Source organism: Syzygium oleosum, unplaced genomic scaffold (assembly GCF_021117445.2).
Source record: "Syzygium oleosum isolate NSW1041296 unplaced genomic scaffold, Sole_v2.1 Sole_v2.09, whole genome shotgun sequence".
NCBI classification, from domain to species: Eukaryota; Viridiplantae; Streptophyta; class Magnoliopsida; order Myrtales; family Myrtaceae; genus Syzygium; species Syzygium oleosum.
The window spans coordinates 2,709,188-2,776,903 of NW_026607493.1; the positions used below are offsets into that span (position 1 = coordinate 2,709,188).

General features: G+C 40.7%; 8 protein-coding genes and 1 non-coding gene across 26 annotated transcripts; 6 read left to right on the plus strand and 3 right to left on the minus strand.

Moving 5' to 3' along the window:
* Positions 1-771: 771 nt before the first annotated feature.
* Positions 772-2,663, plus strand: LOC115690546 (uncharacterized). 2 transcript variants are annotated; one of them, XM_056314986.1, is made up of 3 exons: positions 772-939; positions 1,227-1,333; positions 2,279-2,663. In XM_056314986.1, the coding sequence occupies exons 1-3, from the start codon at positions 934-936 to the stop codon at positions 2,382-2,384; spliced, it is 219 nt and encodes a 72-aa protein (XP_056170961.1). In that variant the 5' UTR covers positions 772-933; the 3' UTR covers positions 2,385-2,663. The 2 variants fall into 2 exon arrangements, with proteins under 2 accessions (XP_056170961.1, XP_030472785.2); XM_030616925.2 differs by lacking the exon at positions 772-939 and having other exon boundaries at positions 1,008-1,333.
* Positions 2,664-5,261: 2,598 nt separating this feature from the next.
* Positions 5,262-7,717, plus strand: LOC115690545 (uncharacterized). 2 transcript variants are annotated; one of them, XM_056314258.1, is made up of 6 exons: positions 5,262-5,512; positions 5,607-5,690; positions 5,812-5,896; positions 6,033-6,142; positions 6,815-6,926; positions 7,183-7,717. In XM_056314258.1, exons 1-6 carry the CDS (start codon positions 5,477-5,479, stop codon positions 7,404-7,406), a joined length of 651 nt encoding a protein of 216 aa, XP_056170233.1. In that variant the 5' UTR covers positions 5,262-5,476; the 3' UTR covers positions 7,407-7,717. The 2 variants fall into 2 exon arrangements, with proteins under 2 accessions (XP_056170233.1, XP_030472783.1); XM_030616923.2 differs by having other exon boundaries at positions 5,263-5,512; positions 6,054-6,142.
* An 801-nt stretch (positions 7,718-8,518) lies between these two features.
* Positions 8,519-12,628, plus strand: LOC115690541 (pentatricopeptide repeat-containing protein At5g48730, chloroplastic). 4 transcript variants are annotated; one of them, XM_030616916.2, is made up of 5 exons: positions 8,519-8,975; positions 9,687-10,093; positions 10,463-11,192; positions 11,643-11,732; positions 11,956-12,628. In XM_030616916.2, the coding sequence occupies exons 1-3, from the start codon at positions 8,568-8,570 to the stop codon at positions 11,169-11,171; spliced, it is 1,524 nt and encodes a 507-aa protein (XP_030472776.1). In that variant the 5' UTR covers positions 8,519-8,567; the 3' UTR covers positions 11,172-11,192; positions 11,643-11,732; positions 11,956-12,628. The 4 variants fall into 4 exon arrangements, with proteins under 4 accessions (XP_030472776.1, XP_056170860.1, XP_056170861.1 ...); XM_056314885.1 differs by having other exon boundaries at positions 12,028-12,628; XM_056314886.1 differs by having other exon boundaries at positions 12,082-12,628.
* Positions 12,629-13,269: 641 nt separating this feature from the next.
* On the plus strand, positions 13,270-27,213 carry LOC115690540 (chromatin modification-related protein EAF1 B-like). 10 transcript variants are annotated; one of them, XM_056314220.1, is made up of 25 exons: positions 13,270-13,637; positions 14,061-14,212; positions 14,357-14,549; positions 14,648-14,702; positions 14,819-14,916; positions 15,035-16,460; positions 16,557-16,676; positions 17,440-17,721; positions 19,127-19,297; positions 19,585-19,665; positions 20,094-20,151; positions 20,232-20,740; positions 20,830-20,883; positions 21,893-21,980; positions 22,103-22,278; positions 22,376-22,429; positions 22,596-22,676; positions 22,811-22,948; positions 23,067-23,183; positions 23,712-23,809; positions 23,925-24,137; positions 24,242-24,599; positions 24,897-26,166; positions 26,284-26,685; positions 26,780-27,213. In XM_056314220.1, the coding sequence occupies exons 3-24, from the start codon at positions 14,404-14,406 to the stop codon at positions 26,544-26,546; spliced, it is 5,856 nt and encodes a 1,951-aa protein (XP_056170195.1). In that variant the 5' UTR covers positions 13,270-13,637; positions 14,061-14,212; positions 14,357-14,403; the 3' UTR covers positions 26,547-26,685; positions 26,780-27,213. The 10 variants fall into 10 exon arrangements, with proteins under 10 accessions (XP_056170195.1, XP_056170194.1, XP_056170189.1 ...); XM_056314219.1 differs by having other exon boundaries at positions 13,271-13,637; positions 20,232-20,309; positions 20,388-20,740; positions 24,897-26,685; XM_056314214.1 differs by having other exon boundaries at positions 13,271-13,637; positions 14,058-14,212; positions 24,897-26,685.
* A 2,734-nt stretch (positions 27,214-29,947) lies between these two features.
* On the minus strand, positions 29,948-31,132 carry LOC115690555 (trihelix transcription factor ASIL1). The gene has a single exon (XM_030616940.2). The coding sequence runs from the start codon at positions 31,044-31,046 to the stop codon at positions 30,102-30,104; it is 945 nt and encodes a 314-aa protein (XP_030472800.2). The 5' UTR covers positions 31,047-31,132; the 3' UTR covers positions 29,948-30,101.
* A 644-nt stretch (positions 31,133-31,776) lies between these two features.
* LOC115690554 (uncharacterized) lies at positions 31,777-34,892 on the minus strand. Of its 2 annotated transcripts, none has more exons than XM_030616939.2 (3): positions 33,967-34,892; positions 32,497-33,644; positions 31,777-32,096 (listed from the first exon to the last, which is right to left on the minus strand). In XM_030616939.2, the coding sequence occupies exons 1-3, from the start codon at positions 34,616-34,618 to the stop codon at positions 32,076-32,078; spliced, it is 1,821 nt and encodes a 606-aa protein (XP_030472799.2). In that variant the 5' UTR covers positions 34,619-34,892; the 3' UTR covers positions 31,777-32,075. The 2 variants fall into 2 exon arrangements, with proteins under 2 accessions (XP_030472799.2, XP_030472798.2); XM_030616938.2 differs by having other exon boundaries at positions 31,777-32,146; positions 33,967-34,891.
* An 8,772-nt stretch (positions 34,893-43,664) lies between these two features.
* TRNAS-UGA (transfer RNA serine (anticodon UGA)) lies at positions 43,665-43,746 on the plus strand. The gene has a single exon. It is a non-coding gene; the product is annotated as a tRNA-Ser (tRNA).
* Positions 43,747-43,779: 33 nt separating this feature from the next.
* LOC115690573 (cytochrome b5-like) lies at positions 43,780-46,347 on the plus strand. Of its 3 annotated transcripts, none has more exons than XM_056314238.1 (3): positions 43,780-44,170; positions 45,703-45,774; positions 45,893-46,347. In XM_056314238.1, exons 1-3 carry the CDS (start codon positions 43,795-43,797, stop codon positions 46,141-46,143), a joined length of 699 nt encoding a protein of 232 aa, XP_056170213.1. In that variant the 5' UTR covers positions 43,780-43,794; the 3' UTR covers positions 46,144-46,347. The 3 variants fall into 3 exon arrangements, with proteins under 3 accessions (XP_056170213.1, XP_030472833.2, XP_056170214.1); XM_030616973.2 differs by having other exon boundaries at positions 43,940-44,170; positions 45,708-45,774; XM_056314239.1 differs by lacking the exon at positions 43,780-44,170 and adding an exon at positions 44,201-44,415.
* A 13,960-nt stretch (positions 46,348-60,307) lies between these two features.
* On the minus strand, positions 60,308-63,835 carry LOC115662024 (BTB/POZ domain-containing protein At5g48800). Its single transcript, XM_030584195.2, has 4 exons — positions 63,431-63,835; positions 62,677-62,743; positions 61,373-62,554; positions 60,308-61,047 (listed from the first exon to the last, which is right to left on the minus strand). The coding sequence occupies exons 1-4, from the start codon at positions 63,700-63,702 to the stop codon at positions 60,511-60,513; spliced, it is 2,058 nt and encodes a 685-aa protein (XP_030440055.2). The 5' UTR covers positions 63,703-63,835; the 3' UTR covers positions 60,308-60,510.
* Between the last annotated feature and the right edge of the window lie 3,881 nt (positions 63,836-67,716).

Genomic DNA, 67,716 nt, shown 5'->3' on the forward strand with positions numbered 1-67,716 from the left:
CAGAATCATGACATCACATGGAGTTCTCTAAAATGCGAATGGGGAAAGATGAACTGTGGATAGAGAGAAAGAGGGAGAGAGACTTCGTCGTCCGTCGTGGGACCCATCCGCGCCACATGTCAATCGCTGAATGGCCCGCCCCCATGGTGACGTGAAGGGGCCAGCCTGTGCAATATTTTCTCATCACTCGACAGTTGCAGAGAAATAAAGAGTTGCTAGAGTAAGAGTATAGATTTGGATAGCGTCACGGGCTGTGGAGGAGGAAGGCTCGCGAGCGATGCCAACAACCATGGACGACCAAACATAAAGGAGCAGTAGCGTCACCGGGACGGGCGACGCCAATGGCAATGGACAGCTAGCAGCGTCATCGGCCATGGCGGCTTGTTTGAGGTCAAGGAAGACAAAGCCGGACGAAGAAACTCCACGTCATTTATTATTATTTTAATTTAATTCGAGACACGTGTCAATTTTTAAATGGATGCGATGGGAAAATACATGCTACGTCAGTTGCTTAACCACCGCATATTTTCCTCGCCCAACTAAATTTCCTCAGCCGCTGATCGCCATGTCAGCGGAGGGCTGAGACACGCCCAAAAATTCAATAAAATTAATCTTTTTAATCGCGAGCGGGAGAGGGAAGATTGATTCTCGCGCGGCTTCTCGAGACTTCGATTCCTCCCAGTCAAATATATTCACGTCCTCCGCTTCTGCCTTCGTTCATTCGTCGGACGTCTCGTCACGGAGCAGGCACGAGCAACTCTCCTTGGAGCTTCGATCAGGTCAGCGTCTCTCTCTCTCTCTCTCTCTCTCTCTCTCTCTCTATATGATTCTCCTTCCGATCCCCGGCTCGACGCCATCGTTCTCGATTACATGGATTGATCGATGAATCTCGTGGCCCTCAGGGTTTGAATCCGTTGCTCGGATCAGCTGAGGATGACTCATATCCTTCAATGGGAATCTTCTTTCCGCTTGAGCAACGAGGATTTTGATCTTTTGGTTTTTTTGTCATTTCTTGTCGCGGATTCTCTTCTCCGGATTTCTTTTTTTTCCTTCTTTTTTTTTTTTGGACTCGTCGAATCGTCTGGTTGCCCGTTGAATCTTATCGGAAGATCCGTGATTTTCGCACGCGACTAGGAAGATCGATGGGTTTTGGATTCGATTGTTTCTATTTCTTTTTTGTGTCGTCTTTTCTCGAGTGCGTATGTATGACCTTGACTCGAAGCGAACGCGGTAATCAGAGGGAGCGAGATCGCGAGAGGGCTCAAGCCAGGAGCGGCCACAAGTCCAAGCAGCCCAAGGGCGACGGTTTGACTCCCGAGCAACGGCGCGAGAGGTATCGCTCTCGGTCCTCCTCACCCAGTTGTTTCGTATCCGTTTGCTCTCATCTCCTGTTGGGAAGAATGCAGGGGTTGTTGCATTTTTCATCTGGTTGATTGCTAATGTTGCTGCACCGCCCACCAGCTTTGAAGCGCCCGAATTGTTCTTTTTTCACGGTCTTCTTGCGTGTTGCGCCTATGAGTCAAATAGGACGAACTTTTTCTATGGTGTTTTTTTATAGAGGGTGGGCGCACGAAAAGGATCGACTCTTTGGTTATCTAGGAATGGTGTCGAATTGTGGAATGTTTGACTTGAAATTTGAAGCCGCAGCGTTTTCGTAATTGTATAAAGTTGTGGTCAATTTTTTGGTGGGAATAAGGTTAGAGTGAAATCTGTTTTGGGTGAGAGCCACATTCCTGCTGTTCCGACAGAGGAGTGAGGAGCTGGAGTGGTTGTGTCTCGTGTTTGAGTCCGGCAATGTGTGGAGAATGCCATTGCGAAATGTTTGTTGCGGTAATTATTTGAGAGGGACAATGGAAAGGATGCATTCGGAACCCCGATCTTTGTTAATCCATAATGTCGTTGCTATTTGCTACTCAGTAATGCCAGATGAAGGGGAAAGCATTCGAATCATCTCAGATCACAGTAGATGATGCCCTTGGACTGACTAGGATCAAATTGTGAGTTTGTGGCTATTTCAGCTATCATACTGATTTGTTCACTTTCAATTGATTGAACATGGTTCCATGGCTTGGGCCTAGAAATGGCACTCCTTGAGTAGAATTGCTCGGTTTGTTGAATGCGTGTTTCTGGCTTTCTAATTCCACGAATGGAAAAGGGATCAGATCCATGACAACTCAATTTTGGGCTGATTCTTTGGAACCAAATTCAGTGCTTACGTTTTGCGCTACTGACAAGATGACTTTCCTTTTCTTTTTGGTTGCTAATTGGACGTGTTCAGAGATGCGAATGCTTTGAAAGAGAAGGCGGCGAGGAAAGCAGCACAGGCGGCTGCCGGAGGGATTAATGCAGGCGGTGGTGGTGGTAAAGCCAACAACAAGAAATGACCATGGGGATGGTTATAGGGAAAACTAGAACTGGGTCAGATCTGTGGTGTTTCTGGGTCATCATACCATGTCGTTTTGAGTCTGAAGAAATATCATATGATGTTCGCTTTCTTGGAGGACATTGATGTTGGCTTCTGAATAGTGTCTGATTTGGAATGAAAGCATTCTTCTTCTCTGTATAATGTAACTATAGATGTTGTGTTGCCTTCAATTTGGGCTGGTTATCTCTGCCTAATTTTAGAACAATGATCAATGAACAGGCAAAGGACCTTTAATTTCCCTTTTCATCCCGTAATTGAACCTTATTAAATTGTTAATGTGGTGGTTTGATTAGGAAAAGACTAGTAAACGCCCCAATTCTAGTGTTTTTTGATCATGAGTTTATCTTTCGATTAACAATTGAACAAAAATACTAATTATTTGAGGGTGCTAATTAATTGACTATTCTGGTTGAAGGAAATCTATCTCCATCTATCTAAATGGATATATTTAAGCCAAAACTGTATTTTGCCTTATTTTAAGCTGGCACTTTCTCTAATGAAAAATTTACTCACAAATTTGACAGTTATATATATCATTTCTCTTCATCAATTTTCATACTCTATCCAAATCTTCATCATCGCGCTGTTGTTGGTTTTTCAAGTAATAGAATCAATTAGGTAATAAGGTCCATTCGACTACAAATAAAACTTATGTTACAAAGTTCACATAAGAATAGGCATAATCACAGTCACGCACGAAGTCTATCATTATCTACCCGTGGAAACTACGATTCCGTTTGTTTCACGAAAAATAAATAATTTGAAAAATAATTTTTAAAAAAGTAATCATTTATATATCTTGAAATAATTAGTTAATGAACATCGATAACAATTTATGTCTAAATATTTTCGTAGACGATAAAAATAGTTTTTATTTTTTTTGTGAGAAATACAAGTGGTTAGAAAAATATTTTACAAATTATTTATTTTTGTTGAAACAAATGTTTTTTTAGTTGAATTGGTGACTTCTATGGCAGATCCTCACCTTTGGGGGTAGCTAGCCATTTTTTTCCGAAAGATAACTTTGGAGAAGATTGCCGAAACCATCAATATGACTATATCCAAGAAAATTTGTCTTATAACATAATGGTGAAGGTCCGGTCGTATGATTGGTAGAGATCATAATTACCTTTAGTATGAAATCCCGATGATCTTTTTTTTTTCCGAAGCGATAATCTATTTTGGTTTACATGCTACTGGGCAAATTTACGAGCTTTCGGGTTTCTTGTCAACCCATCATAACTAGGGGTGAGCATGATTTGAAGGTAGCCTGGAACCTGAGAACCTGACCAATGGGAACCTGTGGATTCCAGGTTTCAAGGTATATAGGGCAAGTTTCAGATTCTAAAAATTTGAGGAACCTGTTTCGACAGGTAGGTTCCAGGTTCTAGGTTGGTGGAACCTGAAATCTAAATAAGTTTTTTGTGTTTTTTCTTGGTTTATGTCTTCGCGTGATCCTGTGATGTTTCATGGCGTTAGATAATGAGTGTATAATTTAGAACCACAAGTCTGAGCTTTTATTTTATGACTCGTTAATATTTCGTATTCTTCATGTATCTAAATATAAGTTATGGTCAGTAGATCATAACAATAAGTGGTGATCATTAAATATGATGATTCATTACGATTGTTCAATTAATAATACTATAATCGACTTGGAACCTGATAAAGTAGGTTCCAGATTCCAAAAAATGAGAGACTTATTCTCATGGGCAAGTTCTAGGTGGAACCTGTACGGAACATGGAATCGCTCATCCTTAGTATTGATTCACGCAATGACTTCTCATTTTAATTGTATTTATTTGAACCGTAATGTCAGGAAAATTAGTCTTTTGTATTCTCTTTGGTAAATGATAAGCTTATTCATTATTGTTGTGTTCATTTTCTTTTTGTTTAACTAAAAAAGAAATAAAAAAAAAAGAACCTGTTAGACCTTGGAACCTATCCTAGAACCTGTGACAAGGTAGGTTCTAAGTTCCAAGTTCCGACTGGTAGGTTCCAGATTCCAAAAAATGAGGAACCTGTACTTGAGGGTAGGTTCCAGGTGGAACCTGTAAGTAACTTAGAACCACTCACCCCTAATCATAACTCATGAAACAAAACTGGAAACATAAATCTCATATATAAGAAAACTTTAATTGAAATTGAAATAAGTGCAATTAAGTCATAAAACTTGCAAAAAGTATAATCGAGTTTTAAAACTTATCAAATTGGTTTTATCAAATCCTTCCGTCCGACGTGTCTTAATTTATTACTTTCTTAAGACATGTGACATTTGATAGTATGATGTGACCATCACCAAATGCCATATCAAAAAAATATTAAAAAAATACAAATTAAGTTAGATTAAAAAAAAAATTGACACCACGGCTTGGGCAAGCCCTCGGTGGTGGTTGTTGGGAAGGGCTGACAGAGGTCACCAAGGCTTTCTCATAGTCAGGTGACCCTCTCCAGCCTCGGGTGAGGCCTTGGCGGCCCCCAACGAGAGCTTACTGGCCCAAAACTGGGGGAGAGGGCCAGCAACCCTAGCTCAGTGAGGGTTTCCTACTCTTTTTTAGGTGATTGTTTCTCTTTTTCCTTCCTTAAATATCTTTGGTAGTTATTTTAAATATTGATCGCGGATAAAAAATAAATTTAAAAGTTTATAGAAACTACGTATCCACTAGGACCACTACAATGTTAATCCTTCCATCTCTCTATTTATAATCCCATTCTCATTTTTTCTCAACATATTTCAATATTTTAATTTTTAGTTATTTGGTTAGCAAATGCGCGCAATTTTGCGCGTGTGGGAACGCTGGTTAATTTTCATATTTCAGCGGGCCAGGGGTTCACCCGATCCGATGACCCGATTACGGTCAGCTAAGCTCGCCACGAACCGTGCCCACTCCGACAGTGCTCGGTCGCTCGTCGGACAGCTCAGAAGCTCCGCCGTTTCCGGTGGCGATTCGGTGGATCGCACCGTCGATTCTCCCTCTCTCTCTCGCTCGCATCGCTCGTCGGCGAACCCCCCGATTCGGATCGCCGGATTCTTGTCCGAAAGCAATCGCCATGGGAACTTCAGAGTCCACGCTCTCGGGATCGCAGGTAACTCTCGATCCTTTCGCCTCCACAGCTCGTCCGGCTCTTCGCTGAGGCGCACCCCGAATCCTTACTGAACGGCCGTCGTTTGCTCTTGTAGAGACCCGCCGACGAAATCACCACCGTCTCCGAGCGGCGGGAGGGCGTCGATCCCGTCCTGGAGAAGCTCAAGTCCCTCAAGATCGTGAGTAGTATAGTCCCTACATCTAGGTTTTCGCGAGCGCATGAATGAACGTGCAGGTAGTTGCTATTGATATTGACAAAGGTTGAAACTTGTGTTTGTTCGTTTGTTCAATTGATTGTAGACGCCTCCCATACTCACGTCGCTGCTGTCCGAGAGCAGCTTGACCGACATTTTGGTTAGGAAGCCACCGTCTTCGTCGGCTCCAGGTGACGCATCGGCCTCGAGACGACACTCTTTATGACTTGGTTTATGTATTACTTATTTCTTGAAGCTCGTGAATGTACTGTTAGTGAATCATTTTGTTTTGAAGTGAAATGGTGTAATGAGATCTTGAAATTCAAGCTATTGGAATGGTTGATATAGGGACTGTGAATCCGAAGGTGCTACTGGAGCTATTCTCAATGTACCGTGATTGGCAGGAGGAGAAGGTCCAAAAGATTGGCAAGAAACAGGTGTGCCTTAACGTCAGTCGTTGCTTATACTATATATAGACACTAAGACCTTTTCAATGAAAACATCATCAGAAGGCATTGGTATCTAGTTCTTCGTTATATAAATTCATTAGCCCGTTTTTGCTTAGATGGACCATTTTGAAGTGGAAGAATATTGAGAGGGTCCAATTTAGAACTAGTCAGGAATCTGTAAAGAGTGTTATGGCTTTGGGGGCGATCAACTTGTTGCCGTTTCTTTTGGTTTGATCTTTCGTTATTCTCTCTGGTGAAGATTACGTAGAAAGATTGAAAGACCTGAAGCTAGTTTTGTATAGTTGACCTGTAAAATGTAGATATGTGCTTCGCAGGATTTATGGAGATCCCCATTTCTTTGCTTTTCCCCTGTTGCCTCTCGTGCTGGTTGAGCATTTCTCTTCGGTCTTCCTTGTTGCAATTTGTTTTAACGCGGTGCAGTAATCACTTTACCCAAAGCAGTTAGGAAATGTCCTTTGTATTTTTCTTTTCAACTATAAAGCTACGCTTTGGACTTGAGAGCGAGCTTCTCAATCATGCATATATGCCGTGGCAGATAGTGTGATATTATGGGAACTGTCCTTCGGCCAATCATATTTGTTATCAGAACCAGGACAGTTTCTAGTGCACAGAGCTCAGATTTGGTGCATTTTGCTGCAGGAAGAAATAGAGAACAAGATAGAACTTGTGGATGCTTTAGCTGTGAAACTTCTCCAGCGATTTAATCACTCTGTGTCAGCAATGAAGACCACCTCTCAACATTTATCAGAAGGTACTTATCTCATGATTTTGTGATTTTGTTTGCTGCGCACTTGCTTTTAGTAGCCCAAAGGATCGAATACAGAAAGCATGAGTTGAATAACACGCTTTCTCCAGAATATGTTTAGACCTGGAAATTCAGTTGTTGTTTTCTTGGTCGGATACCTGGGAAATTCAGTTCATATGACATATTTCCTGATTGTTTCTCATTATAGCTTCAGAAATGTAAATGAATAATCTTTCATCCCTTATTCTGGAAATCTATGCAGTTCATGCATTACAAGTGGAGCTTGGGGAACTTAAGGGGAGATTGACAGAGGTCATTAGTAACTGCGATGCCCTATGCAAGAGGATAGAGTTGGAAGGGCCGGAATCTCTTCGATCATTGGTGACACCATTTGTTGCCAGGACCACCAAATCATACGACTCCAGTAGTTCATTACAAAGCGTCCTTGAGAGTAGTCCGGCTTCTACGGACTCAAAAACAGGCTGACCGATGCTTTTATTCATTTTTTTCTCGTCCCTCTTTTTTGTCCGAGGGAAGTGTAATTAGCCATTCTTGATCAAGATCGAGTGCATTTGGAGGAAGCGACCCGTTGCTGTTGTCTAATTCATCAATGGACTCGATCTGGAGGATTAGTTTCCTGAATCATATGCGGTATAGCCCATGTTATGCAACTTATCTTTTTCGGCCATTTATGCAGAATTAGTTGAAAGAGCTTTCTTGAAATGGAGTGATAGGAAGTATTGGCAGTCTGTAAGCATTGTTGTTGACAGTCGTGAATAGCAGATGCTTAATGCATAGTTCGAGTTGTACTTGAAAAAAAACAATATGATCGTGGAGATGAATAAATCAGAGATGTAGTCATCAGTGGGTGAAAAGAAACGAGTTTCTTGCATTTGCTTTCTAATCATGACTTAGGTCTTTTAAGGAAAATAACTTGCTAAATAAAAAAGAATTTAGAAATTTTATATGATGTGGTTAATTGTGTGAACATTACCTTTTTCCTAGAGAAATAAAGTGAAAACGAGATATGATAGAGCTCAGCACGCTAATTTCAAAAGGATAAATTTTAGGAACTGCAGTATGAAATTATAAGTCATTTAAGTTATTCACGCTCGATCTTAATTGATCTTAATTCTTCATATGCTTGTGCACTTCACAAGAGCTTCTTCTTGAGCAATACTTTCTTTTGTTAGGTAAAGCGAAGGAAAGTTCTCAAAATTGATTAGGGGGTATTTTTTAAAATTTCGAAAATTTGAAAGGAGTTAGAGGATATTTTGAAATTTGCATGAAAAAAGTGAAGGAAGCATTTGCAATTCTATTTTTGTAAAAGTTCTTTTGAAAATTCCGGTCTTCTTTTCTTATCTTAAATATACCTTTCCTCTCCTAAAATATTCAAACCACAAAAATTTGAATTTCTCAATATTAGGAGAAAAAACTCAGATGGCTTTATACGTGAATATATGTGAATTTTGAAAAGTTTTTTCATAATGAAAATTCTAATTTTAAGCTCCACGAGCATAAGAAAAAAAACTTTTGACCCCCCCAAAAAAAAAGCATAATATAATAATAACCTAAGGAAGAGAAGAAGGATTGACGAATATCGTCTCTTCTTTCGGTTGGTAGTTTCGCAGGCAGAGCTCGAGTCCCATGGCCTCACTTTCGAGCACTCCCTATCCTCAGCGTCCACCTCCTCCTCCTCCTCCGACGATTCCTCCTCGCCAATGCAAGACGCGATGCGCGAATCCCATCCGCACGTCGTCCTCCGCCTCCGACGACGCCGGCCAGCTCTCCCTGACGGAAGGAGCGCGGCGGAGGAGGAGCGGGACGGTGGACGCGGAGAAGCTGAAGGAGAGAGAGTCCAGGGAGAGGAAGGAGGAGGTCAACCGGAAGATCGCGTCGCAGAAGGCGATATCGGTGATCCTGCGGAGGGAGGCCACCATGGCCGTGATCGAGAAGAAGCGCGGGCCCAGCAACTCGAGGAAGCTGCTCCCGAGGACTGTCCTCGAAGCTCTCCACGAGAGGATCACGGCCCTGCGCTGGGACTCTGCGCTCAAGGTCAGAGAACCGATTGATTACGACGATGTCTTGGTTTCGCTTGCTTCTGGTGGAATCTTGTTGGGTGTGAGGAAAGTCTGTTTTTTTATGGAGATGGAATTGCTTGTTGCTGGAGTATTGCTCTACTGCTGCTGTTAATTGGCGGTTTGGGTAACAAAAATTTGGAGGAAGTGGTCTTGATGGGGGCGTTTTGTTTGATTTGAGCTTCATTTCTGTTCGATCAGTTGCTTACATATCGTTTAAGAGGGTCAAAGTAGCTTCCCTCTAGGAAAACATTGCAGTAACAAATGGTGCACGATTCAGTTGGTTTGCTCTGATCAAGTAAATTTGCCATCATCTCGAACTAGTTCTGCTAAGTTCCGAGCTAATTTGTGTTCAAGTTGAGCTTTAACAGCTTCCTGAGTATTTTGCTGATAAAATGTAGGAAATATGGTTTGATGGGTTCAAAGTCCGGGCAACATGGCATTGAATTTTGTGATCTTTTTTGGAAAAAAGTAAGTTTGGGTTGACATTTCTGAAGGGGCCATTACTATTAAGTGAACTTTAAGAAATCTCCGAGACACTTGCTTCATTCTCTGCTTGATGAGCACTGACAGTTCGACTAATAGATTTTCATCATTTATCTGTGTGTTCCTTGGAAAATACGCACCTTTCAGTTATTACCTATGCATTTGTCTCATGTCATAATGTTTCTGAATGCTTTATTTTCAGGTTTTTGAACTGTTGCGTGAGCAGCTCTGGTACAGACCAAACCCTGCCACCTATGTTAAGTTGATTGTCATGCTTGGGAAATGTAAGCAACCAGAAAAGGCTCATGTGCTCTTTCAAGCTATGATGGATGAAGGATGTGTTGCCAATCATGAGTCGTATACAGCACTTTTATCTGCTTACAGTAGGAGTGGTCTCTTTGACAAGGCATTTTTTATCCTTGAGCAGATGAAGAGCACCAGAGGCTGTAGGCCGGACGTCCATACTTATTCTATCCTTATAAAGTCATGCCTGCAAGTTTTTGCATTTGATAAGGTGCAGGTCTTGCTTTCTGATATGGAAGCTGAAGGCATTAGACCCAACACGATCACTTACAACACCCTAATTGATGCTTATGGGAAAGCAAAAATGTACGTGTTAATTACTCTTTTAGTTTCGGAAGCTCCATCTTGTCTCTCAGATCATAGATTATGTTGAAAGGTTGTGTTTGGTTTTGGATAATCTGTCACACCTATAACTTTCTTCCCCATTTAGATATTTCAGAAAGTAGGAATGATCTGGAGAAAATTCTGGTTAAACACGTGCATGCACGTACACTCACATGTATGAAGATTCTTTGAAGTTACTTCTATATATGTGCCACTTCTACTGGAGCTTGCACAAACATGTCCTCCTCCTCGATGTTTCTTATTTGGCCTGCTATCTTCTTCCCATATATCCTGAATGACTAGAAGGACATGATATGGCTAGAGAAGTAACCTTTTAGCATGATTTAAAAGGTTTGCAGAGATGGAGTCAACAATAGCAGAAATGCTACGTCAACCAGACTGCGAGCCTGATGTTTGGACCATGAACTCTACAATTAGAGCCTTTGGCAGCAGTGGGCAAATAGTAACCATGGAGAAGTGTTACGAGAAGTTTCAGAGTGCAGGAATACAGCCCAATATTAGAACATTCAATATTCTCCTGGATTCCTATGCAAAAGCTGGAAATTATGAGAAAATGAGTGCAGTGATGGAATACATGCAGAAGTACCAATACTCCTGGACAAGTGTGACGTACAATGTTCTGATAGATGCATTTGGGAGGGCTGGGGATTTAAAACAGATGGAACATTTGTTTAGGCTAATGCAGTCAGAGAGGATTAAGCCAAACTGCGTCACACTTTGTTCACTTGTAAGAGCATATGGACAAGCTGGGAAAGCTGATAAAATTAAAGGTGTTTTGCGGTTTATAGATAATTCCGATGTAATGCTAGATACAGTGTTTTTTAATTGCTTAGTGGATGCTTTTGGGAGGGTGGAATGCTTTGCAGAGATGAAGGATGTGCTTGAGATGATGAAGCAAAAAGGATGTAAACCAGACAAAATTACATATAGAACGATGGTTAAAGCCTATTCAATCAGTAAGATGATGAGCCATGTGAAGGAACTACAAAATCTATATGAATCGGATTGGAAAAGTTCAACAGAAGATGGAGAAGTCTAGCTTGCAGTGAGAAATTTTCAGGTCAGTGCATCCTGCTCTAATGATTGTTTTAGATTCAATGCATTAAGCAAAGAATAAATTCTTGTTTTCTTGGCACCCGATTGTGAATGCTTGTTATTTGATATGAGAAGATAGGTGACAAGAGGTGAGTTCGAATAGTTAATTATACTTAACATGCCAAATGCAGTCCAAACAGTTGTTGTTCCTGTTGACACACCAAATGCATGTATTCAAGAGCCGATAGAATCATTGGAGTGAATGTTTATCTCAAATGTCATTGTATGCACCATTAGATTTGTCTACCCTATTATCACAAGTTCAGAATTGTCTATGGGAAGCTTATGCCTAGGGAGACCGTTTAGAGAGACCACTCTCTTTGGCCTCGATGAATGAATGAATTTACTTCCACCTTGAGTTTTTGTGTGGATGTGTCTTTTCCTCAGAATCTAAATGCCTAACATCGTCATGCAGGGTTTCACCGAAGCTACTGCATCATGAAAGTAAAGTTGATTTTGGAGCGGCAGCTTCGGAGTGCTTCTCCAGTTTCTGCGCAATTTTAAGGTAAAATTATAAATCTTCCACAAATGAGGAGATATGTACCATGATATATTCTGCAGCTTTTTCCTTGACCTTTTAAGCTGAAGCATTTTGTTTTTTCTCCATAGCAAACAAGCATTGCTGGAGAAAAAATATGAGAGGAAAATATTAAAAAAAAAAAACTTTTTCTACTTCCTGCTTCTTTCTTCTTTCTTATAATTATTCTGTGTGAAACACAATTTCCTAGGCACTTCAGGCTTCCGCAATAGATCTGCTTCTTGGATCACTCTCGATGATGACTCAATTTTTTTCTCGCAAGACCTTTTTTGTAAGAGACTGTTCAAATCTGTTATTGGATTTGGGTCCTTATCAGAACAGAGAGAAGTACAGTCGATTTGCTCAAGAAATGGAGCAGAACAAGCGGAGACACTCTGAATAATAGCTTTGAGATAGCTACGGAGAGCACTGATCAGACAACACTGTATGTGCAGCCATGGTGACTCATTCTTTGTAGCTATAGGCAATTATAGCCTACTCTTTGAGGCATTTTTGGATAAGAATCTGAGCAACTGAAAGGCGAAAATCTTATACTCTCTGCGGCGAATATCACAAGAAACTTTGATGGAAACGAAGCATCTTCCCCGGTCATACCAGAGGATGCACACTCCCAATTTCCTCTGAACTTTGGAATCTCCACTGACCTCTGAAAAGCAAAATCATATGAAGGTTGTACATTCTTTATAAGGCATGAAACATTTTTATGATCTTACAAGTTGTTGGGGAACCTATTTTGTACCGGGTCTCGCATTTGGTCAAAATGTCGGTGCAAATCATATAAAGCATTGGACAGATTGTAGTCTAACCGTCTATTCGATTTTAGTGGCCCGGGAAAATTGTTCTAATATATTATGCTGTTGTTACGATCGACTCTTTGCTTGTGTCCCCAAATTTAAACAGCAAGGACGTCATTTAAGCTGAAGATCTCTCCTGATTGATCCTGTTTCATCTCAGGTAGTTCTTGTACACAAATTTACTCTAAACTAAATCTTTGACCATAAAAAATCTCATCATAAGCTAGTACACTTGTGACAAATTTACTCCAAATTAATTTTTTGATCATAAAAAACTCTAAACTTATATGTTTGTGACAAATTTACCTTCTATTATTTCCGTTAAATTGGATTAATATCATGAACAATCACAAAATGGTACACATTCAACAAACAGTGGGTAAAATTCTAAACTAGTACATCCGAACTGGTACACCCGTCGTCAATTGTCACGTGTCATCTAACTTAGCAATTTCGTGGTAAAATTTAATTAAAACTAACGGAGGGTAAATTTATCACAGGTGTATCAGTTTGGGGGTTTTGGTGGTCAAAAAATTAATTTGAGGTAAATTTATCACAGGCGTACCGGTTTGGGATTTTTCGTGGTGTTAACCTAATAAAAAGTTCAGAAAAAGGAAGAAGAAAAAGCACTGCGTTCTTAACGAAAAGCCCACTTTGTAAGGAGGCCACTTTCCACAGGGCCCTCTTCATCGATCGTCTTCCTCCTCTTCGCCAAATCTCAATGCCCGGCCCAAGCTTCAAGCTCTCTCTCGAACAGGCTTCGCTCGCTCGCGTGCGCTTCCCCGGTTCGAACTCGAACGGGGGGGGGGGATCAAAAACCAGAGATCACCAAAGCTGACGAAGTTCGAGCACGACGATCGATGGACGCGTGACCGATGGATCCTCCCTCCCGCACGCACGCAGAATCACCCGCGCAGCGCCTCTCCGACCGTCACCGCGGCGCGCATTCTGCGCACGGACGCCGATAGCTAGGTCAAGCTCGAGCTGCTGCTGCTGCCGCTTCTTCTTCGCCCAGCCGAGAGCGCGCCGTGCCTCGGTGGTTTTCGATACGTTTCCGCGGTTGATCGTCGCAATTCAGGTGATTCCTCTCCCTCCTCTTGTCGCGCCCGCTTCGTTTTCCGGCTGCCCTACCGTTGCGTTTCGTGGGGGGCCGTGGGGTGAAGGTGCATTGGAGTTCAGTTTGTGGGGGGAAACGGACGTGGTGTTCTTAGGGTTTGGGAGTTTTGGGCTTAATGCTTGCGAGTACGTGCTTCTTGTCGTCTTATATGTTAGCGTGCTGGTGGAGTGTGGCAGTGGAGACGTTAATAACTTAGGACTGAGCTGGCCAATGAGAGAGAGAGTTAGCTTAGGCTCTGTTTTCGCTTATAAGTAGAAGCACTGGATTTCGTGAAGGTGCTCATGTACGAGGGTGACATAAGTGGAAGTTCTTATTATTGGAATTTGGTACTATTGGTTTCAGAGGATTCTTTGTAATTCGGTGCCTGTGCCCTTTTGACAGTAGCAGGTGACTCTGTTCTTGGTTTTCTGTCGGATTACGGTAGTCCTTGTGAGCAGTGTGTTAATTATCAATGTAGTTGTTAACGTTGCCCTTTGGAACACCCATTGGTTCTCGGTTTCAATGATGAATTCCCACCATATCCAGATTTAGAGGAGGTATTTCTTTTTAATTTTACTGCTCAAGATTGCTCTGAATTTGATTATGTTGTTGATTTGGCAAGTTGTTTGTCTACTTCAATCTGACAACAGAATGATGCTTCAATCATGATCTAGTTGAATAATCTTTCAAGGTCATTGTAGATTGTTGAATCAATGGAAGGCGGAAGCTTGTAGAAAAAAGTGTTGGAATGCATGGATGTAGTGGAGAGTCCACTCTCCTTGTAAATGCTGAGGTTGATTCTTCCATGGGTGGAGTTGCTGACTGTGGAGTTGGCACTAGTATCAAAGCCTCTCCACACCAAGCAGCAATTGAGAAGGCTCAAACAGAACTTGGGTGACCCTTCATTGTGCCTTTTCCCTCATCCATCTAATATTTCATTCTGCCCTATATTTGGGCTGAATCTAAAGCAAACTTAATCTTGCCGATAACAGACTGGAATATGACTATCGTGAAGAACGGAGAAGAGAGCTGGAATTCCTTGAGAAAGTATAATAGATTCTTTTCCTGATGCTTCTGGCAGTTAGACCTTTCCTTTTTTAATTTAATTATTCAAGTTACTTATGTAGGTAGTAATGATCATTTTGCATGGTTTTCACTTTCAGGGAGGCAATCCTTTGGATTTTAAATATAGCACTGCAACTGCAGCCAGTGTGCAATCAACTTCGCTTACTGATCAACATTTGGAGCAAGTGGCAACCAGGTATACTTTGAGTGTTTTTTCAATGGTTATAGAGGGTCTTTTAGTTGAGCTGTTGAATGGATCATTTAATACTTTGTTCTCTCCCGCCTACCAACATATGTGTTTATCATTGTCACAGTGAAGCAAGGGGTAGTTTTGCATTGGCTGCATCACCTCATGGGGACTCTCTTGAGAGTAGTGATAGGCCTCGACTTCTCTGTGGTTCAAACTGTGTCGATAATCAATTAGATTCTAATGGTGAGGGCCATTTGGTTGAAGGAGAAAAGAACTCAATGCGTGGTGGTAGAAGGAATAAGTTTGCTCCTTCTAAGCAGTCATCTCAATTTGATGGGAGTCAAAATGCCAAGGACTCTGAAGAGTCTGCTATATTTCGTCCATATGCTCGAAGGAATCGGTCAAGGCCAAACCGTGATGGTGCCCGATCAAGTTCTGCTGATATGTTTCACGGTCATGGTTGTCATGGATTATCTTTAGCCATGCGAGTGGGTTTTAGAGACCCTAAGAGTTCAGTATCCGAAATAATGAACCACAAGGAAGAGAGTTTGCTGATGATCACTAGACCGAAATGCTCAAGTGCCAAGGGCAACAAAAGAATTCAGTCAGATATTGGGGTAGATGGTGAGAAGGATCTTGAATCAACTTCTGTTCATGCAGAGAGCGACCATCCTGGTGGTAACTTGGATGTTGCAGTTAAAATCTCAAGGGATAACCGAAGTACTAGATCAGTTAAAGTTGATTTAACGAAGAATGCAGTAGATATGGATTCTGGTGTTTCAGATATTCGAGCTAGAGAAAATTCGGCATTTGCTGATACTGATCTTCCGTCCGCAGTTGTAGCAAAAGTTGAAGATGAAACTAGTTCTGGTGTAGTGAGTAGTTTTGCAGACGAACATAGTGACCGGAGAAACCATGTAAATGAGTGTCAAAATAAGGCTGCTGCATTTGGTGTGACGGGTTTGGACTCAGAATCTTCCTGTACCCGCACTAGTACAGGCGCAGATGTACATAATGATTGTGATGTTTATAATAGTTCAAAAACTGCCTGTATCACTGTGAATGCCGGGATGCTTCCATCTGAACCTGAGGCTAGTGAGAAGTTAATTTCTGAAGAAATTGTAAAAGAGCCAAATGACAGCAAAAGTACTGAATATGATGCTCTTTCAAAAGATGAGAATAAATCTGATGCTCATGCCCATGTAGCTAATGGTGCCATTTGTAAAGGTGAAGAAATGCATGAAAGATCTGGCCCCGAAAAGGAGGTGCAAAATTCTCCAGGAGGCAGGGGGATGGTACAGATTGGACATGTTGCGTCAGCAATTGAAAGAGATAGAAGCAAAAGTTTTGATGGCAATCCCATTATCCAGGAAAAGATTCCCCTTGGAAGACCTCAAGGAATTGATGTTTTAGCTTGTGAACAGAAAAGTTCTTCTTCAGAGAGGGATCATGCTGTTCTTTTAGACCCTAAGATTTGTTGTTTGGACAACTTGAACTTGGTAGATAAGGCAAGAGAGGATCGTGTCGTGGAAGAGGCACAAATAATTGAGGTAAATTTATTGTAGCAGCTATTTAGTTACCACTGTAGTTGACAAAGAAAGAAGGGTCTTATAGGATTCACAGATATCACCTTATGCAATATACAGGCACGTCGTAAGAGGATTGCTGAGTTATCTTTTGGTGCTATAAAGTTGGAGAACCGTCGGAGATCTCACTGGTATTATGTCCTTGAAGAAATGGCATGGCTGGCAAATGATTTTGCACAGGTTTGGTTGTATGATAATACCGTGCAGTTATTTTCTTTCCTGTGTATTACTCTCTTTTTTCTGGAGCTTCACTGCTGTGCATAGTTTTGAATATTAGCCGATGGCCCGATGGTGGTGAGTATGGCCAACGGAAGTGTGGTCGATCAGGTTGCAGCGAGTAGTCTACCGCTATCCAGCATTCATGCAGTTTGAGGAAAATATCACTTTTCTACGCAAACATGGTTATTGGCAATGGCAGTTATTGTGAACCGCAGTTTCTGAAACTGCAGCTCGGCTATTAAAACATAGCCATTAAAACAAAATCAAATTTCACAATCTAGAGTAATGACTCAACTAATGCTCTTTCATGTTTAATGCAGCAATCAAAGGATGCTTAATCAAATAATATCACATTTGAATGTCCATAGAAACTTAATCATTTCATTTGGAAAAACTTAACATGTAAAATCTCTGAATTATTGCACTTGTATTTTACTGTATCATAAACAAAGGGTTGGAAATTAGTCAAGGTTCCCATAATTTCTTGAAGTCAAGACATAGATTATCTAAAAATTTCCATTATTTAAGTTGAAGATTAATGCTTTGCATTTTTACATGGAGTCTTTCTTTATTTGCATTTTGTGGATTTTGCAAAACATAAGCACTGCAGTGATCCCAAATTTCTGATAAAATATTTGTTATGCCTGCTTCTGCAATAATTTGGTTACAGCTTCTGTGACCTCTGCTGCACTTTAAAACCTTGGTTCATTTTGTACTTCTTTAGGAGCGTGTTTGGAAAATGACTGCTGCAGCTCAATTATGTCATCAAATTGCTTCTGCATCACAGTTGCGATTTGAAGAACAATATCGTCAGAAAAAGCTGAAAAAGTTAGCATTCAACTTTGCGAAGGCTGTGATGCAATTCTGGCATGTAGCGGATATGCTTGCTTATGGTGATGATGCAAGTTTTGACATGAAAAGCGACCATTGTCTGGAAGATGGACCAAGGAAGAGAGATGACAATGATTTGCATCATGACAAAAGCAGAAAAATCCAGAAGATGCAGGTATCATTGCGAAGATAATTGTTCTCTCATGCAATAGTGCTGCTTGGTTAATTTGTGATAGGCATAAAAATTAATGCATCTTGCTCTGGTTTTTCATGATTCATGAATATAAATAATATTTTATATAAAAAAAGGATTAGTGTTCTCTGACGTTATTTTTATGGATCTATGTTTATAATTCATTTGTGCCTTCTTATTAAGTAGTTTTCCTGCCTTGGCTTGGGGAGCCCTTCGTTGAGATGCGTGTGATCCTACTGATTCTAAAAAACAGTATGATTAAGATGCTACATTCTGAATCGAGGGTTTTCTGAAGGTGCTGTTAATATATTCTGAGGCAAATATTTACTTGGATCAAAGTAAGTTGCACTCTTTGAGGTTGGAATATAAAGAAGAAACTGCAGAAAGGATGTGTGACTAGAGGACTTGGTCAAATTTCATTTTGATGAGTTCTTGTTATTGGATATCTTTTAATTATTAGATTTATGAAAGTGAAGGATTTGAAGGTATTATGGGGGACCTATCTCTCTAAAAAGGAGCCAATAGACCAAAAAGATCTTAATTAGATAACATCCTCTATGAAATTATAAGCAGCTCTTTATTATATTCGATTTTCCCCCGCTTCATCTCGAAGTGTTCCAAAGAGTGTCTCTTAGCCCCAAAGTTCAGACCCTTTACATTGTTCCCTTACCCAATATTTGGGGGCACAGTGGCAATCTGTGGCATGATGATGCTTCAAAGAGACAATGTTCAGTGTGGAGAGAGAGAGAGAGAGAGAGAGAGAGAGAGAGAGAGAGAGAGAGAGAGAGAGAGAGAGAGAGAGAGGTTGCAATGGGTGGCATGCCAATGATTGCAGGCGACTGCGATGGTAGCACAATGAGAAATCTGATTCTCAACTAAGAGATTGGGCACACCGCTTAGCAATGGCTCAGTGTGGACGACGATGGTGTGGAGAGGAAGATGCAGAGAGGAGAGTTACATCTTGAGAGAGTCTTGAGAGGTTCTATGTAGTGTTTTTCTGGGGTTGAGAAAATTGCAATCCCTAAAGTTTAAGGTTTTTATAGTTCTTCAGGTAAAACATATATATATCTTTCACACCTTTTACCGCGCCCTGCGAGGTTAACCCAAATATGCTCCTATCAAGGTGGCGATCTGTGGAGTGCGGGGACTCTTATTGTGTCAGTCTGTATACCTGATAGTGGCAGGCTTGGATGTGTAGGTGATGTAGATAGAAGATTTTCTGTAGCTGTAGAGTTGATTATTTCTTGCCTCTCATGTATAACCCTTATTTAATTGTTAGTCAGAAAGTCATGTCTATGTTTCTATGTTCAGTTTTTAGCTGACTATGCAATATGACATTCAACCATCTTAATTGTGGCTCCTGTTGAATTCTTGGTGTGGCACGCAGGTACTATGTTCCGCAAAATTTCCTTCGCTTGCTGTTCAGGGATATGCCATGCGGTTTTTGAAAGAGAACAGGCTACATGTTCCTGCCTTCAAAGCTGAGGCATTAACAGATACAGAGGAAGAGACAGACATGGAGATTTCCCAATTATCCCATGACAATCATCTTACAGGAGTAAGTGTCCACTCTTTGGTTGTAAATGTCTCTGGATAGTGATGTAACATACTTGGTGTTATCAAATGTGTCCTCTCGTTGCCTCCCTGATTTTTGTTTTCGGTTTTTTAGCATATGCTATCAGCATTCTGGTCAGTGCACAGCTTGAACTATGGTGTTCGTAGTGCCAGTGAAATTGTAGATCATTGAAGCATCCACTCTCAGCAAATTTTAGTTTTATTGAATGCTTGCAGATTGCTCTTGCAGGTGTTGTTTTAACTTACAGCAGATTGCATTTATTTTGGCAGGATAGTATCTTTTACACAATTTCCTTTGGTGCAATGGAGACATACAGGAAGTCTGTTGAATCCTGTGTGACACAGTGTGAGGCAAGTACCTTCCCAGCTGCTGTTAATACATGGATTTTTTCCATTTGTGTTGAGATTTGTTACACTGGAGTAGCTTTTACTGGTTACTTCTTCCAATTTGTGGCTCTTACAGTTTGATTGTTCTTCATTTTTACATGAAACTCCTAAAACCATTCAAAGTATGCGAATATTTGACATATGGAGTCACAGGTGTTTTTCCATTTTTTTAAAGCTCACAACAACTATTTTTAATTTTCAAGTTTTGGAGGGAAGTTATATAGATAAAAATTTTAAGCTGCAACAAGCAGGCTCACAGAAAGGCTTTAGAAGACCCTCATTCCTCATCATGTGGGGTGGCCTTTCTTTTGCCTATTGGGAAATATTGTTGGCACAATTATGTGAGCGTTGACTGGTCGTTTTTTATGCTTATTGTATTGGTAATGTTTCAGAATACGGAAAGTAATATGCAGGAGGAAGTCAATTCATCCTTGCCAGAGACAATATCAGGTGATTCCAGGATTTGGGATATCCGAGTTCGTTATCAGTTTTCTCCTCCTTTGGGTTGCTTATTAGTTTATTTTGTTCAGTCTATGGATACCAAGCAACTCCTCATAACGAAAATGAGCGAGAGACATGCATGTACAATCTTTCTGGGACCTTCAAAGGTAGCAAGTTGTCAAAACCTTTCCAGAAGAATCAGAAACGCTTTAAGTCATACACTTCTGGATCGTATGAAATGGCAGCTGATTTACCCTATGGAGAAAACAGAATGGGGACGCAACAGTCATTTTTTATGGGCAAGAGAGCTGCTAATCTCGATGTTGGTCCAGTTCCACCAAAGCGCATGCGAACTACTCCCAGACAGAGGGTCTTAAGTCCCTTGAATGGTGGAGCTGGTTTGAGGGGTTATACCAAAAGTGATGCTTCTAGTGGAGATACCAATTCTCTTCAGGACGATCAGAGTACACTGCATAGTGGATCACAGGTTCAGAAAATTATGGAGGCTGAGTCAGTTGGGGGCCTTGAAAAGCAGTTGCCGTATGACTCTGCGGACGCCTCAATCAAATCCAAGAAAAAAAAGAAACAAAAGCTTCTGGTGCTGACTTACTCCTTTTGGCAAATTCAGGGAATCTTTTGCATTTCTTTTTCTTCGGTGCCAGTATGATTGATTCTTCTCCACTGCAGAGTTCTCCATACGAGCAGGATTGGCAGCTGGATTCCACTGTTCACATTGAACAGGTAATTTTCATTCATTGTGTGCAGGGTAGAAATCCTATGGTCTTCACTTTAGTGATCTAATCTCCTCAGTTTATGTCAAGTGCAATTGGATTTGGTATTAAAATCTTACTGGTTTACGAAAAGACAACTTTTAGATTGTCAGTGATCATGTTGGATAATATTTTCCCTCTCATTGAATTATTTTCAGAAGTCTATGTGCAGGCAGTGGCTGGCAAAAGCTTTGAGTTCATCTTCTTTGTCGGTTAAGTTCTGGTGGTTGCAGACCTCCTTAGACATATTTAGATAATGTTATTGCGGCCTCTAGCTAGGAAATTTTTGTTATATGTATATATAAGCAATTTGAACATTTTCTATAAACTTTTCTTTGATATATGTGGTCAGACATTTACATGCAGTTCATCATTCCTGCACACCTGCTGTTGCTCATTTTGCACGGTACTTAGAAGAGCTTTGCTTTTATTTCTTGTCTGCAATTGATGATATGAACACTACATAATTTCATTTGTACCCGGTAACAAATAAGAAGAGAAAATCTCAAATCGGTAATTTGCATAAACTTATTGCTATATTTATTTGAAAATATGATGCATCTAATGCTCTTCAAGATCTCTTACTGTATGCTTGCAGCTTTCAGAAGAGTTTCTCTAAGTCACGAGATCATCTGAATGTTACACTTAGGGAAACGCCAAGTTTATTGTTGTTTTCTATGTACACATCCCTTATAAAGGGTAGTTTCATATTTCGGAACTGTTGTTTTTGTTGTTATTGTCAACCGTCGTGGCGTATTATGGGGAGAAATTAGTGGACGAACAGATGGAGGGGTTCTTCTGGTTTGTATTGTGCTGTGACTGTAATAAAAATCAATTAGTAGGTGAAGACTTCTCATTATTGGTTTGCATAGGAAAGTGGAATCTATTCTGCTTGAGATTGAAATTTTTTTTAATGTTGCTTCCTTCTTGAATTACCTGACATCATATGACTATTGTATCATCCATGCTTGATGACAAAGGTATTCATTAATGCCACCATTGTTGCACAGAGGGATCAATTGAAGAAGAGGTTAGAGAATCATTATTTTGATTCAAATAGAGCCAGTGGTAAGGCTCATTCCCAACTCATGTTTTCTTGATGAGGTTTCTTGAGGAAACATTGTGTCAGGTCTTTTCTCAGTTTTACATTCTCGATCATTTTGACGAAAGTTTGTATGGTGAACATGCAGCCAAGAAGCCAAAGATGATCAAGCAATCACCTGATAATACTTTTGACAACATCACGTCAGTGACTGGGTCCATCCCTTCTCCTGTAGCATCTCAAATGAGTAACATGTCCACCCCGAACAAATTGGTAAACTCGACTAACGGTCATGATAGGAGCACGAAAGTGAAAGGATTTAAGGTACATCCTAATTAACAGTGTGTCATCAGTTCAGTCTTGCTGTCACTAATTTATGTGTTCTTTTTGCGGTGGCTCTGAGCATTTGTTATCACTGCAGATGTCCACAGTGCAGCCAGGTTCTGGAAGTCTTTGGTCACTAGTTGAGGACCAGGTTAATTTTGTCATAATTGCCCTACCTGAAAAAATATCATATTTTCTACAACATCGTTTTCATTACCATTGGAATATATATTCTAGATCAAGTCCATTAGTCATGATAGAAATGTTCCCTTCCTTACACATATTTTTGTGTCTCCGAAATGGTACTTTGCTCTTAGGCTCTTATCGTCCTGGTACATGATATGGGTCCAAATTGGGAGCTGGTCAGCGATGCAATCAATAACACTCTACAATTTAAGGTAGATCTCTGTCATATGCTTTGTTAGAGAGTGACGCACCCATCTACTCTTAGAGGGTTGATATATCCATTTGCTCAAGCTGGTCGATAGGTCCATTTGTTCAAGTTTTTATTTCTTCCAATGTTTTTATCCAGTGTCTATTCCGCAAGCCTAAAGAATGTAAGGAGCGTCACAAGTGTTTAATGGATAAGAATGCTGGTGATGGGGCTGATAGCGGTGAAGATTCGGGGTCGTCTCATTCTTATCCGTTTACTTTACCAGGCATTCCTAAGGCAAATCTCTATTTCTTCCTGTCTGCAACAAGTTGAACTAATGTTATTGCATATTTTACCTCCAACACAACATTTTGCCTGCTTCAGTTGATTGAATGATATGCCATATTTCATGCAGGGAAGTGCAAGACAGTTGTTTCAGCACTTGCAAGGGCCTATGGTGGAACAAGCTTTAAACGAACACTTTGAGAAAATAATTAGAATTAGCCAGAAGCAGCATTACCAAAGAATTACGGTTTGTGCCCTTGATGTAGGACTAGTTACATTGCAGAGTTAAAATGTTGATCAAATGAAGAAAGATAGTACTTTCTTTGTCTCCATTGTCTGCGTTTTCTGATTGGTCGAATGGTTTATGCTTTGAGTAGGAATACTTTGAGGTCTCTATGTGATTTTAGTTTACGTTGAGCCCATATTGCACCTAGATAGGTAGGAGTTGGCCTGTAAAAAACATGCTACATGGTGTACCCACCTGTTGGTCATTACATATTTCTGTTGAAAATGTATATGTTATCAATAGTAGCAACATTCATACCTAGCTCAAGCATTATCCCATAAAGATGTCGAACCAGTAACCAACAAAAGGTGGTGGCAATAGAATATACAGCGGATAAGAATTCAAAAACTTGGTAAATAATTGGGATTGTACAATCTGGGTGCAAGAAGTACCTTTGATCTTGAAGCAAACATTGTTAACTTTTCTTGTTGTATTTCAAATGCTTCCTGACTCAAGGTTTTTTGTTTTTTATTTTCCTTTTGGTTGAAGAATGACAGCCATAATCAAAAGCAAATACCTGTCCACCACTCTCATTTTGTTGCTCTTTCTCAAGTTTGTCCAAATAACCTCAATGGAGTTTTTCTCACGTAAGTACGATGCTCATCATCCATCTTCTTTGAATCTCTTTGCGCAAGACAAGATGTAGTAGCTTTATTCTTGATCTTTAACATGAGACTAAAGTAGTTTTCCCCCTATCCGAAGACCTTTTGATCTCTGTGAAACAACTGCGCCCCCCGTGTATCAAGGTTCTCAAGCTAGTAATCTAGCATCATCAAACCAATGGGCTGTGCCACCAATGCTTGCTACATACGGGGAAAATAAATCTGGGGAAATTTCATCATTACATGGATCAAGCAGTATGGTTCTTGGTCCTAACTCCTTGTCATGTACTGATGCACTCACAGCCTCTTGCAGGTAATTTACTATACTTGAGTGAGCATGATGTTCTTCTCTAATAATTTCATTCTCAATATTTTGATCTATCATTTCTTGACTATGTATTTTATCATGGATGCTAGATTTAATTTTCCAAGAACATTATCTACGCCAGTTGATCAGCAGAATACGACGCAGCATTATAATCAAATGACATCTCCTGTGAACATGCAACAACCCAACCTATCTGTTTCTGGGCCTCTCTCTGTGACTGATTGTGATGTCCGTATGAAGCCTGGTGGAAACGGTGTGGTTGTGAATAGTGGGATGGATGGAAGCATGCCAATGTCTCGATTGGAGATTCATGGAATGACCTCGTCATCAGTGCTGAGTACTAGCAGCATGATGGGTATGCCAAGTCCTGTAAATATGCACCCTAGACCTGATTCTGCACAAGGAAACTCAACCTTGCAACCTCGTGAGGCTCTGCATTCGGTGAGGGTGAGGTTTAATATCTATTTTATAAATTGAAAAATCATGCTGATTTATCTGTTTCCTTTACATGAATAGATCGTGCTGGAAAACAATCTTAAATTTGAGAAAGGCTGGTAGTTAAAAATTGGAGTGATATGTGAGTTTAATAGCATACGAAGTATTTTGATTTCTATGTCCATCACAGAAATCATAACAAGATGGACAGTGTTGTCATTATCAGATTGTGCCTTCATTCTTCCATAAATTTTGATGCGATACATCAGTTCTGGTAACTTATATGAAAGCTGTCTTCTTTGATACCAGCCTGACCATATCTCGGAGCAGCAAACCCAAAGGTTGGTTCCGGGATTTCAAAAGCAGGTCACTCAAGGGAATATTCAAGGCGTTCCTCCTCTTAATGGGTTGGGTTGTGCGTTTTCTAATCAGGCAACTCCAACTCAGATGTATCCAGGCCATTCTCAGCAGCAATATCAATCGTCCTCTCGACAACCTCATCTGCCTAATAGTCCTTATTATCGCCCTAATATTCAGGGGCAGAATCAAGCAACTGATTTGCCACAGCAAACTTATGCAATCCGTATTGCTAAGGAAAGACAGCTTCAGCAGCAGCATCTCCAACAGCCTCAGCAGCAGCTCTCTGGATCTAATAATGCTGTCACGTCGCATGTGCAACCACAACCTCAGTCTCCCATTCCGTCTTTGCAGAATAGTTCCCTGCAACAATCCCAGTCACCATCGCAGTCAATGCCCATGTCACCACAAACACCCTCTTCACCAATGGCGCCGATATTTTCTCCTCAACATCCTCAGAATTATCCGCTCCAACCTCATGCTCTTGGCCTAAATCATCAGAATAATACTATTAGTTGCTCGACTAATCAGACTGGAAGGCAACGTCAACGTCAGCTGCAGCAACAGCAACCTCAACAATATAGCAGGCCCCCTCCTAAAAGGCAGCAACAGAAGCAAGCTATGAAGGGAATTGGGAGAGGAAATAACTTGGTGAATCAGAACCTCTCTTCTGACCCTTCGCATCTGAATGGTCTCTCTATGGCTCCAGGAAGCCGGGGGGTGGAGAAAGGCGATCAGGTATTGCAGTTCGCGGAAGGTCAAGGTTTTAGGAATCCTGGGTCAACGGTAAATAATCCTGTCCGACCACCTAAATCCCAGATTCCTTCCAATCCCAATCATCCCCAGCTGCAGCAGACGCTGCTTTCTGGTCCCACATCTCCTGTGTCAAAGCAAATAAAGCAGATTCCTTCTAAGTCTGATAGTAGCTCTGCTGAGCATGTGTCATCCATTCCAAACAAGGCCATTACATCTCCACTGACAGCTTCTAACCATCTACAGGCACTGCACATACATCAACAACCCACACAAAAGCTGGTTAATCCCGTTCGACCACCGTATGCTGTCTTTCAACAAAGCCATCCAATGACATCCAAGCCATCTATTAAGTCTCAAACCAACCAAGCTCAACTTGACTGGAGACCTGTGAATAATAGTACTTCTCAGGAAAACACTGCTGCAACGGCAGCTCAAGCCTCTGTTGATTCAGCTAATGCAGCACCTGGTAAAAAGTCTCAACCATTATATGCTTCTCGTTTGTCAGCTCCACCTCCTCGTGTGGGTTTTGTTGGAAGACCACTTACTGCAAATATGGCCGGAAATAAGTCAATACCATATGTAGGCCAGAGTACAGAGCGATGTCGAGAACCAGGTAGCTTGTCTTCTCATGGTCATAGCATTGATTGCTTAGGGACACAGCTGGGGCAGAAGCAGTCACAACCTATGATGCCACCCCTCATGCCTCGGCCGTCACCCAAGCAACAGTATCAGCTGCAAGAACAGTTTCTAAAGTCTGAAGAGCAACAAGAAGCACTTCAAAAACCACTGCCAAAGTTGCCTCCTCAGCTACAAAGGCAGCATTTGCAAGCAGGGCAAGGAAATTGACATGTGATGCAAGAGAAATTTTTTTTTTCCGGAAAGCATGATGCTAGATCTTGAATTCGAATGGTCAATTCATTAGACAAAACAAGGTATTACTCCCCCAAGTGATGAATGAGCGTGTCCTTGTGACAACTCTGTACAGGTAAGTTTTACTGCAAATTTTTGACATTAGGTGATATTGGATCTTCATTGACATTTCCTTCCTTGTCTCATTCTACTTATGCATCATCCAACAGGGATTGATACTGATTTTGTGAGCATCCATGCAAATGGAGTTGGCTACTACAAAAATAGACCTTGGAAGTAAGAATGGCTAGGAGCTATGACCGTTTACTTCAAGCTATCTGAAAGGTTAATTGAAGGATTGTAGCAGATCGTTTGTTTATTGACTTTTTGGAATCATGTATAGTAACACTTCTCAGGTTTTAATCGAGAGGAGACCAGTATAGAGTTTTTTGTACAGAGGTCTCATCTCTCCTTTCCTTCTCCTCTAGGTGTTTTTTGGTTCTCTTGGCTAAGTGGACTGTTGCACGTGTAATTACCCTTTCAGATCAAGTGGGTAGCAATTACTGTCACAGGCAAAGGCTTAGAACATTGTGTGAATATAATGGTTCCTGGTGTATAGACTGATCTTCTCAATGCAGTTATTTGGCCTCACTTTTTTTCCTTAGTGGACTTATTGCCATCTCTCATTTTGTTGTCGAGTTTTGTAATGCGTGGAATATGATTGTCACGAGTAGCTTCTGTAGCTTATATTCTCTGGTGTTGAGAATTCATATGAGAACCAGGGACATCATCACGACCTCTGGTCAATGTAACTGCTTGTACTAAGATGCCATATTGATGCCTTGATTTTGTAGTTTAGTGAGTAACATAAGTTCGAAAGAACATTTTTGCTCAAAAGCTTTTACATGCTGAGCCGCAAGAGACTGTCATCAGCTTGTCTAAACATGCATGCCGCTCTGTAGACGGATTGCATTATCTGGTCTCGGTGAGACTCAGCTTCGGAGTTGAAGAGTTGTAGTTTGAAGTGACTAAAATGGCATTAGCATTCTCGAACAAGCAAGGTCTGTAGGCATGGACTCTGACCATGTTCCAACAGAGGTTTCTGGTTCCTGGAGTCTAGTGTGGTCAAATGAGAGGCTTTTGGACTTAGCTCCTCCTGACTGCTCCCATGGTAAGTGTTAAATTTCCCTGAGTAGATAGTACTATAGAAACTGATATGTCGGGAGAACTATGCAGATGAAGCTGGTTATTTAAATGGGGCATTCTAGAAGTTAAGGATGGATGCAGAAGCTATGACAGTTTGCTGCATATGTTCTGGCAAGAATGCGTGATTACGAACGCATCACTCTGCTCTTTTCCGCTTGGAATCACTTGTATTGCAATTTCAATAGTTCTTACAGAAGAGACGCAGGTGCATTTATGAATATCCTCTTCTTCGGCTCCATTCCTGCATTATTACTCTCTCTTTTTCCCCTTGTAGGCAACCGCACTTCTCGTATATTTGCCGGTAAGCACGTTAACATAGTTGTCATTTGTCATGTTCATCGGCCGGTTATTGCTGCTTCTAGTTGATTTGAAACTTTTTTGCTTAAAGCGCAAAAGCCTTGCTTCAATAAATCATCTACTTTAGTTATAGTAGGGATCATCCATCTCTTGCAGCTTTCCAGTATTTACCTCACTTTGAAATCTTTGGAAAAGCAGGGGTGCCTCGCGATCGCATGCGAACAGTTTGGTTAACGTTTGTCATGTCATCGTCGCATCTTTGTAGGAAGGATATCATGGCTTAAAATGCAACAAAAGAATGCTATCCCTCCGTTCTATCATGCACTCAAATACACGGGCTGCAGAAACCCTTTTTTGGACGCACAGGCTAAGTTCAATGAATAAGGCTGCGCATGGCAACCATTCTGTATCCGGGAACAGATTCTGCTCAGAAATGATTCTTTTTTATTCTGTGTCCGGAAACAATTTCTAAACAATTGAAGGTGTTTGGTAACTGCCTAAAATTTCTATTCTTAGAATAGAAAAAGAACGGAAATGCGTTTGGTAATCACACAAAATTTCATTTTATTAATAATATTTTAATAATATTTTGAATTTTTTAAATATTTTTTTCTTTCCCTTCTCTTCCTTGGCCAAGGCCAGTCGCCGGCGTTGGCAACCGGCCACAGGCCAGGCCGGCGAGGGCATCGCGGCCCTTGCCACCGGCGAGGTCGGCCTCGCCTTGGCTGGGTGAGGCCTTGCCGTCGCGGCCCTCGTCGACCCTGGCCTGCGGCTGGTTGCTGGCGGGTGGCGAGTGGCAGGCCGAAGAACAACAACAAACCAAAAAAAAGAAGAAAATGAAGAATAATCGAAATGGAAAATTATTCGTAATCAAGAAGCTACTTTTTTGCTTCTTTGATTCTTTCAAACCGATTCTAGGAACAATTTTTTGCAAAATTATGCCCAGGCGCAAAAAATTTAACAAACGGATTTTTGCTCCAAACGATTCGAACAAAAGAAATGTAAATTTTTATTATTTGGCAAGTTGCCAAACAAGCCCCAAGTCATTTACTAATTGTTGATGTGTATGGAAACTTAATTTCTTTTCATATGAAAAATTGCTGATGTGTCCACGGTTTATTTTCCTCACACATGTTGACTAATTACTTTGGAGGAAATACTGTTAGGGTGCGTTTGACAACCATTCTGTTAAAAAATGATTCGTTTTGATTCCGTGCTTTAGAATAGTTTCAAAGCATTTGAATGTGTTTGGTAACTGCTCAAAATTTCTATTTTTGGAATAGAAAAAGAACATAAATGCGTTTGGTAATTGCACAAATTTTCTTTTTATTAATAATATTTTAATAATATTTTGAATTTTTTAATATTTCTTTCTTTTTATGTTTCTTTTATTTTTCCTTCTTCTTTCCCTTTCTTAGCCATGGTCAGGCTCGGTGCGTGACCAACCACAAGTCGTGGCGGCGAGGGTGTCGTAAAAACCAAGAAGAAGAAGAAAAAAAATGTTCTTTTCCATCTCTGATTCTTTTTCTCATAATCAAGGAGCAACTTTTTTTTGCTTCTTGATTTTGTTCCAAAACCGATTCTGAGAATCAATTTTTGCAAAGATTTGTGGTCGAAAACAAAAATTTACCAAATAGATTTCTATTCCAAAACTGATTCCGAGAACGAAATAATAGAAATAGTCACTATTTGACCGGTTGCCAAACGCGCCCTTAATAACCACGGTAAAATTACTTCAGCATAATTACCATAGGCCGCTTCATATATCGAGTCCTACATATTATAAGAAAAAATTAACCCAAATATTTTATTACTTTTCAGATTTAATCCAGTAAGAATACTACATTTATGGAAATAACTTTCACCGGGACAAAGAAGTGAAACTTCCTCAAGACAACCCCACAAATGGAATGTCGAACATCAGCTTATCCCAAATATTAACGATCGATCGCATCGATCTACACTGAAAAACGAGTGCCTGAAATAATGACATTTTTCCTTTTTACAAGAAGAGAAAGAAAGAAGAGAGAGAGAGAGAGCAAAACAAAGTCAAGAGTGGAAGGCAAAGGCCTTGGCAATGGCGTCGAGGATCTTGCCCTGGGACTCGGCGATGAGGTCCATCCTCTTCCTCTCCAGCTCCATCCTCCACCGCTCGCTCTCCCTCACCATCTCCATCTTCACGTTCTCCATCCCCACGTACCTCTCCGCGAACCCCCTTATCTCCCCCGCTATCTCCCACACCGCCCTCCTCCTCCTCTTCCTCCTCCCTCCCTCCTCCTCCTCCTCCCCCAATTCCTCCTCCATCTGCTCCGCCGCCGCCGCCCCCCTCTTCCTCTTCGCCCCTCCCGCCGCCGGAGCCCTGGGGAACCGTTTCACCACCGCCGGCCTCCTCAGTATGTGGTTTATGCTCCTCGACTTGCTGTAATTCCCATCGTAGTCCTCGTCGCCGTCGTTGTCGCCGTCGTCGGCGGCGGCTGCTGCTTCGGCTTCGGCTTCCTCCTCCTCTTCCTCTTCCTCTTCCTCGTCCCCTCCTCCTCCGTCGACGGCCCTCCTGGCGCCGTACGGCACCACGGCGATCGGCCGCGCCGAGATCGGCATGGGCCCGCGCTCCAGCCGCACCATCAGCTCGTAGTACGGCCAGCCGGAGGCGCCGCCGGCGCCGGCGCGCTGCTGCTTCTCGGCGCGGTAGCGCTTGCGGAGCTTCTCCATCTTGTGGCGGCACTGGGTGGCGGTCTTGGAGGGCTCGGCGTAGGAGTAGCCGCAGCGGGCGGCGACGGTGACGGCGACCTCCTCCCACTGGCTGGACTTGAGCGGGCCGCGCTTCAGGGCGTACCACTTCTCCCCGTAGGCCCGGATTAGGTTGACCGTCTCCTCGTGGGTCCACGGAACGGGCTGGGGCTTCTTTCCGCCGCCGCCGCCGCCGGAGGCGGAGGAGGGGATGGGCTTGGCGTTGGGCGGGGAAGGGGAGGGGGAGGATGAGGAGTGGGAGGCCATGTTGCCGAAGTCTCCTTAGGGTTTCGAGATCGAGAAGAAGAAGAGAAGAGAAGAGAGAGATAGAAGGGTGGTTGGTTTAAATAGGGGTGGCGAGGCGGTGGTGGCGGTGGTTGAGTTCTTGGCTACCGGGGGGAGGCGATTAGGTGGGCGGGGGTGTTTTACTCTGGTTTTTAAGTGGGTGGAGGTGGTGGTGGGGCAGGGTCAGTTTCGTAAATCTCCGGGCTGGATCAGGGGCATCGTAGTCCAAGCAGTTTTTCCATTTGCCAGCTTTGGAAGGTTTCTAATTTCTCTTGATGGATCGTATTGATAGGCGAAAGCGCGTAAACTGTAAAGTAGGGGCTCATTCGATCCCCACGGATGCGTTGGATACTCTCCGATTAGTACGACATGATCCCTCCATCTCCACAGTCGAGAAAAGTATTTTATGTCAATCGGTGTTAGTAACTTTCCTTTGACCGGAGTTAGTAGGATTTGAACTTAAAGAAGCAGTGTTCTTTATTGGGATGAATATGCAAGACACACCCCATTGATAGTCGGAGAAGAGGGAAGCCAAGCGGGGTAAAGGGCGACCTCTTGCCCCGCCCCGCCCAGCCCCGCCCCGCCCCGGTCGGTTTCGAGACCTTAAATCCAAACTCACATCAAACCTTCAACCACCTCGTCGCCGTAGGGGTAACAAGAAAGAAGAAGCATTCACATTCGAGACATGTATGGCAATTGCCGGAGAGACGGGGAAGAGAAAGAAAACTTAGTATTAGTAAGTGCGACTACCCACGGAATAGCTCGACTTGCCTGAGAACTGTACAGGCGTATATACACTGCAAGAGGGGTAACGGACACACCCGACAGCTCCCCCAGCAAGCCTATACACATCACCACCGGACTTCATGAGCGACCATAGATACAAGTTCCTGACCACCAAGTTTATCAAACATGAACCCAAAGCAGAAGCCCCCAGCTTTTTACCCTTTTCGGCGATTTCTTTTGCAGTCATTACGCGCTCTCTTGCGTTTCGCAATTCGCACTCGGCAGCTACTTCTCTTCAACTTTCACCTTCACCACAGGAAAGGACAACAGGGTCAGAAATGTCCTGTAAGTTTGGCCTATCAGCAAAAGAAACCAGCAAAGAGGATTAATATGCTACGATGTGTGCGAACATTCTTTGTGGTCTGGAAAAGTACCCTGTCTAATATAAATTTACAGGAGAGTTCATAACTAACGACTTAAGCCCGTGTTACTATACTCCCTCTTTAGGTCAGCTGATTGATCACAGTGATTTGGCATTTTGCAACATCGTAAAGAATGCAGCTGATAGACAAACAAAATGAAAGCAAAAACACGCATCACACTGCAATACCTAATTGATGTTTATATCAATTTCACATGCCGAGGAGTGAATTGTGCTCCACAAAACTTAGATTACGGACATCAGTTGAACATTAAATGGGAATACCTCAGATGATACATTGGGTAAGGAAGCATGCCGCATGGGCCCCCTTAGCCGTTGAATTTCCTGAAGCTGATGTTGTATATCGTCTAACAATTCCAACTGGTTTGTCTCTCCTTCCCTGTTTTTTCCAGATACTCTCAACTTATCCTTTCCCTCTTGAACAATTCGTAACATCTCTCTGAGCAATTCAACTTCAATGTCAAGCTTTAATCTTTCATAATTAACTGCCGACAAGGAACCCCTTTCAGAATCATGTATCATTGGTCTACTCCATGAGTTAACCAACAATTCTACTATGCCGTCGATATTAGTATCGCTGATATGACCATTCTGCCCCATTTCTTCCTCATTTGAGCCATTTTTCGGTTGTTCTGTTTTATCATCAACCACATGAACATCATGAACTATCTGTTGCGTGTCATGCACAGTTTCTCGAAGGTTGCCACATTCTTTATCTCCATTTTCCCTATACTCCTCCACCCCATCTCCATCACAAGAGAAACATCTCTTCATACTCGTACAATACTGGGTTGGCTCCATTATGTAATCATGAATAACTCCACCATTGTTGATCTCTGGTAAAATAGACTGTACACACTCGCCTGGGTGAAGCACAGGACGGCTTTTCCCTTGGCTATCCTTGCTGTCTTGCACATGATCATCCCTGTTTTTATCTCCAGGAGAAATTTGTCTTAATGCTTCAACTTCATTCTCCAAGAAAAAATTCTCCCTCTCCCTCCTAATTAGGATCTCTTTGAGAATGTTCATTTCCTCTTCGTCATAGGTAAACTTCTCTTCCATCATCCTCTCATTCTGCCTAACTTCCATTTCTATTGATGCTTTCTCTTCTTGCAGGCGAAATATCATGGCCATAGCTTCATCAGCAGCAGTGGCAGAAGCAGCTCTCTCTTTCTCCAATTCCAGGTAAAGTGCAGCACGAGCGGCTTTCTCTTCAGCAAGTGCTTGTTCTAGCATTCTGATCCTACTTGATTCGGTTCTATAAATTCCTTGCGTGTCTGGTACATCAGTGATGTAATTGTCAATAGAAGATGAATCCAAATTCGCAGCTTTGCTCCCATCGAAGGATCCAGTCAGCTCATAGCTATGCCACGTTCTTTCACCCTCAGCAACATCGATGGGTTTTTTGTCATCTATAATTGGCAAGACCAGAAAATCAGCACGCTTTTTACTGCAGCGTTTGCATACAGCTCCAAATCAGACATTCATACTTTTTAAATTTCTAGTGAAATCTCATCGCAGATTGCAATGACTCAAGCAAAATTTAGGAATGGGTTTGATCTACCTACCACACAGCATCATTGTCCATATTGTTGATAATAGATTCATAAATAAAGGAAAAAACCTAGCCCAGATACGATAGAAAACTTATCAGGATTTCTGCATATGATGCAAAAACTGAGAAAACTACGGACAAAGGTAGACACGCAAGACTAAATCACAAAGTACACTCACCCAGTATCCGACCATTAATCCTGCTCACAAGAGCCAAACTTTCTGCGATTTGGCTTCTCATTTCTCCATTACCAGGAAGGTAGGGGCAAACATCACCAACCGCTGACTTCAAATTGTTAGGCCTGAATTTCCCGGATCCAATAACAGCTCTGCTTCTTCTTCTCCGAATTCCAAGGCCAGACCTTTGCTTCTGACCCACAACAACACCCTTTCCTTTAACATCATGCGCAATCTCTCCGTCATTCAAATTCTGCGAAACCACCCCCGATAAAGAACTACAAAGCTTTTCGCCGCTCAATTCAGTAACGCCATTCTCAACTTTCTTGTCTCTGACTAACTTCAAGTCTGAATTACGTGACTCGTCCTCAGAAACAACAGAGCCAAAAGGGAATCTACTCCTCACCAAGCTCTGAACAGAGTAGATCTTCCTTATGGGTATTTCAACAAGCAGCTTGTGCCAGCAGATGCTACTACTTCGAAACCCTAATACACCCTCACATGGACAAAGAAGATGGATCCCGAAAGTACTCGAGAATGTTGAAGCAGGATATACAAACGCCGATATACACAGCAGGAAATAAGCAAGAGCAAGATCAAGAAACGCCCCAATAAGACCAACCAAAGTCCAAGAACAGACTCCGCGAGAAACCATCTTCCACACAAGATTCAGAGACCCCAGAACTTTGCTCAAGATAATAACTTTCCCATGAAAATGAAAATCAGCAGAGAATATCACCCACCAAGAATCTTGGGTGGAAATTAAGAAAAGAGCAAAACGAGGAGCTAAAAAAGAAGGATTTCAGACTTGGATCTTCGTCGTCGTCGTCAGCAATCATTCTTCGCGAGTAAGCAAATTGTTAGCTGATCCGAACGAAGCTCACGTGGGGCCTACGGAATTTAAAAGAGAAGAGGAGAGAAGTGAACAGATGTTTGATGAGGCCTTGTGTGTTTTTGTTTTTGCATGGCCCCTTTGTGTAATTATGTCGACTGCCAGACAAGGTAAGATTATAGTGAAACCAATGGAATCTCTCTCTCTCTTCCATATTCACTCGTTTCTTTTACACAAGAGTTGCCGTGAGAAGAAGATAGAATTAGGGAAAATTTTGCCTCTTGCCAAGTCAGCAAGGGTCAGTACGTTCACTTAAATATCTCTATGTGTACAAGGGGTAAGCGATTCCCGGTCCGATCCGATCCGGTCCAATCGAAGAATTAGGAACCGGACCGGGAGGACCGGTTCCCAGTTTCTAGGATCGGGGACCGGACCATCGGTCCAGTCCGGTCCGGTTCCAATGGGACCAATCACTTATTGATAAATGCAAGAGGGAATTGAGGAAATTAGATTATGCTTTTTATTTTTTTCAAAAATTTTAAAAAGTAAATAAATATATATATGAAAAAATTAGAAAAATATATATTATCAATCAGGTCCGGTCGGTCCGGTTCGGTTTGATTCCCACCCTAGAATTGGGAACCGGACCGCCTGAAAATCGGTTCCACTTTTAAGAACCGGGAACCGAACCGATATTCTCGAAAACCGGAACAAACCGGTCAGTTCGGTCCGATCCCGGTTTGGGCAGTCCATCTTGTTCATCCCTAATGTGTACAATAGGGGACCTATCTTGCAGAAATTTTTTAAACTCCCTCTTTTCCCTCTCTCCGTTACTTTTCCATTATCTACCCTGGATACTCTCTGCTCTCCCTCCCTCTCTCTCCCGATCGAGAAAACTTCTATTTACTTCAACCATCCGAGAACCGATTATAATCTCTAACTTGTTTCAGCAACCCTTGCTTTATGTTCAACCCTGGAGCAACTCTCGGAATCCCAAATAAGCTTTTGCAAGGGACGGACTCCAGACTACAGAGCAAATTGACAGCCGTTTCCATTAGGGGTGAGCAACTTGGACCGCCCAAATCGGGACCGGACCGGACCAGACCGAAGGGTTTGGTCCGGTTCTCGGGACTATCGGTCCGGTTCCCGGTTCCTAAAAGCGGAACCGGTTTCCGGGTAGTCCGGTTCCCGGTTCCAAGGGGGAACCGGACTGGACCGGATCGAACCAACTGGACCGGTCTGATTATTTAATATATATTTTTGTTATTTTTTTTAAAAAAAATTAATAAAATGTGAACTAAACTCTAAGGCTGCGTATAGCAACCATTCTGCCCTGAGGAGCAGTTCGGTAGAAATGATTCTTTTTATTCGTGCCTGGAAGCGATTCGAGCATTTGAAGGCATTTAATAACGGCCCAAAATTTCTATTCCTGAAATAGTAAAAGAACAAAAATGCGTTTGGTAACGGCATAAAATTTCTTTTTATTAATAATATTTTAATAACATTTTAAATATTTTAATATTTCTTTCTTTTCTTTTTTTCTTCTCCTCCTTCTTGGCCATGGCTGGTAAAATATTTTTTAATTAATAATACTTTTATTAAAAATAATTTTTTTATTTTTTTTTGCCATGGTCGGTAAAAAATTTTCTTATAAATAATTTTTTTATTAATAATTTTTTAAAAATATTTTACTATATTTTTTTTTCGCCATTGCCTGGTCGCTGGCCATGGCCGGTAAAATATTTTTTTTATAAATATTTTTTTATTAATAATATTTTAATAAAAAAATTTATTGAAATTATTTTTTTTATTTTTTTTTGCCATGGCCTGGTCGCTGGCCATGGCCGGTAAAATATTTTTATTGAAATTTTTTTTTTATTTTTTTTCGCCATGGCTTGGTCGCTGGACCATGGCCGGTAAAAATTTTTTTATTAATAATATTTTTTTTTATTTTTTTCGCCATGGCCTGGTCGCTGGCCATGGCCGGTAAAATTTTTTTTTATTAATAATATTTTTTAAAATTTTTTCGCCATGGCTTGGTCGTTGGCCATGGCCTGTAAAATTTGTGCCCAGAATCAGTTTTGGAGCAGAATGAAGAATAAAAAAAAAGTAGCTTCTTGATTCTGGAAACAAAAGTGAGAATCAGTTTTTTTTTTCTTCTTCTTTTTCTTAGTTTTTAATATAGCTTCTAATGTCCGGCACGAGGGCCACCCTCGTCGTATTTGGCGAGATTAAAATATTTTAATAAAAAAATATTATTAATAAAAAAATTTTACCGGCCATGGCAAAAAAAATTTTAAAAATATTGTTAATAAAAAAAAATTTTACCGGCCATGGCGAAAAAAAATAAAAAAATATTATTAATAAAAAAATTTTACCGGCCATGGCAAAAAAAATAAAAAAATATTTTCAATAAAAATATTTTTTATTAAAATATTATTAATAAAAAAATATTTATAAAAAAATATTTTACCGGCCATGGCCAGCGACCAGGCCATGGCAAAAAAAAATAAAAAAAATAATTTCAATAAAAATATTTTTTTATTAAAATATTATTAATAAAAAAATATTTATAAAAAAAATATTTTACCGGCCATGGCCAGCGACCAAGTCATGGCGAAAAAAAAAATATAGTAAAATATTTTTAAAAAAATTATTAATAAAAAATTATTTATAAGAAAATTTTTTACCGGCCATGGCCAAAAAAAATAAAAAAATTATTTTTAATAAAAGTATTATTAATTAAAAAATATTTTACCGGCCATGGCCAAGAAGGAGGAGAAGAAAAAAAGAAAAGAAAGAAATATTAAAATATTTAAAATATCATTAAAATATTATTAATAAAAAGAAATTTTATGCCGTTACCAAACGCATTTCTGTTCTTTTACTATTTCAGGAATAGAAATTTTGGGCCGTTACCAAACGCCTTCAAATGCTCAGAATCAGTTCCCGGGCACAGAATAAAAAAGAATCATTTCTGACCAGAATCTGTTCCCGGGCACAGAATGGTTGCCATGCGCAGCCTAAGTGAACTTCATTATCATAAATTCATTGATAAAAATTAGTAAAATATGAATTAAACCGTAAGTGAACTTCATTGACATATATTCATTGACAAAAATTAGTAAAATGTGAACCAAACCTTAAGTGTTTAACCAAAAAAAAAAAAACTAAACTCTAAGTGACCGGTTCCATTGGACCTGACCGGACCGGCGGTCTAGTTCGGTTCCCGGTCCTAGAACCAACCGGTCCGGTCCGCGGTTCCCAAAATTGGGAACCGGTTCTCTCGGTCCGGTTCCTGGTTCCACCTTGAAACCGGATCGGACCGGGAACCGATCACCTCTAGTTTCCATGATTTTGCACTACCGTTGAGACACGACAGAGTGGAATTTGGATTTCTAATAAAACAAGAGGAACTTGCTAATTGTACGGGGGTTAATTCCAAAAAAAAAGCACCAACTTTAGGTCGAGGGACAATTCTGGCCCGAACTTTTTTTTGTTCCATAAAAAAGCACCAACTTTAGGTCGAGGGATAATTCTGGCCCGAGCTTTTTTTTGTCCCGTAAAAAAGCACCAACTTTAGGTCGAGGGACAATTCTGGCCCAAACTTTTTTTGTCTCGTAAAAAAGCACCAACTTTCATTTAAATCCCAAATTTGGCCCCCCATTGATTTTCTGTCTGAAGTTACCCTTGTTTGAGAAAAAAAGTTATGGTGGTGAGCCTGGCGAATCTCTTCCATGGCGTCTGTCGACAGGCGGTGGTCTACAGCTTCAGATTACGACAAAACGACGAAGTTTGGCCAGAAAGATTCAATCTGGAGATATTTTTGACTTGCCGGTGAAGTGAAGAAGACGAACAGTTTCACCGTTATTCTTCAAGCTGTGGTTTAGAGAATAAGACAATGAATAATGCTTTAAATCCAGTCAGCAAGTCACGTGGATTTATTGCTAAAGTAAAATAGTCAAGTTGGAAAATCAATGGTTTTATGTCAATAAGGGCCAGATTTGGGATTTAAGTGAAAGTTGGTGCTTTTTTACGAGACAAAAAAAAGTTCAGGCCATAATTGTCCCTTGACCTAAAGTTGGTGCATTTTTACGGGACAAAAAAAAGTTTGGGCCAGAATTGTCCCTCGACCTAAAGTTGATACTTTTTTATGGAACAAAAAAAAGTTCGGGCCAGAATTATCTCTCGACCTAAAGTTGGTGCTTTTTTTTTTAATTAACCCAATTGTACGGTGTTTGACTTTTTGCTTAATCATGGACCCGACCATCATTTCAAGCAAAACTCACTTGTGTGATTAAGAGATCTTCAAACCACCATGTCTACGGGAGAAGCTGTTTTTCAAACTCTCCATGCTCTTCGTGTCGCACAACAACCGAACTCCGAAAGACGAAGTTTTCGCGGTCGGGAGGGAGGGCCGAGAGTGTTAGTACAGGAGGAGATAATGAAAAAGTAATGGAGAGAGAGGGGAGAGAGGGAGTTTCAAAATTTCTGCAAGTTGGGATCCGTATGATACACAGGACGAGATTTGAGTTAAATGATTTTTTGCTGACTTGGCAAGCCTGGCCTATGCAATATTTTCTCAGACAAGCACAAAGTTGACGATGGAATCACACAATTAAAATTTAAATGAGATAAGAACAACACAAGTGTCATAATTTTTGTACGACGCTCACTTGAGCGTCATAATTTTTTTTTATAGCTCACTTGAGTACCTATTCCGGCGATTTGTCCTACATGACATTTTAACTTAAATTTTCCTTCCGATGTGGCTTTTTAAAAACAAATTGAAGTCCAATGTGAAAATTCTTCGTCCAACATGGCAATGGTAACAAAAACGCAGTCTTTTTTCTTTCTCTCTCTAAATGCTTCCTCCACAAAAACAACGGCCCCTCTCTCTATATCTATCTATCTATCCATCTATGCTTCATCTCTTAAACTCGTAAACTACATAGATTTGCAAGAATGTATTGGTGCTGAGCTCTTTGGTGGGGAGGAAGAGGAGGAGTAGGGTTGTGACGCCCCAGAACGTCACGCGCGACACGTACCAATTAGTATTATTAATAAATTGACCAGCAGAAAACAAAGCCTAGACATGAATATCACATAAATTTAGTCAAAATATTTTTTTCTTCTCATTAATAAACCCTTGTCAGATTTACAACTCAGACAAAGCATTAAACAAGTACAAAAAACAAAAACTGGGTAGGTCAGGGTTGCCTATCTCCAACTAGAACCTTCATCCAAAAGTCTGCCTAAAGTCCGAAGCTGTCACGGGTCGATCACTTCACCCTCCGCTGCGGAACCACCATCGTCTAGGTCAAAGCCCCTCAACGGGCCAATCAACTCGCCCTCCAAGTTGAAATACCAAGCAACAAAAAGATAAGAAACCCATTCCGGAAGCCCCACATCAACCCATATCGTAGAACTACACTTAGTATATACAGCGTCAAGCTCCGGCGCAAACACATCCTCATAAACAGCATCAAAATGAACAGGAACTCCAAAACGTAGGGGCTGTGGAACATCCATCCTACATATCTGAAAAAATGATGGAATGAGCCGAAGCCCAGCAAATGAAATCTCTAGTTTTAAGTTAGGAAAATCAGCTTACCACTACCCCTGGCCTGAACACATACGCATGCATAGCAAACGATACGCATAGAACTTGAATGCAAGTTATACCTTTTCCGTCTGGATGTGCCGCAAAATCTGAATAATGCAACATACCATGATATTTTCACTTACCGCAAGCATGATGTAAAACATTTATGCTCATTCGATTAGATTCATTACTTCATCCTCCCGAACACTCCCGGGGCATCCCGACCAACGGGGCATCCCAACTCCGAGGCATCCCGGCACACACCCGGGGCATCCCGACCAACGAGGCATCTCGACTCCCGAGGCATCCCGAAACACTCCCCGGGGCATCCCGACCAACGGGGCATCCCGACACACGGGGCATCATCACACACCACTAAATGGGCGACGGAATTAATATTATTCCCATGCAAGTCATGACAACCAAGTATTTGTATGCAAAAGTCCGCTTTGGCCCGTCCCATACCGAGCCATCACGGTTTTTGTACTTTAAAGCCATGAAATGCATCATCCGAGCAATTTAAACATGAAACAATACATTTCAAACTCAGTAGCAACTCAGCTCATAAGCAATTTGGGGTTCAGAAGCAAATTCGAGTCATCAGAAGCAAGTTCAGACTCAGGAACAGATTCAGACTCAGAAGCGGATTCAGACTCAGAAGTAAATTCAGACTCAGAACCTAATTCAGACTCAAAAGTAAATTCAGACTCAGAGGCGGGTTCAGACTCAGAAGTAAATTCAGACTCAGAACCTAATTCAGACTCAAAAGTAGGTTCTGAACAATAAAGTCTGAATCAATTTTATAAGTAAGTCTGAACAGTAACCTAAACAGTAATTATGAACAGTAAAATCTGAATAGTAAATCCGAACAAGTAAAATCGATGAACAAGAAAATCCGAATAGTAAGTATGAACGGTAAAACTGAAGGACAAAGTCTAAGCAATTTTAAAAGTAGAGTCTGAACTGCAAAGTCTGGATGTTAAATCTGAAGGTAAAGTCTGAAAGTAAAGTCTGAAGGTAAAGTATGAAGTTAAAGTCTGAAAGTAAAATCTGAATATTTTTCAAAAGTGGACAGAACCAGATTTTGATAGCAAAGTCTGAGCAGGTTCAAAAGTACACAGAACCAGATTTTGATAACAAAGTCTTAGCAGTTTCAAGGTACACAAAACCAAATTTTGAGGATTAAAAATCTGCCCAGTTTCAAAAATAAACAAAAACATCCCTTGGAGAATCAAATAAACATCATCAGCACTTTGAGTATCACAATAAACATAATCATCACTTTGAGTAAAACGATTTTCTACCCTTTTTAAACATACATAAACCAATAGTAAGAACCCAACAATCACCTCAAAATTTACACTTACTCATTCCGATTTAATCGTTCCGCTTGCCGATATTATCGCCATACTTTAAGGAAACAAATCACATCCATTTGAACTTGCACAGAACCAGCAAAACAGATTCAACCATCATCACAACCTCACTATTGCACCTCAAAATAACCTTTCTCAAGCAACCAAGTTGCAAGTGCCAAGTAGATTTACTTAGCTTAAACCTAGAATTTTCACTTACCTTGAACAGAATCTGAACACCCCAAAGGTTAAAACTCTTCCGGAAATTTTGGATCGGTGATGGCGAGAGTAGAAAGTGAAGGAGAGAGTATGGGTTTGGGTGAAAATGATCTTCGGTAATTACCCAGGCGAAAGTGAAAACAGAGAGGTATTCGAAGGGGTGGGTAAATTCATTGTATTCACAGGTGGCATCTTATCTCTTCATCAAGGCCAGGTGGAAGAAATCAGCAGCTTAATCGTAGGAGTATTGGCCAAGGGAAATGATTACCCAAGGCTTAGGTGTCTAGCCCAAGGGGACAAATGGCATTCGGTCAACTCTTCTTCAACAGCCACGTGAGGGAAATAAGAGTCCAGAGGATATTTTTGAGCAGATTTCTTCCCTCTTTTTCTTACGGCAATAACCTTACTTAACTAAGATAAAACAATAATAATAATAATAATGCCCACTAATTACCAAGACGACGGTAATCTAATTAATACCGCACTACGATTAACGCACACGACAACGTCTAAATATGAAACACGTCGGACTCGGTACGATTACGTTTCCGAATCCGCGCTTCGCGAAATACGATCCAACGAAAATTCCTACGCGTCCACACGAATACTAACTCGAAAATAATACTTAGCTTTAAATCTAAGTATCATTTTCAAACATAGAAATTTCTAACGTCACAAACATATGATCACGAAATTTCCGGATGTCACAAGGGTTCTTAATTTGGAGACGTTCTTGTTTATCTTCTTGTTGTCACTCTTGATCTTGTTTTGGGTCCTTCTTTGACTTCGTTCTCGCTTTCTTCTTCGTCGTCGGCGTCTTTGGAGAGGGAGCTTTGCAAATTTGATAAGGTGATTTGCCCAATTTGAAGAATTAGGGCTAGGGTTTGTTCATGAATGAAATTGAATGTTGCCCCACTTTGATTAGATTGGATTGGGGTTCTTCAATCAGATCACTGAATAACATCGTTTGCCTTCTCACTTGTTGATTTCATCTTGTCGACAAACCACGTCGGATGCTATATAAATTTAAGCCATGTCGGATTTTTCGGCGAGATAAATCGCCAATGGCACTCAAGTGAACGATTTTTCATAAATATGGCACTGAAGTGAGTGAAAACATAGTTATAATTCTCAAGTAGGGGTCGTACGAAAATTATGACATTTTCATTATTTTTATCCCAATTTAAATTAGAATCTGTTGAGGCCCAATTAATGACGTGCCAAACTTGTTTCAAATATTTAACAACTGAGCTCCACTTTGCGTCCTTCTTATGTTGACAACTTGGTGTCGGTTATTTCGTGATCGAGATGGAGCTAAAGAGTTGACCAAATGCCACATTGTGCCACATTGACATCTTGAACGATGGAGCAAAGAAAGGAATTGAAAAAATGTTAAAAAAAATACGGTTCCCAGTTCCTTTCTCTCTTCATCTTCCCCCGTTTGAACGCAACTCTACGTCTATGGCCATCAAGGTTGTTGCCTCCCGCTCCGACGAGTCGCGATCCCCTCGGCGTTTAGAATGACTGATCTAGGCTCCAGCAAAGGGCGTGACCCGATTCCATATCCAAGTCATCAACAGTAACATTAACGAATGAATTCTGTTGTGATCATCATACCTTGCAGGCTGAGCGTGCAGGTTACATTTACATAGAATCATATGTAGGTTATTCCTAAAAATGGCAGAGAACCGTCGATATGTCCGAGTGGTCAAGGAGACAGACTTGAAATCTGTTGGGCTTCGCCCGCGCAGGTTCGAACCCTGCTGTCGACGTTATCATCCCTCCTTTTCCCTCCGAGTTTAACTGTTTTATAAAATAATATGAGAGGGAAGAAAACGGTGGCGGGGGTTGTTGAAGGAAAGCGCCATCCCACCCTCTCCAACCTCCGACCTTCCTTCCCATCAAATCTTGATCTGCTGCTGCTCATCGGCTCTCTCTCTGTTTCTCTCTCTGTCTCTTCTTCGATTCAGTCCAAAGCTCACATTGATTTGCTCGCTCCTTCATCAAAGGAATCACACCTTGCGAGTCGGCAAAACCCCGGTCGTCGGTTTCGTCTCGCTCTCTCTCTCTCTCGCTTTCTCCTCCCGCTGTTTCGGGCGAGATTCGTGCATGGGTTCAGAGATCAAGGTCTTCACCTTGGCCGAGGTGTCGGAGCACGGCAGCCCCGAGGACTGTTGGCTTGTCATCGAGGGCAAGGTCTGGTTCGTTCGTTCACGCGTCTCCAAAGTGAATGCGGTTTCTTTTCTTTTGCTCGTCCCTCTTGAAAAGTCTCGATTTTGCTTGATATGGACGATGGCCAGCTTACTGGTTTGTATCTGATCGGTCTGTATGCGAGTTTGATGTATGTGCGTACAGATTGGTGTAATTATTCGGTTTCAAGTAGTCGTGTCATTGCTGTGTATTGGATTTGAGATACGTTCCGAGTGAAACTGCCTATATGAGTGAGTGAGTTCGTATCTCGTGTGGAACGCCTCGTGTACTTTGACATTTTTCTTAGCTGCTTTGTCTTATTTCTGAATGATTTTTTCTTCCCTCGAGACTGCCTACCTAAAACTAAATCTCACCCGCCAATCACCTCTAGACTAGGTAAGACACGAGCCAAAGCTCGGTTGGGTTGCCTAAATTTGAGACTCTTTGCACTTGACTGTATAGGAAGCCCGATTCACATACGTGCGCGAGAAAGAACATTAGCCATCAGATTCAACTATCGTGGTTTCTATCAAAGTAAGATGTTTCATGTTATTGTCTTTTATGTTAATTCCCCGCTCCCGCATACTTATTCACTTGAAAGGTGTAACCCTGTTTAAAACCGCCTCAAACAGAACTGTGTAATGTACAACTTAGATACATCACGATATTGCCTCTTTAGCTACCCGTGCGGAAATCAGGTTATACAAAGCAACTGAAAGCTGCTGTTCTGTGTCTATTTTGGGCTGTCTTTTTAGGGGAATATTCACAAAGCAATTGAATGTATGTACGGTGATCAATATAGTTTTTGGGAGGGGAATAGAAGTTGAGGGTGCATATGTACTTGTGTTAAAATTATTTCTTATTCTCTGCTAAGTTGTAGCATTATCTATATAGGCTTTATTTGCAAGCTGGGCGGTAGATTTCATATGATGGTCTTGACTCATAATCTGTATTAGGCGCTTATCCTTGGCACTTCGGCTGCACAATTTTCTGGCTTTGTAATTGGGAAGCATCAACTATCTGGTCATTTCCCATTAATCATCGTTTTTATCTTTTGTGTTGCTCAATATATATATTCCACCACTCTTTAACATCCACCTTTAACTGTTGAGTTTTGGCTTTTCAAAATGTCTATAAGTTGCACTCACTTTAGGAGACTCGTGTTTTGAACGCGGACCTTAGGAGCTGCTGAAACATTACAAGGTAGTAAATACGAGGCTCCATTAGGTAAAATACTAAATGAAGAATTAGCTTGGACAGCATTCTTTCACTGCCTGGCTGGATTAAGTTTATTCAGTATGAGTCTATTTCAACATTCTTTAGGGCATGAGATTGAAAACCCTACTGCAACTTACTTTGTGGGTTTGGTTTTGTGCTATTTTGCTTTGATTTAGTCCACCATGTGCAATCTTTGAATGAATCATCATCAGAGTGCCACAAAGTGGTTTTGCTGTTTGAAGTATCACCATTGCTGGTTTTCTCACTCTATTTCGGTGGAGCATCAAATGAAACTTATTTTCACAAATTTAAATTGTCAGAACAGGTGTATGACGTGACTAAATTTTTGGAGGACCATCCTGGTGGTGATGAAGTGTTGCTGTCCGCCACAGGTATCTGTTATGTGTAAGAAGGCTTTGAATCAAAATTTTGTTCGACCTAGTGATAATTATGTTCTCGAGTTATTAACTACCGTGCCATTTACTGGTTATTATATGTGGATGATTGTAGGGAAGGATGCCACTGATGATTTCGTGGATGTTGGACATAGTAGCACCGCTAGAGCAATGATGGATGAGTTCTATGTCGGTGAGATTGATACATCAACTGTTCCCACCAAGACCGAATACACTCTGCCTAAGCAGCCTCACTACAACCAGGACAAAACTCTCGAGTTCATCATAAAGCTTCTTCAATTTCTAGTCCCTCTCCTAATATTGAGTTTGGCTGTCGGCGTCCGTTTCTATACAAATTCAACTTAATGTTTGAGAGCTCTTGAAGGAAGTTGTACTTTAAGAATAAGTGATATTGATCATCATTCCTTCCTTAAATTTTCCCTTTCTTTGATGGTCATGGTTGTGATTTAAAGTCCTCGATTCCCTCTCTGCAGGTTCTTTCTAAAGGATCAGTGTTTCTTGCTTTTGCTGTTGAGTATTGTATTGCAATGAAGAACTGTATTTTCCTCATCTTTCGCTGCTTCATCATGTTTTGTCTTAACTTAAATTCCCCGTGTACAACTCAGTAATGGGCCCTGTTCCTTCGATGCAGTCCTCTGAACCTTTTTCCAGATATTTGGCCTTTTTAGAGCTATTAATTTTGCCTAGGCTTAATTCAATGGATAGTATGGGCGTCTTGTAATCTTTTCTGGGCTCGACACGAATGGTGGATCTTTGCGCAGCTCGTTGAGACCGGTGTCAGAAGTTATTTGGGATCATCTCTGGTTAATTGTTATTGCCGGTCTGATCCATCCTTTTGCATGGTTCGAGATCTTTTTTGTTATGTCTAGCACAATGTCTCTTCTGCCCATTTAAGGCAATGGGAATCGCAACTTTAGGAAGTGACAGGTTAGTCTGGTGCCGTTGTGCGGGCTTGCGCATAAGGAAGGAAGGCGGGACTTCGGCTGTATCGATGTTGATCGCATTAATTCTTCTGTTTTGGGAGATTTATGAGCATACGGTTTTCATGTTTTTCTAAGCTGTGGGACTCGACATGGGACCAAAAAGGGACTCTTGTGGAGCAGACATTTTTCTCATGGCATGTTTAAGTAGTTTCCTTCCATTGTTCAACATTTTAAGGCAAGAAAGTTTGTCTGAGAGTTATAAGTCTCTTCCATTGCTTCTCTTCCCTGTAACTTAAATTTCGGTCCTCTTACTTATTTCCCCCCTTTTCAGTTAGAAAAGGTCTTGCAAAAGCTATGCTTCTTTCACTCTTCTTTGCTGGGCCTGAAGTGCTAAAACTGTAGTCAAAATGTTCAATTAACCTACAAATTCCTTGGAAAACATCTCGAATTGATTATATCGTTTGCTTCCAATTGCAAGTGCCCCAGACATTTTGGCTAATCTGTGGCCTTCATTGACTTGGTATATGGATATCTGTAAACTGTAAAGAGCAATATCTTCAAGGACTTCACCGCAGACGGAGAGAGTGTAAAAAAGGTGTGCATGATTTACGTTCCGTTTATGTTACAAAAAAGTTTCTATTTTGGGTCAATTTTCAATTTCACGCTTAAAAAAAAAAGGTCCACTTTCTTAGTCCCATCAAAGGCAAACCATCCATACTAGGATTAGGGGATTCACGAGAAATTACTTTCTTGTATTCTTGTTCGAAGTAGTTGGTCGAGTAAGAACCGAATCTGTAATCTCACTTTTCTTGAGGCACGAGATCTCTTTCGCTGCGCCAGTCACATCAATGGCTGTCGTTCTAACCAAATTACGCAGGACTTAGAGCAGGGCAAATTTAATCTCTCTCGACTTTCTTGCCAAACTCAAGGTAATAGCTATCAACTGAAAATACCAGACAAAACTAGCGGAGCCAAGCTGCCAAATGCTAGCAATTGTTGCAGATCATGTCATTGTCGTTTAAAAATAGATGGAAGAAAGTCATCCTGTGAATTTCCCCTCTAGCAGCCATTACTAGAACGATATTGTACAGCTGAACACTTCCATGCAAGACAGAAAACGTGCTAACTTTGGCAAATTATCTAAGACTAAATGCATTTAAACAGGATCAATCTGTTTTAACCTCTCGGAAAGGTTCTTATACAATATTTTAAGGAGGGAAAAAAGAAATTGACATAATCTCGTTGACTAAAAGTCCACAATGAACAAGAGAAGTCAATGTGAAGCACGTTGTCTGAAACGAAATCTGTCTTCGGTGGTTGTTTTCTATGCTGTGCCTGTTACAGCTCATTGCTTGTTTAGAAGCTTGCGCTGAGTTTCCACCCTTTCGGATAATTTAGAGTTTTGGTTGTTTCATTTTTTTGGCCTTTGATGAACTTTCTGGGCAACTCTCATTTTGGCTTGTCATTGATATTGTCCAAGAGCAAAAGAGAGAACCTTTGTTTGGCTCTTTCCCTGAAATTTCCAGGAAGGGCAACATGCGAAATTGGGAACTTCAAGTGATTATCCCTCCATTCTCTCTCATACCCACAAGGCCAGAGCCAAAGCTTTTTGGCAGAAACAAGGCAAAAGACAATGGACGATTGCTGCAATCTGGATGGTCTAGTTTGAATTTGATGAAATGTATGAATATATGGCACACTGGTTGTCTGCTTTTCATGTGTATGCACTGGAAAGGATAAGAGATAATTCTCTTGCAAAAGACAATGAATCTGACACACATGCCTATCTAATCGCCCTGAAAAGAGTCAAGATCCTTCTAAGAGGATGACTCTGGAATCTCCGTACGATGCCACGTATTCAAAAGATAAAAAAGCTGACAAAAAAAAATGATTAGTTGATAAGAACAAGCAGTAATGCTTCTCATAGACGCTCCTCTTGAACTCTCCTCCAGATTTTGTCACATTGTGCAGCGATATGACATATAAGAAGCAGAATTAGGACTCCGCCTTAATCTCCCTCCTCACTTCATCTTCATCAAGCCGCTAAAAGGAACAATTCCATGGGAGCATCAAGAAAGGACAAAGGTGTTCTGAAGTTGGTACACCCGGGCAGATTCGTGGAGACACTTAGAGAGCCAATCACAGCGGCGGAGGTCATGCAGAAGAATCCCAGGCACAGCGTCACTCGGCCCGATGTGTTTTATTTCCCTTGGGTCGTGGTCAAGCCCGAGTCCCTTCTGACTCCAGGAGAGGTGTTCTTCATCGTTCCTAACCGGACGATCCATCAGCTATTGAAAGGCAAAAGCAGCCATTACTGTATTCCTTCTTCGCAACAAATGGATCATCCCCGCCTCCAGGACCATCAGCAATTTGAGCTAGCTTTTCCTCTCAAGGAATGTGCTGGGATGACGCCTAAGCACCGGAACCAAGAAAGTTTTCCCAAGAGACTAATTCAGACCCTGTATCGTAGAAAGTCGAATCATTCCGAGGATTTGAAAATGGAATTCCCCAATAGGTGTAGGACAGAGTGTAGGACCGAGGGAATTCCCCGGTATGAAGATGACCAACAAGAATCTGAAAGACTATCTCAAGGAGATTCCACATTCGAAAAGAAAAGTTTTACCAAGAGATTATTTCAGACCATGTATTGTAGAAAGTCGTATAATGACAAGGATTTGAAAACGGAATCCCACAGTACGTATAGGACACAGCTTAGGACCGACGGAATTCCCCAGTATGTAGAAGACCAACAAGAAACTGAAAGACTATCTCCAGGAGATTTTACATTCGAAAAGACATGCTCCAAAGCCATAGATTTCTACTTGGGAAGCAGGAATATGAGCACAGAATTGCTAGAAAAAGATGCTGCAGTTGAATTAAACTGCCAGAAATACGGTATAGTGCTGAAATCATGTCTTAGGAAACCGGATAGTGCTCGTAAATCACTAAACCTTAAAGTGGCATTTGTCTTGCCAAACAGAGATGATGAAGCGGATGCTTCAGTTTCTTGAGCAGAATCCGGCAGGTTATTTAGTGGACTAGAACACCGATCTCACGTCTGCAATTTGTTCCCCACTCAGCCGTGGTCGAGATTCTTCGCAATTCCTCGTGATGGGCAGGGCTCTCTGGAATATACTGTTCTTTTAGTTTTGGTTTGTTTTGTTTTCAGTTTCCTTCTGGTGAATTTGTCCAGCACTGGGAAATATGATGCCGGATTGTCTTCATACAAATAACTCCATTTGGTCATTGATGTTATTGCATACAATAACACCTCGCCCTCAGCGATTTCATATACGTAACTTACTGCATCCTGTATTGTTCTTCACATGAAGATCAATCAGATTCAATGTATTCACCATCAAAGTAAATTCATTTAGCGGCATTCACATTCAAGAACAACTCTATCTACTAGGAATCACCAGCAATTCCACAATATGCCCAGTCTCCAACAAGAACAGTGAAAGAAGTTCCAGATTTTCATCTTCTTACCAATGGTTCTCCGTCACCGTCAATAGTAGCATAGTCCATGCTAGTAAATAATACTGAGGTTCCAAATGAAAGATGAAAATGGTATCATCTGGCTGGCCGGCCAAACAGGAAGGGGTATGAGGGGAAAAGAAAGAATCTTGAGCTAAGACGAAATGAATTAAAAGGTGTTGAGGAAAACTCCTATTGATTTTGAAGTTGACAAAACCTTTTATATTTTTGTAAATCTGATACTTGTTCTGAACAATTTTATTCAAGGTCTGTATATTCTGGAAGCTCAGAAGAAAGTTATTCAAACTTTACAAACCTGTCAAGTATGTTTTTGAAGACCCACATAATCTAGGTTCCGAGATTCGAGGCTGAAGTTATTCGGATGCGGATGCGAAGTAGAAGTTTTTCGAGATGCAAATGCGGACGAAGAAATTATTCGGACGCAGAAATTCTTGACGCCGAGACGCAGAAATTCTTCGACGTTGCACGCGAATTTCTTCGACGAGAATTTAGAACATATCACAACAGCTAGTAATCTGGCATGGATTTCACAGAAGGAATGTTCTGATTGTCTCAATCTGAATCAGATTGATTGACAAATCAAACATCACGACAAGAATGCATTACAACGGACAAAGCTCTACTTATGGAAACCAAGATTCGATTGTATGGGCGAGCGAGATCGCGGGATTCAGAATCTGTCAACCAACGGCTACTCAATCCTTATACAAATCTGTCCAAGGTGAAGATTGGAAGATGATCCTCTGAAAGCTGTCCAACGGCTAGTTTGGAAGTAGAGGAGTATTTAAGGAGATCAACGAGCAGCAGAAGGAAGAACAGAATCAAGAATCAACAAGTCCAAAGTCTGAGCATACTCCAATCATTTCTCTTGTCGTTCTGAGCAAAACATTAAGATCTTGAGGAATACTTTGTAAGAGTGATTGTGTGAGATAGAGAGTCCTATCATACACAAGAGTATTGACTCTCAGAAGTTGTAATTCCTCTTGATTACATAGTGAAATCCAGCCAGCAGGCTGTAAGCGTGGGAGAGTGGACGTAGGCTTGCTATAAGCCGAACCACTATAAACTTGTGTGCGTTTTTCTATCCCTTAACTCTTACTTTACATATCGCACATCAAGAGCACCGTCTATATAATCTGTCTTGAATCGAATTTTATTCGACTCTTCGTGATTTACTTTGTTTCCGCATAAATTTTCTAAAATTATTTTAGATCACCTATTCACCCCCCTCTAGGTGATCCTTGCTAGCTACATCAATTGGTATCAAAGCGAGGTTGCTCATTTATTGAAGTGTTTTACTTCTGAGCTAACGATCTATATGGCTAGCTATGGTGCTCTAGGGCTCATTGAAGGACAGAGCAACAACAGACCACCATATTTCGATGGCAAGGAATATAGTGTCTGGAAGAATAAGATGAAGGCATTCATAAAGTCAATTGATCACATGTAATGGGATGTCATCATCAGAGGAGTCAATCCAAGATCTTCTGGTTCAAAAGAAAAGGCAGAAGCAAGCATAACAACAGATCCTCCATTATCTCAAACTGAGATATCCAAAAGAGAAACTTTAGATTCCAAAGCAATTTATTCTCTCTATTGTGCTTTATCTCCTATTGAATATAAAAAAATTGCTGCTTGTGAATCAGCTAAGGAAATCTGGGATACTCTCCTTGTCACTTATGAAGGAACAGATCGAGCCAAGGAAACTCAAATCAATCTTTTGCTTGGTCAATATGAATCATTCAAAATGAAGCCTGGAGAATCAATTGCTGATTTGTATGACGGGTTTCGATATAGTAAACGGTCTTGCTTATCAAGGACAACCAGTTCGGATGCAATGAAAGTCAACAAACTCCCGAGAGGATCCGACAAATCGGTGGGATACCATCAAAACATCTCTTCGAGAAACACAAAGGATCAAGCCTCTATCGTGAATGAGTTAATTGGAACTCTTCAATCATATGAGACCGAGAAACGGAATGAGGAGATTGAATCCAAAGGTAATAAATCAATTGCTTTGAAGACTAACATTGATTCTGATGCAGATTCTGAAGATGAAGACGTTGATGATGAAGAACTAGCTCTCTTTATAAAGAAGTATAAGAAAATGAAGATCAAAGGAAGAAACCTCAAAGGTAAGAAGCCTTTTGAGAAGAAGAAATCTTTCGATGACACTGATAGATCGAAAGATGTTATATGCTTTCACTGTAAGAAACGTGGACATATCAAGCCAAATTGTCCACTTCGAAAAAGAAGACCAAGTTTGAGAAAGCAAAGAAGGCCTTAAAAGCAGAAACTTGGAGTGACACAGAGTGTGAAGACAGTGATGAAGATATCTCAAATTTCTGTCTAATGGCTAAGTCAGATTCAGACCTAGACTCAGATTCAGATTCTGATCCCAAAGTGGAAATTGAGGTAAAACATTCTGACATGCCTATTGAAGTATCAAATTACATTGATGAATTATGCTTTGAATTCAAGATCGCTCTTAAATGCATCTCTTCTTTGAAAAAGGAAAATTCATCACCGAGGCAACAGGATGTTTCACAAAAAGAGAAAATCGATTTCCTTCAAAAAGAATTTCATCAAGTCAAGGAAAGTCGAGATTTTCTTTCCAAAGAAAATGCGGTTTTGAAAAAGCAAGTTTCAGAAATTACTTCCAAGTTTTCAAAGGGTTCAGAAACCTTGAAGCATATCCTTTCTATTCAAATTCCTTACTACAACAAATCTGGTCTCGGATTTGTGAAGGAAAGTGATAGCTTGATTGATTTTCCAAAGGTCAAGGAGAGATTAAAACAAAGACCTCCTCGACAAGCTTATAAAAATCATTTCAAAAGGAATTTTGTAAAACCCGTTGGCCGAAGTGCACTCAGGTGCTCAAAATGTGGAGATCCACAACATTTTGAGAATGAATGTCCTAAGGTCTGGAGACCTGTTAGAAGAGATTTTGTTAAGACAGCGTATACTAATACTCAAGGACCCAAACAAATTTGGGTACCAAAGAAAGCTTGAGATGTTGTGATTTTTGCAGGTTACCACAAAGAGAAAAAGGAAGTGGTACCTAGACAGTGGATGTTCTAGACATATGACAGGAGATCCAAGCATATTTGCTGATCTACACAGTCTGAATGGTGGAAAAGTTTCTTTTGGAGGAAATACCAAAGGAAAAATTGTTGGCAAAGGAACAGTAGAAATTGGAGGACTTACAATCAATGATGTCTCTTTGGTGAAAGGACTCAACTACAACTTGATAAGCATAAGCCAACTATGTGATACAGGTTTCAGAATCAACTTTCAAGAAGATACATGCTCAGGGACAAGCAAAGATTCTTCTCAAACATTTACAGGGAGAAGACATGGCAATATCTATCTTCTAGATGTCAATCCAATCTCCACTCATTGCTTGATCTCAATCAAAGAGGATGAAGATTTATGGCATAGAAGATTGGGGCATATCGTATGAAACAAATCTCAAAGATCTCAAACAAGAAACCGGTTCGAGGTCTACCAGATTTGAAATACAAGAAAACAGAGTTATGCAATGCCTGTACTCTAGGAAAACAAGTAAGAAGTTCTTTCAAGTCTATACATCATGTTTTCACTAATCGTGCTTTGCAGCTTCTTCATATGGATCTATTTGGACCAACCGAACACGTAGTATTGGTGGTAAGAAATATTGTTTAGTCATTGTTGATGACTTCACAAGATTTACTTGGGTATTCTTCCTTGCTCATAAAAATGAAGCACTTTCATATTTTTCAAAATTTGCAAAAAGAGTTCAGAATGAAAAGGGCTATTCCATTTCCAGCATTAAAACTGATCATGGGGGAGAATTTGAAAATCAAAGTTTTTCAAACTTTTGTGAGGAAAATGGCTTTCAACACAATTTTTCTACTCCTTATACACCAGAACAAAATGGTGTTGTGGAAAGGAAAAATCGTTCTTTGCAAGAAATGGCAAGAACTCGTTGATTGAAAGCAAAATTCCTTTTCATTTACGGGCGGATGCGGTTTTACAAGATGTTATATCATTAATGAGCTTTTCTCGACCTATTCTTGAGAAAACCCCTATGAGCTCTTCAAAGGTAGAAAGCCCAACATTTCATATTTTCGAGTGTTTGGTTGTAAATGCTATATTCGAAAAATCCAAATGACCGCACCGGTAAGTTTGATGAGAAAGCGAGATGAAGGATTTTTCCTTGGATATTCTACTTCAAGTAAAGCATACAGAGTCTTCAACAAGAATTCTCAGACTGTTGAAGAATCAATGAATGTAAAGTTTGAAGAAAATATTCAGACTCACAGAGATGAATCTGAACCATCTCCCAACATTCAAGATCTATCAGAAGATCATCAACAATCAGTCTCAGAAGGACAAGAAGATATAATACAGACTCAACCAGAAAGTTCAGAGTCTGCAGATTTTCAGAAGGAAAGATTTGACAAAAGCGGAAACATAAATACAGTCATCCGAAGAACCTCATCATTGGAGAAATAGAAGATGGCATCAAGACAAGATCCAAACACAAAGAGAACATCGCAACTTGGCATTAATATCGAAATAGAACCAAAAGAAGTTGGTGAAGCCTTATCGGATGAAAGCTGGATCGATGCTATGCAGGAGAAACTTCAGCAGTTCAGAATCAATAAAGTTTGGGAGCTTGTGCCAAGACCCAAAAATTATCCAGTCATTGGAACAAAATGGGTATTCAGAAACAAACTGGATGACAAAGGGAAAGTTACAAGAAACAAAGCAAGACTGGTTGCAAAAGGCTATTCTCAAGAAGAAGGCATAGATTATGATGAAACTTATGCACCGGTTGCAAGATTAGAAGCCATTCGGCTACTATTAGCTTATGCTTGTTTCCATAACTTTAAATTGTTTCGGATGGACGTGAAAAGTGCTTTTCGAATGGATATATCAAAGAAGAAGTATATGTGGAACAACCACCAGGTTTCAAGAACCTAGAAAGGCGATTATGTCTACGGACTCAAGAAGGCTCTTTACGGTCGAAACAAGCACCCGGAGCTTGGTACGAAAGGTTAAGTAATTTCCTTTCGCAAAATGGTTTTACCAAAGGTAAGGTTGATACAACTTTATTCGTTAAGAAAAGGGTAAGGATTTCCTACTTGTTCAAATTTATGTTGATGATATAATTTTTGGATCCTCTAACGAACTCGCTATGCAAAGAATTTTCAAAGAATATGCAGAATGAGTTCGAGATGAGTATGATGGGGGAATTATCATTCTTTCTTGGCCTTCAAGTGAAACAAACCAAAGATGGTACATTCATTTGCCAAGAGAAGTATGCAAAGGAGATTATCAAGAAGTTTGGATTACAGAATTGCAAGAAAACAGACATCCCCATGTCTTATTCATCCAAACTGGACAAAGATGAAACTGGTAAAAAGGTTGATCAGAAGGTATATAGAAGCATGATAGGTTCTTTATTATATCTAACTGCATCTCGACCTGACATTCTTTTTAGTGTCTGTATGTGTGCGAGATTTCAATCGGACCCAAGGGAATCTCATTTTTCTGCATAAAGAAACGAATAATCAAATACGTTGGAACATATCCAATGTTAGGTCTTTGGTATTCCAAAGATTCGATTTTACTCTTCTTGGATATTCGATGCTGATTTATGGATGTAAAGTGGACAGGAAAAATACTTGGTACATGTCAACGCTTGGGAATATGTTGGTATCTTGGTACTCAAAGAAGCAGAATACGGTTGCACTTTCTACGCAGCGAATATGTAGCATTGGGAAGTTCTTGTGCACAGATTTCGTGGATGAAGCAAAGAATAACAAGACTTTGATATTGAAGAATCAAATGTTCCAATCAAATGTGACAACACAAGTGCAATCAATTTGACAAAGAACCCGATTCTTCATTCTCGAGCTAAGCATATTGAAATCAAGCATCACTTTATTCGAGATCATGTTCAAAATGGTGATGTAAATATTCAATTCATTGATTCTAAGAATCAATTAGCTGATATATTTACAAAACCTCTTGATAAATCTTCATTTGAATTCATAAGAGACAAACTGTGCATCACTTATCCATTTTCCTGAAGTGTTTGATAGACAGGAATTTTTCAGACTCAAGTAATCTCAGTCTGAACATTTTTCAGACTCACAATGAAAGGTACGTTCACTATTCAAATTTTGGCGGGTATATTTTTGGCATGTTTGACAGGATATTTTTATAATCGTTATTTATGGAAGCAAATCAGGTATGTATTCTAATTTATCTGATAAATTGTGCTTAATATATTGTTACGATATCATCCTGTTTTGTTAAGCTTCCAAGAGTATTTTTTTCTTCCTACTTACTTGGGATATCTTTTTATTTTCTAAAAGTAACTTTACTTTCCAAAAATTACCCATCTCCCTTTTAAACCCGTCCTTCTCTTTTCGAAACCCTATCAGTACGATCTTTTACTCTCAAAACTCTTCCGATATTCGAGACTCTCCTCTTCTTCCTCCAAAGATCGAAACTTTCGTCTCCAAAGGTGATCATAATGCCGGTCAAGATGGTGGCCCGTAGAAGATCGTCCCGTATTCTAAATCAAGACTCAAAGTCTATCGCATCGGCGGAATATTTGGAAGTTTGGACTGGGCCGATCATCCCTGGACCCTTCGTAGCGTCAACACCTCAGCGATCGTCTCCTCCAAAATCATCTGGTACAACTGATTTTCGGTTCAAAAGCATTAAATATGTGTGGGAACACTATCAAAGGTTGAAAAGGTTCAATGCCTCTGAGTCGGCTCTTCGTGCTTGTTCGAAAGACAACAATCTTCGCTCCGAAACTCATCTTGTGGAAACCTATTCGACTCGCACTAAACGGACAAGTTCCAACCACCTCTACCCCACTAGAAACTTCCTCCGAAAGGGCAAAGAAAAAGTTGGAGAAGCTTCAACTCCTTCTGAGAAGAAATCGGTCCATGTAAGCCCTAAGTCTTCTAGTGCGTCAAAATTTGTTGTTCCCGATGATGATGCACGATTTTTTGAGACTTTTGAGATCAAGGTTGGAATAGCATCTGGTTTGCACGAACAGGATGCTTATTCGAAAACGCGCATCGATGTACTACAAGATGTTACTTGCTAGAGGAGTAATGAACAATAGGACTGTAGATTTTGAATACTTGGAGAAAGCCGGTATTTCTGTACAGCACCTATTTGAGCAATTAGGGATTTATGAATTCGTCTTCAATCCGCCCATACTTATGCGAATTGATTGCCTACTTTTATTCCAATCTTTCAATTCGTCACCAAATTGGATTCATTTCTTGTTGGTGATAAGAAGGTTGACTTAAAGGCGCATGAGTTGGCTAAGATCATTGGAGCCAAACACTCCACTTTTACTCCATTGGCAGTGAATCTTGAAGAAGCTTCACAGGTAGCTTCTGAAAATTCAGACTTTGCTCAAGGATCCAAGCGGCATCTCTCTTATTCGACTTATCCGAAGATCGTGATCTTACATAAGATCATAATAAAAGCTTGAAGCCTAAGGATGCCTCAAAAGCGATCGTCAAAATCGGAGATCAAGCTCATCGGGCTATCTTGACAGGTCAACTTTTTCTCTCCCTCACCTCATTATATTCCATATGTACAGAGCATTACAGAAGGATAAAGGTCATTTGCCATATGGAGCTTTAATCTCTCGAATCTTCATGTTTCTAAATCTATCTATTCCTGGTGAGTTGCAAAAAACTATGCTTCCTCGTATGTTTGTTGGAGAACGAATGCTTTCCAAAATGAAAAAATTTGAAGATATGAGGGAAAGAGTAAAAGGAAAGGAGGCTGAAAAGTCACAGGCAAAATCGGTTGGCAAGAAAGTTCGAAAGAAAAGGAGGAAAGGAAAAGAACAAGTTCAGCCAACAAGCAGCCTAACTCTCCTACCCCAATAAAAGTGTATAGCAAAAAGCGTAAAATTCTTCTGCAAGATGAAAATGATGAAGCAGAAGCTGAACACTTTGCAACAGGAGGATCAGAACATGTTGCTGAACCAGATCCCAAGGGTTCAGAATCCATTCCTGCAGAACATGCTTCGAAGATCCATCACCTGTTCGGGGAGTTTCCACGGAATCGCTACGGGCACATCGGTCCGAGGAAGCTAATGTCCAAGATCGGCCATCCGAAATTCGAACATCCTCTCTCTTCGCTTGAGATTAAAGACAAACAAGTCGCTCTAGAACAACAAATGCAGAATCCACGAACATTGTTGAGGAAAACACCAAGGCTCAACAACTTCAGGCAGCAGCAGATAAAGCAGCATTAGAGGAAGCCATTACTATGTGCTCATCCAACATGGATAAGGCCATAAGTCAATGCAGTTCAAAGATTGAGGAGGCTGTCTCAATATTGGAAAATTTTCAACCGATTCGTACTCCTAAGAAATAGCCCGTTTTTCAACTTTTCTCTCAATTTTTTGGTCCGTAATATATCTCATACTTTTTGTTAGATCGATTGATTACTTAATTTCAATGCAATATTCTGTCTATTATTATTCTTTTTGTTGATGACAAAAAGGGGGAGAAATTTTGTGCGATTTGCGGGTTATATTCAAAGGAAGAAAGACACGGATATCAACGAGTTTGCTCTTTCAATCTCGTGTTTCATGAGCTTAATCTGTTTATTTATTTTCAAAATAATTCAATTGCAAGAAAGTTTTGTCACCATCAAAAAGGGGGAGATTGTTGAGGAAAACTCCTATTGATTTTGAAGTTGACAAAACCTTCTATATTTTTGTAAATCGATACTTGTTCGAACAATTTTATTCCAGTGTGTATATTCGGAAGCTCGGAAGAAAGTTATTCGACTTTACAAATCAAGTATGTTTTTGAAGACCCACATAATCTAGGTTCCGAGATTTAGACGTGAGTTATTCGGATGCAGTATGCGAAGTAGAAGTTTTTCGGATGCAAATGCGACGAAGAAATTATTCGACGCAAAATTCTTCAGACGCGACGCAGAAATTCTTCGACGCCAGCACGTTGAATTTCTTGACGTTGAATCTGTAACATATCACAACAACTAAGTAATCCGGCATGGATTTCACTGAAGGAATGTTTCGATTGTCTCAATCAATCGATTGATTGACAAATCAAACATCACGACAAGAATGCATTACAACGGACAAAGCTCTACTTATGGAAACCAAGATTCGATTGTATGGGCGAGCGGATCGGCGGGATTCGGAATCGTCAACCAACGGCTACTCAATCCTTATACAAATCTGCCAAGGTGAAGATTGGAAGATGATCCTCGAAAGCCGTCCAACGGCTAGTTTGGAAGTAGAGGGGTATTTAAGGAGATCAACGAGCAGCAGAAGGAAGAACGGAATCAAGAATCAACAAGTCCAAAGTCCGAGCATACTCCAATCATTTCTCTTGTCGTTCGAGCAAAACATTAAGATCTTGAGGGATACTTTGTAAGAGTGATTGTGTGAGATAGAGAGTCCTATCATACACAAGAGTATTGACTCTCGAAGTTGTAATTCCTCTTGATTACATAGTGAAATCCACCCCAGCAGTAAGCGTGGGAGAGTGGACGTAGGCTTGCTATAAGCCGAACCACTATAAACTTGTGTGCGAGTTTTTCTATCCCTTAACTCTTACTTTACATACCGCACATCAAGAGCACCGTCTATATAATCTGTCTTGAATCTGAATTTTATTCAGACTCTTCTGTGATTTACTTTGTTTCCGCATAAATTTTCTAAAATTGTTTTAGATCACCTATTTACCCCCCTCTAGGTGATCCTTGCTAGCTACATCAAAAGGAACCAAAAGAAGGATAGAGATCGAGCAACTGATTGGTGCGTGGAAGATTTCGATTATAGAGCAATCTTTGTTGAGTGCACCAGTGACGTCTGAAACAAAATCAAACCTATGTAGTGAAGATAAGACATTGATAATACCTGGTCAACCATAACTCAATGGCTCAAATCTTGAAAAGATGTTTTTAACTAGGCTTATGTATAGGCTCAAATTTTGGGCTCCCTCTTGGAAATTGTGTATCACGCCATTCTAAAAAAACACCGAACTGCATTCTATGTTCTGCATATAACAGATGAATTCAAACAAAGAGGTGGAGCTGTATTCAATCAAAGCCACCTTCTTCAATACCTTTACAATGAAAAAATGTCATTCACTCAAGCTTGGCACATAGCACTTCTGTCTATACAATGTGCTAAGAAGAAATGGCAAAAAGAAAAAGGAACAGGTCACCAAAAAGCAGACTGGCATGTTACTCCCAAAAACGACGGGCCCAATTTAACTTAGTCTGTGCTTGCACAGGTTCTCTCGATCACCTTGGAATCTGTTCTGTGAGAGTGCCTCGAGGGAGAGCTCGATCCTCTGGAAGAACTGTGTCCAAAGAGGCTCAACTTGCCTATCTTCTTCGAGAACGAACTCATGAACTTCCGGGAATTGGATTTCGCCATGTCCCTCTTCATGCAAACATGTTCCTTTTCCAGATCATTGAGTCTCATCCTCAATCGGGCAAGCTCAAGTTTCAGTTCCCGATTCTCGCGCCTTAGTGAGGCGTAGTTGTCTCGAGGAGACATTGCAGCACTGAGCGCTCCGCTGCTGATCCGCCATGACTGGTGGTGCATCGGCTTGGGATCTTCCTCGTTGTAGGAGACGCACAAGGAATTCCTTAGCCTTATTTGCTCAAAGTAGAGGACCTGGACTATGGATTGCAAAGGAAGGCGCTCGTTCTGTGCAGCATGAGCCCCGGCTTCTTGCGAGAGCTTCTGGAAGTCGATCAGCTTGCAGAGCTTCTTCCTGTCTGATTCTGACAAAGACTGATGAGCCTGAAAAAATTGAATTGTTACAAAGATATCAGGTGCACTGTATCATTATTGAACTATGAACACATCGGACATTACTATTTTTGTCCAAGCTAGTGTTGCCAAAACTTTTTATTCTGTCTGTTATCTGTTCTACAAGCAATGCCATTGTTCTCATGGGATCGTGATTCTCATAAGGAGGTGACTGAACAGAATTAATTCATTCGTCGAGTAGACATTCATGCTAGAACTACTGAGCTCGTTTCGTAATTAGTTTTAAGCAGTGATTTCAAAGCACTCCTTATATAAACTTATGCTCGTGAATGTACTAAAAGATCAAAATGCATACTTTGAGGTAGATGTCCACAGCTCGGTATAAACCATCGTGGACAGTACGTGCATGTGCCGGTAAAGATTCGGCAATGACCATGAACTTGCTGAGCTTGAGGTTCGCGTCGGGAGCAATTTCTGCTAGGTAGTTATCCACTAGTTTCGCGACCTTAAACAGTGCACTTTGAGAGGGAGAACGAGGACCTTCCGATTCAAACACTGAGGCGTCATCCTCCAATTCGTCTTCTTCGCTGTCATCTTGTTGTGAGAAGTTCACCAAGATCCTATGAACCGTATCGACATCGAATAAAGTATCGCCGGCATGCCGAAACAACGGGATCAGAAGGTCATCGAGAGTTGCAACATCTAACTGGGACCCGATCCTGCGCTCCAGATCAAGCCTGCAAGCGACACTGCAATCGAGCATCACAGCGCTCCGTAAAAGCCCAAAGAGGAAACTTAAAGGCACAGCTTGTTTCTCAACGGGCAAGAGGCTTATAATAGTCTCGACCACGATTTTCTCGTGCTCCATCGTGTTGGATACTAACAAATCGGCCTTCTGCTGGTTAGATAAATTCCATAAGCTGGATTTTCTCGTCAACTCCTTTTGAGCATAGTTCATGAGAGATGCACCGATGCTTTCAGGACGGACCCCGCGACACTTCATCGCCATTATGACGCGTTGATACAAATCCACCCGGAGATTGGAGATGTCATCTATCCACCAATCACCCTCGCATTTTACTTGCTTGCTCATGTGAAGCCTCCCAGAGCTACTGTATTCTAGCCGTGAAAAGCTCGAAGCTATTTGCTCAGCACACGCCTTTGAGGCTATTGCATCCACACAGCGACTCACTATTTTGAGCTCGTCGGCTAGAGGAAGCAAGTTTTCACATTGCTGCAACACTTCGACGCTCATCTCAAGGTTCTTACAGATGATTGTCTCGAGATACTCTTCAGCCCTTGAGCCAAGGTTGTCTTTGGAATATTCCTCGTTCATTTCAAGGTAGTCGGAGACACAGCAAAGCTGAGCCACATTCAATGTAGTGATCTCGAAGTTGATCCCATAGCAGAACTTCGCAGCTAGCTCGAACGAATCAGCACCTCCTGGTAGGTTTAGAAGCTCTATTCTCGAGATGTCCGTGTCTCTGTGCTCGGCAACTAACTTTCGGATTTTTCCACAGCGGGAAACGAGAGGGAACTGAATAGAAACCCAACGAGTTAGGAGTCATTGAAATCGTGGAACTAAAGTACGACAGCACAAGGAATGTCATCGACAACAAAACTGAGTAAAAGTTTCAGAAAGAACCGCAAAAATCTGACCTTGTGCAGGGCAAATGTTCCCCCTCCAACGTCCAGCGTGATATCGCTGGGAACATCTCGGAAAATCCTACAGAAGAAACAGTCAAACATTGAGAAAACTTAAGAAGTTATGGCACAAAATTGAAACCTAAGGCTGACTGTTTCTAAACCATTGAGCAAATCATTCAAATGATACCTATCTGTGTCTTCCAATTGCCATTGGCAGATATGAGAGCGGTCTTTGTTGTGATGGTATTAGTAAAATGTTTTTGTACTGGACACTACCAATTGTAGTTCCATTCAGGGGATCACAATCGAGGCACAAATTGAAGCTAAGTAGCAAAAGATAAAACATTCGTTGGACAAAGAACTGTATCTCGGACGGGTAACAAGGGGAATTCATTCAAAATCACTCGGGGTCAGTAGATTTTCGGAATTTTATAGCGAAGTAAGAATTCCTTGGGAAAAAGAAAATGGCCCAGCAAGCTCTCTGATGATACATCATCAAGCCCTGACATGGTGGAAACTTGTAGAGCTAAACCCACTTAATATACACCAGACCCTCACTCTGACCATAAACACAAGTACGAGAGGAAGAACGCTCAATGCATGTTCTCATCGCACAGCAACAACATGAACATCGATTCACAAGTTTTCTATTCAACAATCAAAACTACACCAAATTTACAAAAGCTTCCAGCATCAAGAAGGAGGAAGAAATGAACCAAAAATAGAAAAAAACACAAGGCAAGAGGAGGAGGAGAAGTGAAGGTACCATTCACTGTATCTTTGCCTTGAAGACTTGGCTAGTGACATCTGATTCTGCTGCTGCTGCTGCTTGTCACTGCGGTCCATGGACGCAGAGGAAACTCGAAGAAGGAAAGAAACTAGAAAATGCCAAGAACGAGGGAAGACACTAGAAACGAAAAGAAAGTTGTTGGGTTTGAGTTGAAAGAGAGAGAGAGAGAGAGAGTGAAGAAGCAGAGGAAAGAGACAGAGCATCCAGTTGTAGATGTTTGTGTGATGGCGAGCTTCTCCTCTGGTCATTCTCGCCAAGCAGGCGGTGGTGCCAACACTTTCAAAACTGTTGCGGATTGGCAATCTTCCAAAGCAAATCGGGGCCTCCTCTTTTTGCTCGGTGGGTCATGATCATGGTCATGGTCATCCCATCGCCTTCCAAATCCCCATCTTTGAAAACGATTACATTTTCCACGGTTTGATTAATTTCATGTTTCGACAGTGAAGAATTTGCCTTAATTGCACGTATTCCGAGGTTTGAAGCCTGTAAAGAGAGGCCTCCAGGAAACAAAGACATATAAACATGGGCGGTGCTTGTAACTTTGTTTTTATCAGGGAGAAAGTCAAAATCAAGGGGAGGAAAAAGAAGGCGGGAAAAGGGAACAAAAGTGGTTATTATAGTTTGACAACTTTGTCATCTTTTACTTTTTGTTCCCCCCCTCTCAAAAGAAAAAAGGGGGAAAAAAAAAGTCAAAATAACGGTTAAATACTATTAAATTATAAATACCATTCGGTCGGTTATAAAAACAAAATTTAAGAAAAAAGGATCTTTAATCTGTTTATGAAATTATACCACTTGATGCATTATCGGAAAAAAAAAAAGAACTTGATTTCTCTTCGCATATTCAACAGCATTTGCATTTGTGTTAATATTTCGAAGACCGTTGTGAAAACTGTCATTTTCATATCGATGTGAGACGAAATAGAAGATTGGTACGAGCATTTCAGATCTGCTTCAAAAACTATTGTCGATATCATGTTGCAAGCAAAGTATACATGGCAATTTGCTAAGTGTGATGAGTGAGCTTTGATGATTTCTTTAGGAAATGTCAACAACATTCATGGATCTCTTATCAATTTCATCATTTTTCAGAATGATTATCACTTGATAGCTTGGGTTGCTTGTTGTGGTGAGACTTGAGGGTTTTCTCACTTTGATATGAAATTAAGGTGTTTTGGATGACTTTCCCTTTAACTTTTCGAACCCAAGGTTAAACATAATTATCGATGCACGCACTACTAATCTTATTAAAACCCACTAAATTATCTAATTCTGAAACCATTTGCACTTGGTGATACAGAAAATTGGATTTGTGCCTTGTGCCGAATCCACGGGCACGTCCACATCTTAATCGATACCCCGACCTCACTTGAAGTCGATTACCACGCATGAAAAAATTGGAAAGAAAGAAAAACCCCACTTAACTCAGTCTGTAATATTCACCAAACGAAATCCAAAACGAGGATGAAGGTGCCTGTAGTATGGAGATCTTCGGGCATATACAAGTAAGTCAAACTCGTATACTTATACCACCGTCTACAATCCCATTAAGCTTTACTCTTCCTTTTCTCCTTTTTGTTTTTTACCAAATCATAATAATCTTTTTCACTAAACAGTAGTTTTCCGCTCGATGCTCCGGAAAGGCACTGACATTTTTATGTCAGAGAAAATGCATGAATCGCTTGGTGTTTTTGCCTCGTATTCTGCAACCCTCAGTAGAAACGATACGAAAGTTTTCTACTTTTTGTATTGCCTTTTATCTTTAATTACCTCTGATTTCCAGGCACGCTTTTAGGGGCACAATGATTGGTGCATGTCGTGTTCGCCATGATTGCTCCCCCCCTTTCACCAATTTACCTTTGACAACAAAAAGATTGCCATGAAATTTGGATTTTATCTTTATCTTTCGGCTTTTGGCCATGTTTGCAGCATCCTATGAGAAGAAAATGTAAAGGAAAACACCCAAGAACTTATATTATCTTCTTCTTTTCGTCTCACAAAAATTTTGAATTCGATCGATGATAAAGAAAGAGAACTCTTGATTCAGATTTTGAAATTTTTTGCTCGAATTACCATCGCTTCCATTTTCCCAAACATAGCCTTAGCTCCGTCCGAATTTCCAATATAGTTTCGTGCCTCGAACTTGTACTATCGCAAATACACAATTTCCCGAAAATTTCTTAGAATTCCTCGTAAAGGGCACGCCTATGACTCATGGGGTTAGTATGGTGCACAGGAAAATTAATCCAAAATAACCTAATTGCTACACCCAAAAAGAAGATCATAACTTTGGACTTGTCGTTCAAAATTGGAACAAAACAGGGAAACTAATTTTGACTCAAATGAATTCATTGTTTAATCCCAAATTGAAACATTTTCTGCTTTTTACCTCCCCATAATAAAGCAAGACCAAGTGCATACATCTCAAATTAGACTCTTGTGTGAAGTTTCTGTTTAGCCTTTTATATGGGTTACCTTTTACATGTAGAAAACAAGACCAGAAAAGGGTCCATGAATGAGGAGGGGAAAAGGGAAAAGCAATAAGAGTTTCTGCTAAAGCGAATAAAACGCTTAGGGATCATGAAAAAGCATTTTACGTGACAGATATACAATGTGACACCGATAACATGGTGTGATCGACCAATCGTTGTTACTCGTGCATTATTGATCTTATCCTATTTTTTACCATGTATATGTGAACCGTTTTATTTTGATCGATCATATGAAATGTCGCTGTCAAGCTACGTATCTGTCGCATCAAATAGCTTCTTAGGTTTAAAGAGATAACTAGACTCCCCTCCTTTTCTCGAACAAGGTGTGGCCACTTTTCTCTTTTTATTCTTGCATGATTATCCACCATAAATGGTGGGTCATGGCCTTAGATTACCCATTCCCATAATTTACGTTATATGATATCATTTGAAATGATATCCCTCCCACTATCACCCCCCCATCCCCCCTTTTTTCATGTAGATGAGAACAAAACGCCTGTGTTCAAAGTCAAAAGAGGCCTCTGGAGCCATTTTCAGCAGTTAAAATGCATGCTCATAAAGTGCGAAATGTACGGGGGACCATAGCATTTGCCCAATGGTCGCGAAAAATAGACAGTCGTTGATATCGGGTCGGACCGGTAAATAAGAAAACGCCGACAACCCCGATCAATTGATTATGGTTTGAAAAAAGAAACAAGGTAATTCTGAGTTGGGTAGCTCGAAATGATGATTACGAGAACACCGGAACATGTCGGCTTTACTGCTTGTAAATGATTGGTGAAGCTATCTTGACTTGTATCTCGCAAATCAAATCTCAGTGCACAAAACATATATCTGATTCCAGTCTTTTTTGTTTCTCCAGATTTCACAAAGATAGTGGCGTAAGATGTTGCATGATCGATGAAGAACTTGATGATTCTCCCACTTCCACGAGCAATGTATGCGATGATCACGAAGCATAAACATGATAATCGCACGGCCGTTTGTCCGACCCTTTGAGAAATAAAGTTCTGGCTTTCAAACCAGGAACTTCAAGAGTACTTTAAAACTACTGAAAATGCATTTCAAGTAAATAGAACCGAACCCTAAACACGCACGAGATTGAATCATGAACCAAATGTTTATTAATGCATGGAATGCGACGGCATATAATGAACCTCGTCATGAGAATGAGATTAACATTTAGTCGATGATCGAGACGGAATGAACAGTGCGATCGCTTAGGACCATGATGTCGGATCGATCGATCGAGCATCTATTATTGCTTATCCAATAATTATTCAAAGCCAAACAAAAAAGTTGGACCTACCATAGAAAGAAAAAAAAACAGATCGAATGTAAAACGGTCATGACTTTTGATCCCGGAAGAGTTACGGGCCCATCATACAATCCGAAATGCTTGTTACGAGCACTATACTTGGGCCAAACGAATTGCCTCATTCACAGCTGTTTCGAACCTCAAAACCCATCGTTCAGGCGTGTTTCGGCCGTTTTTATGTCACTTTTCCGAGTTATTTGGGCTTGTGCTCGTTTTCTCGAAGTCTTAACTGCTAATGGTTATTTTCGGATTTTTCAGTGTCACCTAGGTAAGCAATGTATTCATTTGATCTTTTTCACGTATCCGATAGCCTCCGTCCTATTTTACGAAATACGGAAATTTCTCTCTATACTTGCGATTGTGACCGTCTGCGCCCGAGTACGTCTTTCCAGAATGTTATAAATTATTACTGTTGTTATTATACGACTGTTTAGAACCGTAGTCTACCATAA

Coding starts and splice junctions, on each gene's coding strand:
- LOC115690573 (XM_056314238.1), top strand. CDS start 43,795: ATGAGAGGGAAGAAAACGGTGGCGGGGGTTGTTGAAGGAAAGCGCCAT. Junction 44,171..45,702: donor GGCTTGTCATCGAGGGCAAG/GTCTGGTTCGTT, acceptor TTAAATTGTCAG/AACAGGTGTATGACGTGACT. Junction 45,775..45,892: donor AGTGTTGCTGTCCGCCACAG/GTATCTGTTATG, acceptor GGATGATTGTAG/GGAAGGATGCCACTGATGAT.
- LOC115690541 (XM_030616916.2), top strand. CDS start 8,568: ATGGCCTCACTTTCGAGCACTCCCTATCCTCAGCGTCCACCTCCTCCT. Junction 8,976..9,686: donor GCTGGGACTCTGCGCTCAAG/GTCAGAGAACCG, acceptor CTTTATTTTCAG/GTTTTTGAACTGTTGCGTGA. Junction 10,094..10,462: donor GCTTATGGGAAAGCAAAAAT/GTACGTGTTAAT, acceptor ATGATTTAAAAG/GTTTGCAGAGATGGAGTCAA.
- LOC115690554 (XM_030616938.2), bottom strand. CDS start 34,618: ATGGTTTCTCGCGGAGTCTGTTCTTGGACTTTGGTTGGTCTTATTGGG. Junction 33,645..33,966: donor GATTAATGGTCGGATACTGG/GTGAGTGTACTT, acceptor TGCCAATTATAG/ATGACAAAAAACCCATCGAT. Junction 32,147..32,496: donor TACCCAATGTATCATCTGAG/GTATTCCCATTT, acceptor TTTTGCTGATAG/GCCAAACTTACAGGACATTT.
- LOC115690546 (XM_030616925.2), top strand. CDS start 1,143: ATGGGTTTTGGATTCGATTGTTTCTATTTCTTTTTTGTGTCGTCTTTT. Junction 1,334..2,278: donor CCCGAGCAACGGCGCGAGAG/GTATCGCTCTCG, acceptor GGACGTGTTCAG/AGATGCGAATGCTTTGAAAG.
- LOC115690540 (XM_056314214.1), top strand. CDS start 14,404: ATGCATGGATGTAGTGGAGAGTCCACTCTCCTTGTAAATGCTGAGGTT. Junction 16,461..16,556: donor AAGAGGCACAAATAATTGAG/GTAAATTTATTG, acceptor TGCAATATACAG/GCACGTCGTAAGAGGATTGC. Junction 24,138..24,241: donor GCACTCACAGCCTCTTGCAG/GTAATTTACTAT, acceptor CATGGATGCTAG/ATTTAATTTTCCAAGAACAT.
- LOC115662024 (XM_030584195.2), bottom strand. CDS start 63,702: ATGACCAGAGGAGAAGCTCGCCATCACACAAACATCTACAACTGGATG. Junction 62,744..63,430: donor AGGCAAAGATACAGTGAATG/GTACCTTCACTT, acceptor TTTCTTCTGTAG/GATTTTCCGAGATGTTCCCA. Junction 62,555..62,676: donor GAACATTTGCCCTGCACAAG/GTCAGATTTTTG, acceptor GTTTCTATTCAG/TTCCCTCTCGTTTCCCGCTG.
- LOC115690555 (XM_030616940.2), bottom strand. CDS start 31,046: ATGGCCTCCCACTCCTCATCCTCCCCCTCCCCTTCCCCGCCCAACGCC.
- LOC115690545 (XM_056314258.1), top strand. CDS start 5,477: ATGGGAACTTCAGAGTCCACGCTCTCGGGATCGCAG. Junction 5,691..5,811: donor AGCTCAAGTCCCTCAAGATC/GTGAGTAGTATA, acceptor AATTGATTGTAG/ACGCCTCCCATACTCACGTC. Junction 6,143..6,814: donor AAAAGATTGGCAAGAAACAG/GTGTGCCTTAAC, acceptor ATTTTGCTGCAG/GAAGAAATAGAGAACAAGAT.